At 42.3% G+C, this 72,089-nt stretch overlaps 2 protein-coding genes across 4 annotated transcripts; one reads left to right on the forward strand and one right to left on the reverse strand.

Moving 5' to 3' along the window:
• The first annotated feature begins 2,443 nt into the window (after positions 1-2,443).
• On the forward strand, positions 2,444-48,660 carry veph1 (ventricular zone expressed PH domain-containing 1). The gene is made up of 12 exons (XM_071530677.1): positions 2,444-2,525; positions 2,688-2,851; positions 4,221-4,430; positions 12,027-12,244; positions 13,837-14,016; positions 15,394-15,776; positions 19,231-19,370; positions 20,169-20,303; positions 29,317-29,434; positions 43,098-43,234; positions 48,032-48,085; positions 48,478-48,660. Exons 1-12 carry the CDS (start codon positions 2,444-2,446, stop codon positions 48,658-48,660), a joined length of 2,004 nt encoding a protein of 667 aa, XP_071386778.1.
• A 13,579-nt stretch (positions 48,661-62,239) lies between these two features.
• ccnl1a (cyclin L1a) lies at positions 62,240-71,549 on the reverse strand. 3 transcript variants are annotated; one of them, XM_071530675.1, is made up of 11 exons: positions 71,233-71,549; positions 70,922-70,996; positions 70,644-70,753; positions 68,502-68,622; positions 68,131-68,195; positions 65,396-65,495; positions 65,051-65,155; positions 64,486-64,739; positions 64,063-64,161; positions 63,668-63,889; positions 62,240-63,610 (listed from the first exon to the last, which is right to left on the reverse strand). In XM_071530675.1, exons 1-11 carry the CDS (start codon positions 71,470-71,472, stop codon positions 63,412-63,414), a joined length of 1,590 nt encoding a protein of 529 aa, XP_071386776.1. In that variant the 5' UTR covers positions 71,473-71,549; the 3' UTR covers positions 62,240-63,411. The 3 variants fall into 3 exon arrangements, with proteins under 3 accessions (XP_071386776.1, XP_071386774.1, XP_071386777.1); XM_071530673.1 differs by having other exon boundaries at positions 62,240-63,889; positions 71,233-71,548; XM_071530676.1 differs by lacking the exon at positions 71,233-71,549 and adding an exon at positions 70,166-70,205 and having other exon boundaries at positions 62,240-63,889; positions 70,922-70,940.
• Between the last annotated feature and the right edge of the window lie 540 nt (positions 71,550-72,089).

Consider the following 72,089-nt stretch of genomic DNA (forward strand, 5'->3'; position numbering starts at 1 on the left):
ACAGTGTTGATTTATTTGACATTAATGTTTGTATGAGTAATGAAAAATGGAGCTTCAAAATAGAAAGAGAATAATAAATGGGGCTACATGATTTCCAAGTGAGGGTTGTGAATGTGAAAAGCAGAATTGATTTATGTTGAATTAAGAAAGGATGGCAGTTTCCTTGTTAGTGTTTTTCCCCTTGTTGCCTACAGATTTTGAGAAACTTCACCCACCCACACACACACACACACACACACACGCACGCGCACACACACACACACACACACACACAGTATATTATTTCATGTCTGTGCAGAAACCTTAGGATTGTTTCCAGATGAGGTGAGCCAACACCAGCAAACGCACACAGACACAAACACACACACACGTCATTTCATTAACTTTGTGTTTTGATCAGTTCTGCTCAAAAAACTTTACTGGGAGCAAGTGGCTGACGTGTAAAATTGATTTTGCCAAATTTGCATCCATCCATCCGTTCATCCATTATCCCTCTATCTCCTATCCATCTCCCTGCCCTCTTCAGACCTTCTCTCTTCTCTCTTGATTTTGTCTGTCCATGCTGATAATGTAGCTTGACAATCAAGTATATGAATTGGATAAATCCCCAAACATCAAACAACAGCAATGCAAGGATGACAAGAGAACATCACCAAACAACAAGATAAAAATGTCTTGGCATTGATTAACAGGACAAACTATCCCAGTCTATTTTCCACAGTCCTGTGGTTTAGACCCGCTGCGTCCATGACATCCACATTTATACAACTTATGTAATTGGCCCCAAACATTAACTGCGGTGCAATTTACGTCACACACAATTTCGCTTGTTGTCTGGTGGCTTTTGGTTCATTTTGAGACACAAAAGCCATTGTCTGAAAGCTTGAAATGTCACCAATAATGGACCTAGCATCTGAAGACAAGAGTCTTTGTTCAGTCATGTGAATCATTTTAAGATGTTTGATACGTGAGTCAAGGGCTGTTGGGTAATGCTGTGGGTTTTGTTGGGCTGCTTACTGATTTACAAATGCCTTTATTTCCAGTCATGCGTCAGCACTGACATTCTTTTTTCCTGCATCAGCATCCCTGAAGGAATATGGACAACAAATGGAGAAAGTTTGGTTCCTAAACACAGATGTTGGATCATATATGGAGTGTTTTCTGAGGAGAATTACTCACAGAAAAAACTGCACACACTCTTGTTGCATCAACACCACAGGCAACTCAAACAAATAGTCATCAATAAATGTATTTTGTATGAATACTTTGTATGAATACAGTTTTTTTTGTACTTAACCTTTATTTCCATATGTAATCATATAGAAGTGAACATACACACAAGATACATAAATCACATAACAAATTCAGATTCTATTCATAGAGGCATCACAGACATAGGCACCCAATTAACCTCATCCTAACCAATATGCAATCACCCATATGTTTAGCCATACACTTCTTCATATGCCCGTTGGGAAACTCTGGATCTTAAAGAAGAGAGGGTCAAGAGAGATCTCAATTAGTTTGTCACTGTACCATCACTATACATGCACTTATACACAATCACAGTCACATCTGTATACATGGCTCCAATTACATGTAGACTGCACCAGTCAAACTCCTCCCCTCCATTAAGATTATAGAGAAGTTGTGTCCTTATTCAGTCTCTGTAACTGTAGTATTACCGGTGTCCACTTAATGTTGAAAACATCAGTCCTTAGTTGGAGTTTGGCTGTTATGCTTTCCATCAAATATACACTTTTTAAGCTTTCCCTCCATTCTTGGACAGTTGGTGGCTTTACATTTCTCCATAACACTGTAATCATCTTCTTTGCAATCAGCAGCAACACCCCAAGTAAATATGTCTGATTTTTGGTATCTATATCCTCTGGAGTCTCTCCCAATATAAAGAATGCTGGCTCTAGAGGTAGGTCTACCCCCATGATTTGCTTCATCTCTGCCTGAATGTCTCTCCAATATTGATACAATTTGGGACAATCCCCAAAAATATGGGTATGGTCACCAATCCTCCCGCATTCTCTCCAGCATAATTCTGAGGTGTTGCTGTATCTCGCTAACACAAGATGAGTCTTAAATACTCTCATTCTAGTTTTCCATTCAAACTCCATACTTTGACAGTTTTGACCACATGTGTTTCACCTTTATACAGAGAAAGTAGACTGAGCGCCCGTGCTGTTTTCCAGCAACACCCTGCTTCACATTCAGTTACACACACTCACACATAGGAGCTGTCCAGTACAGTCACAGTCTTCCACTGAGCAGCTGGGGGTTAGGTGCCTTGCTCAAGAGCATCTCAACAGCAGTTGTTGAGGGAGTGGAAAGCATTTTCACAGCTGAACAGGGGATTTGAACTGGCAACCTTCTGGTCACAAGCCCTCCTCTGGTTTCACCATAATAAGTCTCTCAGATTTCAAGAGTCGTCATGGTTTCCACATTTGTCAGCAAGAAAGAGCTGGCTGCATCTAGCACTGTTGCCCATCAGCAGCCAATAGTATTTGCTATACGTAGTTTTGGGGGATTAAACAGAGGTTTGCCACTGTATGTCGACAAAGAATAAAGAAAGTGCTGCTACTTTAATGAGTTATCTCTCTCTCTCTCCCTCTCACTCTCTCTCTCGCTCCCTCTCTCTCTCTCTCTCTCTCTCTCTCTCTTCCTCTCTCCACCAGGTAACCACATGCTGTTGCGCGTGTTGCCGTCAGTCTACCCCAAACAACCAGATGCCATCCACCGTCACCTAGGAAACCTTACTGCAATGATGTCAAAGCTGGAGTCGCCAGAGCAACAACACCTGATCCGGCTCATTCAAATGGTTGCAGAGCAACATCCACTTGTGAGTATGTATGAAAGTGCCTTTGGCTTACAAAATGTGTGTGTGTGTGTGTGTGTGCGCGCGTGTGTGTGTGTGCATGTGTTTTGAAGTGCATACATAGCTAGAGTGTTGCAAAGCTGGAACTTTTCTGCATATGAGTCAAGCTTACTCTGACTTTTTACATTTCAACATTGCTATATCCCGTAATGAGCCAGTGTCATAGTGCTGAAAATCACTGGTACTGGAGTCAGAAATGAGGAAACGGAGCGGTGCCTTCGGCGTACACATACAGTAACTCAGTAGGAATTCCCTTATTCCTGCACATTGGAATGCTGTCCAGCGCTCCAGAGACTGATGTTAAACATGAGGGGCAAGTACAGTATCAAACAGAGCACATGTGGCTGAAACATGGATACTCTCACTCACATGTAATGGCACGGGGAGACAAAACCAGCCATCAGGAGTTATTCTTATGGTGGCTCTGTTTCTTTATTTCTCTCTCTCTCTCTCTCTCTCTCTATCTCTCACACACATACACACACACACTTATGCAAATATTTCCCATCATGAGGATAGTTGTAATATCTAACACTGTTGCATATTACACAATTACCCAATCGTTTGCATCTTAATACACACACACACATTCATTAAATTTACAAGGGAATAATTCAGTTATCGTCTTTGACCAAGTCATACAGGACTTGCATGTTTTCGGCATGCACAGTAATAAACGATCAGTAACATACAGCACAGTTCTATTGTTACACAAGTCAGTTTTTTGGTTACAGAACTTCAGATTAAGTTTGTTTTCTGTCAATCAGTTTTCTCATCCCTGAAAAGCAGATAGCCGATAATAACATGATAATTGTTCAGAGCTAGTGACTCATAAAGTAGCAGGAGGGCGGCCAGTAACAGTGAGCATTGTTAGTCTGATCCAGTCCTTTGTAGTACAGTGTGACCAGTCCAGATAATGAGGAGGAAATGCCCATTCACTGAGTTTGTCCAGACAGTCATACAGTCAAGCTTTTGTTTATTATTAGTCAGCAGCCGGGGCATTCAGCTCGCTCCAAGGTCACTCCTCTCACCTCCGGCTTCATTAAAGTTACATCAGGCCGCTGTTTACTGACCACAGGCACATGATGCTGCAAAGGTCTCCCCTGCTACTGTGTGTGTGTGTGTGTGTGTGTGTGTGTGATGGGTTGCGTCGGAGTGGTGTTGGTGCCCAAACAAAAGCATGCATTTGTTAACAGTGACAGAATTACTTACTATTTTAATTATGACCAAAAATACTACTAAAATTATGATAATTACTTTTTTCCCCTCTCTCTCTCTCTCTCTCTCTCTCTCTCTCTCTCTCTCTCGCTCTCTCTCTCTCTCTGTCATACAGATGTTGAGTCCCCAGGTCCCTTTGTTGGTTAGTTACCTTGGCGACCATTCCCTAACTGAGGCCCTACTGGGCGCGCTCGTGGACGTGTCACAGGCCAGCCCTTCCTCATTGGTCAGCTTCCTGCCAGCACTGAGGATTGTGGGACAACAGTGCCCTGCCCTTCTTGGTCATGTGGCCAAGATCCATGGTGCTGTGGGCATCATCAGTGAGGTACAAATACACACAGGGAATACTACACACACACACACACACACACACACACACACACGTAGATCACCATGTGGACACACATTCACCTCACTTCTAATCATTCTTCTGTTTACCCAGCATCCACCGTCTTTTTCTGTTCCCTTGCCAATGCTTTGTTCGCCGTTTCTACCACATCTCTCCCTCTCCTGTTATCACTCCTCTCTTCTCTCCCTCCCTCTTTCCTCTTGATCAATCTTCCTCTCTGTCATCTGTTTTATGGGTTAGGGTTAGGGCGGGGACGTGTTCAAAGTAGGCAAAATAAATCATATAAAATTGATGGTTCCCATGCGGCGTCTTTTGCGGGCACAAATCCATTATTGTCAATGTGGGCGCGCTGCAGACGCGCTGAAAAGCGAGAGCGGCACGGTCGCAGTGCGCACGCTTTGCGAGGAGTCTTTTTTTTCAGGCAAGACCATGGCGTCCTGAGATAAAAATATCTCAACTTTTTGGAATTCCACAAGTGCACCGCATGTCACATAGCCTGAAAGCCTGAAATAAGCCTTGGATCGCTCACCATCCAAACGAAGGTCCAGGATCTACTGCTGATATTCTCCATACTCTTGGATTTTTGCTAAATCCTATATGGCCGACACACAGTATCCTGACGCTCGGCCAAATTCATACTCCTCGTCATCATTCATTCAGTTTGTTTGTGATATGGGACATTCACTATCGAAACCACATATGTCATCAATCACCAAGCATGCCAATCACATCCCAACCTCATCCCAAACTGGACTCTGCTTTGTGTTTGATGTGTTCTGAACCCAGTGAGTGGGCATCAAATTAACCAGCAAAATTAAAGTTGAAAAATAAAAGCCCTCAAACTGTAAGGGACAGTCACGGTAGCATTAGAACCCAGCTGGAAACCCCCCAACCTTCAGACCCCCCAACCTTCAGTTGGTCTCCCCAATGTTTTAGACACAGTTACGCCACTGAATTACAATAATTGAAAAACAAATGCATTAAATTTAGTTACTACAAAAATGTAATATAAGCACTCTAAGTACAACGTCACCCCCCACTCTACCTACAGCGGTTACTCTTTTCCAATGTGCTTTTTAACATCTGATCATGAAGTTCCTTCAGATTTTACAAGATCACATTCTCGTGCATCCGCACTTGGAAGGAAAATGTTCCTTATGCATCTCTAATGTATTTATTTAAATATGCTGCATGTCTGCGTTACTTTTCTCTACTCTTGCTTTCTTTCTCTTTACATTGCTCAGACATATGTCTGATTATAATGCATCGCTGCTCTCTTCCAAATCTCTTTTTAAGATCTAATCGCAACGTGAGCAAATCTGATCTTTGTGCATCGCGCCATGATTGGATGATAAAAATCTTGCTGAAGCAACAAGTGAAGCCGTAGCCTGTATCTCCGTGGGCGATGTTGTTGATACAGAGAGCGGAACTGTGTGTTTCAGTAGGACTTAATCTGCTTGGCAATGAATGTCCTCATACACACACACACACACACACACACACACATACACACACACACACTCTGACACAGACACACACATACGCTAAAACACACAGAGTGATTATTTTAATGAGTAGGGAGGAAGGCTGCGCTCTCACCTGACTTGTTCTCTGTTGTCCTGCCAAGTATAAAACATACACACACACACACACACACACACACACACACACACACACACACACACATACACACACACACATACACACTGCTACTGACAGCCCAGACAGTCCGGAGGTTTTGACTGCTGTCTCACACCTAGCCCAGTGTGCAGTGGAAGTGTCTACCCAAAAGAAACACATGCTGACTGCATAGAGGCTTCAGTGTCTCTACAGCAGGACAGAGATGTAGAAACACAACAAACTGCTGTCCTTCTGGAAAAAATATACCTCCTTTAAAGGAAAAGTTAAGTAGCCATTGTGCAAGGTGTAATTGTGAATGCATATTCAAAAGAAAAGTGGTTAAAATTAAAGAAATATAAACAACACAAGTTTAAAAGTGGGAAGTAGAATCCTATGATGATGAAACTATGATTATTGTTAGTATGCCTAGCTCATTATCAGCTGTTTTGTCTTAAAATAACTTGTCAGATGCTATTAAATTGAATTAAATAAATATTTGACACTTCAAAATTCAAAATTCATTTTGTGGGAGGCTAAATTTGTCCCTCAAGCCTCTTTCTGGCAAACCTGGGTTAAGGAGTTGGCTGCCCTGTGGACTTGGCCACACGTTCTCCCCCGCCAGCACTTCTTTTAACATAAAAAGTGTTTCAGACATTCCTTGACTTTGTTTCAAGCACTCTGCTAAAACACTTGAGCTGGTGGGTCTAATTAGCCTAGCAACTGGAGCATACTGCAGGGTGGTATCACTGCTGACTGATGGGGGGGGGGGGGGGGGGTTACATACTGGAGAGCCAGTGACTCACACACTCACACACACAGACACCTGGTCTTTACTGTACAGTGTGAGGTTAGTCATTAGCTCTCGTCTTATCAGCCGCCCGGCTCTCTTTAGGGAACAACAGAATCCAACCGCCATTAATTTTCTGCTGACGGCCTGAAGTAACACTCCTACTCCTCCTGTTTATTTTATTTTACTTTCCCATCCTGAAAGTGATTCAGAGTCAGAATCCTTTTTTGGGCCAAGCGTAATAAATGCACATACATTTGTCTAACAGCAACACTGTACATGCTGGCACAACAACACTTCACATTCAGTGCTAGAGGACAATGCAGACATATTACTCTATTCCATCCCCATGTGCATTCATGCAGTGTGGTATGCAGTAGGTCCAGCAGTGCAATCAAACAATGTACCATGACGTAGCAATATACTGAACAGGATGGAATGCATGGGATAAATACTGAGCCTTATGGAGCGTGGCATGGTGGATTAAGACTTGTGCAGACTTCATAAGTAATACATGATTGTGCATACAACACTGGGTAATAATGAATAGGATGGACCAGATAAGTACAGGAGTGGGTTTATAGTCAGTTCCAGAGCAGTATAGGGTATACTGTATATAGCCAGTAAAGTTTTGAATGGGGAGAGTGTAGAGAGAGAGAGAGAGAGAGTCCATGGGTATGTATTTGTGAGGTGAGAAACGGGGAAAGAATAGGAAAAATGGGGCAAGGGAGTATGTTTCAGCGTGTGTGTGTGTGTGTGTGTGTGTGTGTGTGTGTGTATATGTGTGTGTGTGTGTGTGTGTGTGTGAGAGAGCAATGAAGGTGACAGGAGGACGACGGAGTGTGAGGGCTCCCAGTCTCTCTTTCCCTTAGGGTCCATTTAAGGCAGTTTAACGACAATTTGGGGAAATTAAGAAAAGGAGAAAATACGACATGACTGTCTTGAGATGAAGTGCGGCCCCTCCACACACACACACACACACACACACACACACACACACTCACGCGTACACACACAAGCTTATGGAGATCATGGAGCTGGAAACCATAATAAAGTTTTCTGTTACTTTAGGTCTTAGCCAATCTTTTCCTCCAACCAAGTGCTCCCTTCCTCCTCAATCTTCATGTCCAAAACCCTGCCAACCCGACTTCAACACACAATCACCACACACACATACACACACACACCACACACACACACACACACACACACACACAGTTGGTCGGATCTCAGTGTCCTGTCTTTCTTCACATTGGAACCATTTGGAAAATAACCCATGGTTTTCTGGGAAATGCCTCTGCTGAGGCCTCCTGGTGATGGCAGTGGAGTGTGCCTCCTGTGGGTCGGTGTTTGTGCCCTGTACACACACACACACACACACACACACACACACACACACACACACACACATTAGGATGCACTTGCACTTTCTTTTAACTGGATTGCACAATACTCTTTCTGGCTTCCTTTCCCTCCTGAAGGGAATTAGTATATATTGTGTTTCTCAACTTAGTGCTTGTTAGGTAGGAATAGATTAGTGACACATACATATAAGTAAATTGAAAGATTTTCCACAAGCTGTGGTTTTGTCAATGTTAAGGAAAAAGAAACTTAGAGCATTACATCTTTTCTAGACTGGTTCCACAAGGTAGCAGAGCTAATCTTCTTGTTTGAAGCGCTAGTATGATATTGAAAGATGACCACACCTAGCAAAATGACACAATAATCAATAAATTAATGAATAAATTAATGAATATCTTAGAAGCAAGTTTTGACAAGGGGAGCTAAGTACTTTTTTAATGAGGGAATATTGCTTCAGTTACAAACAAACTCATTGTTAATTCAATGTTTGTCTTAAATTCCTTTTCCTCTCCTGCCAGACAGAAATATAATTATTCAATATTTGTGTTGATTTATCCATTTCAACCACCCCTCCCTTGATTTATCCTAATTGTCGCAAGTAATTTAGACACTCTGGGAAAGAAAACACACATTCATGCACACACGCACAGACACACACACACGCACACACACACACACCGGTATCTCCATGGGGCTTGTTAGGGAGAGAGTCGGTGGTTGTGTGCCAGACTGTAGCTCCAGGGGAAGTAGAGAGATCAGTGTGCTGATCGACAATCAAGGGAAGCTAAGCGACCGAACAAACAATAGGAAAGAAAGAAAGAAAAACAGGTTAGTGAACAGAGAAAGGATTTGGCTTGTCACCGGACCGTTGCGGTGTTTTCTTTTTTCCTTTTTTTATGGTCAACTCGGAATCATTCAACATTTAAATGCAGTTGTTTACAGTTTTCTCAGGCACACAAACATTCTCACACACACGTAAACATGAACACACACACACACACACACGCGCGCGCCTGCTACTGCCGGAGGAGATTGGCTCGCAGTGTTGTTGGAATTATAATAATAGAGTGATGGAAGCGGATGGGCCAAATTGTTTCTTGTCTCAGAGGATGTGTTTATTTATGAGTATGTGTGTGTGTGTTTGTGTGTGTGTGTGTGTGTGTGTGTGTGTGTGTGTGTGTGTGTGTGCACGCGCGCTCATGAGGCAGAAAGAACCGGTTCCTTCTCCAGATACTTATTTATCCTGTCAAATCGCCACTTTGGAGTCTCTATTCTTCTGCCATAATTTTTTGGAGAACATGACAATTCATAATCAAACACAACAGCTCTAAGCTCTGGTAGTTTCAGAAGGGTGTTTTTCCCAATGTTTTCCTTGAGCTCTCTGTTATTGTCCTCTTTATGCAGGATTTTACATAACAATATGTAGAGGAGTTTACACGATAATTTGTACATCACTAGTAGCTACAGTACTAGTAGCCAGTTATGTGTTTGGGATGTAGTGCCTAGATGTAGATGTTAAATAAAGGGCAAGTGCTTTTTTCCAGACAATTAAAAATGATCTGATATTTGATCTACTTTAGGAGCGCTTCATGTAACTTGCCAGGCTCTTAACAGTGTCAAAATGTTTTATTACTTGCAAGATACAGCTGATGCATGTTCTTCTTTTGTTCTGATGTTTGGAAGTAGCACAATAACAATACAATTAAAATATCGGCAACCCACAGCCCGAGTGTGCTCCTATATCTTTTTTGTAATGGACCTCCGAAAATTGGCTTGTCATTACAGTACAGAGTCAAGTTCTATCTTTTCTGGTAGTTTTAGTATCCGCATTTAAATTGAGTAACCTGCGGAAAATCCTAGTGAAACATGTCCAAACTGTGCAGTAACTGCATTCTTCTGTCCCCTTTACAAGATGTGGTTGAGACCTGTAATCACAGGTTGGCTGCTGCTCTGTCCGTCTTTCTGTCCCTTCATCAATCAATCATAGTTTGTCTCTCAGTCAACTGTTTGAACTCCTCCATTTTTCAGTCCAAGCAGTGTGTATTTTACAAGCTTAGAGACTGTAACTAAGTGAATGATTTTTTGAACGAATGTCTAGTTTTGTCTGCAGATGGCCCAATTGTTGGTGGGCTTTGGTCCTGCCCTTAACTCTGCAAGAGAGGTCACAGGAGGAGGAGGAGAGGAGAGGAGAGGAGGGGATGAGAGAAGTAGAAAAATTAAAAAAAGTAGGTAGGAATGATGATGAGAGGAAAGTGGGGAGAGGCTTGTCCTTTCATTGACCCATTTAGTGATGTCCATTATTGATCTTTATTCAGATGTTCTCACAATGATTTATGTGACCAGATGTTGGGTTCCCACATGACAACATTACTAATATGTAAATAAAAAGCCTTGAGTCCCCGAGCGGAACTGGACCTGCTCAGTTTGGGTCGAAGGCTGAAACTTTCAATTTATGATAACTGAACATATGCCATTAACCTTAAGGCTAAGAGTATGGCTTAAGGCTAATGCATTAATATTGATTCAAGTGTGCTATGACATATTACCACAACATTTACAGTATGTATTTCAATTTACAATTTATAGATTAGGAAGCCAAGTAAATAGGAAAGTAAATATTTGATGCTACCTGTCAGAATACAAATATGCATAACTGAAGGTATAAATCTTGTTAAATGTATATTCAGTGTCAAATGTTGACAGGTTGTGTGTGTGTGTGTGTGTGTGTGTGGCCCACGGAGAGTGATGCCATTTGGGAAATGGAGAATATCACTTTCAGTTTATATTTTGCAAGCTCACCGAGAGCCAACTGCATGTGTTTGTATTTATTATTGTTTGTCATGATTTAGCAACAAAATAAAGTGTACACAGTCCCCCAAACTGCCTGAGTGTGAAGGAAATGTGTGTCTAATTATGTAATGTACACCCTTGCCTCACCAAAACACATCCAGCGACACAGTACGTTCTAATCTTCCTATCCCACAACACGTTCTCACACTGCTCACACCATTTCTGTCATTTTTTATTCCCATTCTGCTGCCTTTGCCAGTAACCTAAAAACCACCAGCCCCATTAAGAATAACTATAAAAACATGGTGTGTTTTCTGCAATAACAACAAATTCAGAGCAGCAACAGATCAATTGGAAATTAACAAACAGCAAGCCTGCAACAATGGACCTTGAGGTTTCTTTTAAAAGGGCAATTATTATTTTTTTCCTCTTCTTCTTTTGTCCACTCTCATAATCATATCATAATTTCTGCAAAACCAAACAAGACATCCTCATCATCTGTCATCCTACTCCCTTCTCTTTCTCCCTCTGCCCTAGTGATTTCCCTTGTTCACACTATTAGCTAATATCCATAAAAATTCCCCTTGACCTTACAGCTCAATCATACAGCTTTCATTCACGCTTGCATCGCAATGGAATTTAATTCGGTCTCGAGGGGGGAAATTGCCAGATATCGACTCTGGCTCCCGTTCACACAGGAACATCATTTCTGAGTGAAGCTGCATGTGTGAAAGGAGCTTATTCGCGCGCACACACTTGTGAAACATGTAACACATACTGTACACATTATCTATCTATCTATCTATCTATCTGTTTCTCTCTCTCTCTCCTTCTCCCCTTCAAAACCAAGCACGTAATACCTTGGACTCCCTACTGTCCACAGCTAAACAATCAAACTTTTTCACTTGAATCCTCCTTTTCTGTCCTTATGTTTCTGTCTTTTTAGGCCCATGGCAGCATGGATCACAACACCAGATAGCATCATTTAACCGTTGCTCTCCTCTTTTCTCCAGACTCATGCCCACAGCTCTTTGGTGTACCTGGTGTCCCTCTTGGGCAGCATGGAGCACAGCTTTCACCACACCCTGCTGTTGGAGATCAGAGCGCTGACCGACCGGCACCCCTCCATACTGGGAGGCTGCGGCAAAGACATCTACAGGATGAGCAACTCCTTCACCGCTATAGCCAGACTGCTGGGGAGACGGCTGGAGGAGAGCACCGCCATACACTGCAGGCTAGGAGACACACACACACACACTTAAAAACACACGTTAGACAGACATCATTTTCATTCTGTAAGACTCTTACAGTTGATTACGTTTTTTTTTTGTTTGGGTAAGGCCACACTCACATATACACACATACATACCTATGCACACACCTATCCACACACAACATACACACATGAATAGACACAATAATACCCAAAGTTCCATAAATACACACAAACATACAAAAAGGCATACAAAGATACTTACTGGCCTCACAAGAAAGTATTTAATAGTCAGTATCATGTATTATTCTGTAACTGGCAACTAATCTTTCACTATTTCTTTTGTCCTGATGCCCCACCACTTAATCGTTTGGTTGGTCTTAAAGTCATATTTGAAACTTGCTCAAAACCAACAGAATACACATATTGAGTCCAAATATGCAGTACCATTTGTGATGTTAAAACCAGTGTGGTTTTATTACAACATCTATTATTTATAGACCGTTAAAATAGGAAAAAAATGCCTCTATCAGATTATGTTCCAGATAGTCATGGGAACCCACAAATGCCAAAAAAATGATCACTTTCATATTATTGCGATATACGTATTTCCAGTGAAAACAGTCGAGTCATAAAAAGCACTTCAAAAACAAAGGATGAATGTGCATGTTTGCATGCACACCCACATGTGCATGTGTCCACGTGTTCGCGGCACGTGTATCTCCCTCTGTCTGTGCACATATGTTTGTGTGTATGTATACGTGCGTGTGTTTGTGCGTTTATGTGCGTATGTTGACTGGGATTCAGCTGGCTGCAGTACGGGAATGGCACGCACCGCTCTCTCCGAAATAAGAACATTGTGTGCAAGACAAGTGGCTTCCAAAGGCTTTGCTTGGGTCTTTTGGAAGAGAGATAGAGGGAGAGAGGGATGGAGAAAGGCAGGATGGTTTATTAGGGAAAGAGGGAAAGAGCAGGGGGTGAAGACAGGCGAAAAACAACAAGAGGGCAGTTGGAAGTCCTCTTTCAGCGAACAAGTGGAATGTTTGATGAAGATAAAAAGGCCTCTTGTGAAAAGAAAGATAGAGAGAGAGAGAGAGAGAGAGAGAGAGAGGGGAGGGAGAGAATAATTTGTTTAGTTAGAGAGCTAAAGAGAGGAGACAGGCACCGCAGCGAGGGACATAGAAAAACAAAGCCAACGAGAGGGGGGGGAGAAAGCGACATTTAGTCAGAGAGAGAGAAAGAGATATAAGCAGTCACCATGAGAAAGCGAGAGTTACAGAAAATAGGTGAGCCAGAGGGGGGGGGGAGAGGAAGAGTATTGAAATCCATCCAAATGTGATACTCTGTCCAGCTTTAACTGTTCTGATTTGGCCTCACGTGCCCACAAGCCACATTCCAACCCCTGGCCCTGTGTGTGTGTGTGTGTGTGTGTGTGTGTGTGTGTGTGTGTGTGTGTCCACAACAATGTGTGCCCAAGCATGGCTGAGAGATGGAATGAGAAAGCAATACAATGTGAGAGAAAGTTCAGTGTGTGTTTGTGTGTGTGTGTGTGTGTGTGTGTGTGTGTGTTGTGAGGGTTGAGGAGGCGTTGCCCCGTCTCCCTGTGCATTTTCTTCCGGGGCAGGAGGAGGGGGGTCAGAGCAGCGCCTGCAGGTGAAGATCCAGGCCTTCGAGGAGAAGATGGAGGAGGAGGGAGAGGAGGAGGCGGAGGAGGACTCTCCTGCCCCCCAGCGACGCTACAGCCTGGGCCAGGCTGCCAGGGACGAGCGACGCGAGATGAGATTCAACAGGTTAGTTAGTATGCTTTATTACACGGTTCTAATGAATACTCAATTCTGATTGGCCAATGAATGACATCCCGAGGTCTGTTATTTCTGGATAACAGATGGCTGTTTCACATCCAACCCTATCCCTCGAGATGTCCGGTAGATTTATTGATTTGTAATCAAATTACCGAGTGACACATTGTGCCAAAAAGACTTGTTTACTGCTGACAAATACTCAGCAAACCTAGATTAGAAACACAGAAGATTTTTCCAATATTATTTTCAATTTATTCATAGAGCACAAAACGTTTGACGGTCAGTTCTGCTACAGTGTAGCCTGTGGTTGCTAGCTACAGATGTTTCTATGGTTGTAGTCAACTTTTTGGCAGAAGTTTGCAAATAATTTTTGCTTGACATAAATCATTTTAAATCAGTATTTCATGTCAAATGATTGATGTCTTTGGTAAGTAGCCATATAATAAGCAGGATAATGCACAGAGAGACACTTTGCATTGGGGCTTGATTCACCCTGTTAGGGCTTATTTTGCAATAATGACCAGCTTGCTGTACATTATCTATTATACATTTTATAAAATGGATACTCCCATAGACTGTAAAAAGTGACTGTGATGTCACCCATTTACTTTCGTCTAGCCCATTTGAAGTGCAGGAAGTAGGATTTCTGGGCACGGCCATGTTATATTTTTTGAGCCAGATTTTGAGCAGTATAATAAAGGGCTGGAGCAGCTGGAGCCGGGCTGAAGTCCACACCTGCAGGTAACGCCAGCCCATTTTGCCTTATATGGTCATTAAGTACGCCCACGTGTGGCTCAGAGCCATAGGCATCAGGGTTTGTCTGGTGAGTAGACTTAATGTTTACTAGCTCTGTTAGCATGTTAGAATAGCTGAAGTTAGCTAGCTAACTAGTTAGCAAGGCGCATATTCCTTGACTTACAGCTATTTTGGGTTTGCTGGCCAGCAATTAGTGAAGAAGGTTTAGCGAAGAACTGGAGTGCAGAATCCTTTGAGTGTCTAGAAGTGCAGTTGATTTTGACATATTTACACTTCAGTAGCTACTCAGCAATTCATGACCTGAATAGGTGCCACAAGACATTCATGCAAAGGAAGACACTTTTGGACAATACAAAAGGTCATTGTCATTGTCATGAGTAGCTCCTCATAGCTTATTACTGAAACTCCTATCTCCAAATTTTTCATTTTTCACTTTCAATAACAACTGACATTCCCATGTACGTGACCCTTAGACCAAACCAAGCCACTGAAAATATATTGCAAGATGTAAAAAACCCACAGACGTCAATGGGTGGAGCATTAATCCTCAATAATACGATCTGAGGGTTTTACAGGACTATGGCTGTTTTACTGTGTTGTCTCTCCTAGGTCAAAGAGCCTGGCTCTCCACGCCGTGCGCTCTCGCTCCATCAACTCAGACAACGGGGAGGACGGAGAAGGGGTGGAGCTAAGCCCCGACAACATCCTCTCTGACACCTCGCCTAATCTGGACCCAGAACACCAGGAAGCCCTGCCTACCGAGAGGAAACTGACCGGTGACGGCTCCCTGCCCGTCACCGCTGCCACGGACAGAGGGGTCAAAGAGGCAGACGTTGAGAAAGGTCAAGGGAGAGAGAAGGATGGAGCGAAGGAGGAGAGGGGGGAAGCTGACCGACTGTTTATCCATCTAAGAGACAATATGGAGAAGATCAGGGAGTTCTGTAAGGATATGATGCAGCAGATCCCCATACCAGAACACTGTGTTATAGAAGGTAATGGGAACATGATGAGCGGCTGTGTGAGTTCATGCGTGCATGTGTTCTCAGGGAGCAATATAAGTTACGGTGTTGTGATAGTATTATTATTGTGTTTATATGTGTAAGAGAGAAGGGGGGGGTATGTTACAGAGAGAGGGAGAGGGAGAGAGAGAGAAAAAAACGAAAAGTATAACCCGCTGAACTTGAGTGAGATTACAGTCAGATGTGGTGGCTGGGATTGATTAATGTTACAGTGGTATAAGTCAACCTCCTTTGCTCTCTCTCTCTCTCTCTCTCTCTCTCTCTCTCTCTCATACACACACACACACACACACGCTGCCTTGCACAGGAGTCACTGGGGGACTTAAGGTGTGATTTGTGTCTCTTAGAGGGGGCCTTTGTTTTGACATTAGGAGTAAGAGGAAAATGATTAATGCTGATACATACTTGCACGGACACACACACAACACACACATACACACACAATGCACTATGACTGAGAGTAACCACTGTTTACCACACAGTTCAGTCCTCCTGTTTCTCCCCCACTGAGCTCATCTACGTGTGTACATTATATGCAACCCATCATGGAAAAACAGACACAGTATGGAAGAAAGTTTTTTGTTGTTTTTCAGAGATCACTCGTCTTTGCATTCAGAGGCTTTAAAATTGTATCATTTAAAAGGGATACATTATTTTGTTTGAATTATCTGAATTAACTGAATTATTGAATTCAGTTATTGAAAGACTGCATGTTGATTTCACCTTTAAAGTTATGTGAGGCTGGATTCATGGCATTTGGTCACACCTACTCTTCACTGAAAAGCCTTAGATTTCATTGTTGTTCTAGCTTTTGTAATGTTTTAGGACCTAAACGAGGATTTTAAAGTAGTTCATTCAGCAGCCTGGTGGCTCAGTGGGATTAGGAACATATTCGCAGCATCATACTCCTCACAATGTCATGAATTTAAACCCCACTCAACCTGTGTTGCATGTCATCCTCTGTCTTCCATCTGTCCTGTCATTCTCCACTGCGAAAGAAAAATGTCTTTCCTAGTTTCAACATTTTCAAACACTGTGAAACTGTGAAACATTGCCCCAAGCCTTAATTCAGCAGCCGCAAACCCCAGTGAGAATGGACCTGTGCTCGATCGGAAGTGAAACAGTGTAACTGTGAATGTAATGTGCAAACTGTGAGCCAAACTCCAAGGGACATTTTTATAGAGCTAATTTGTTAATGAAAAAAAAAAAATCAATGTATAGAGCCAGAGATTTGTGTTGTGGTGGGCAGAGTCATCGTATTCAATTAGATCTACATGGAGTCGGGTCTAAGTGGAAACAGATGAATGTGTGTGTGTGCGTGTGTGTGTGTGTGTGTGTGTGTGTGCATGCGCGCATACACATGTGTATGTATGCATAAGTGTGTGCATGTGTACATTTGTGTGTGTGTATCTTTTTGCCTTTATGTGTACATCAAATGTGTGTGTGTGTGTGTGTGTGCTCAGACCACAGCTCCAACAGTGGGCGCCGACTAGAAACACGGGGTCAAGCAGTTCATCTCCTAACGGGTTGAATGAAAAAACAAATGAAAAATCTCTTCACCTCTCCAACTTCCATGTTCCCACCTTTCTTCAATCTTCTCCATTTCCTCTGCTCCTTTTCATGCTATTCCCTAATCCATTTACCCCTCTTTCCCCTCTCTTTCCTCTCATATTCAGGGGATTTGATTTTGTTTGTTTTATTTTCATTCATTTCTAATGATTTCTGCATATTATCCATTTCTCAATTCGATTTGCTTTGTTTGAAGGCAGTCTTCATCTGTCAACAGTACCTGTCACCACCTGCTCCATATTGAACCTGATTTTCAACTTGATCCAGCTCCTTCCCAAAACACCTCATCTCACTTTAATACGATTCAGCCCAGTTCACTTCAGTCCCGCCCTAACCAAAATATAATATGCTGACATGTATTTGAAAATATGCCATGCATATGTACAGATACATGTACTGTATATGGCCAAATATAGTTAAAAATAAAATAACATTTTTATTTATATTTATACACACACACAGACACACACACAAATACACATGCATACACACATTGTGATATAGGCAGGGATGCAAATACGTGCACACACACACAAGCAGACTCATACACACCCCAAACGGTGGAGATGGGAGGTGATGATATTTTGATTGACATGAGGGGAAGTTATTGTCCCGCCTTTGGCCGTAATGTCTTATTAACAAAGAGGCAGCCAGGAGTCACACACATACACACACGCACACACACACACACACATATTGTAGAAATCACACATTGATACAGCCACACACTCCAATCCCCACTCCTTATCCCATAATTGGTCCTTTCCATTTGCTCTCTCAGTACCAAGCCTCTTAATGAGAATCAACCCCAAGGCACTTAGGATATGATGTCACAGGTGGTTTCAGCTGGATGATGTCATCACACTGCTGGCTGACCTACACGTGAGCTGTTGACCCTCCATCTCACGGGATGGGGATTACAGAGAAAGATGCACATGCACACGTACACACAAATCCAAACATGTACGTACACACACACACACACACATACACACACGCACAAATATACATATACATATACATACACAATGCAGACACACAAAAACATACACTTACTGACATGCAGATACAAACACTCTCTGAAAGACATGCATGTGCTAATGAGTGAGGCAGAACAGAAACAAGACACACACACAAACGTATAACTCATACACACTGAAATTCTCTCTTTTTATCTCTCTCTCCCTCTCTCTAGCCCCAACTGTGTTTGTTGTGGATTTATAAGGCATTTGGATTGAGTTTATCCCAGAGATTTGGCAGTACTGAAGGAGGAATGTGATATTATGTTATGTGTGTCAAAGGTAACTCCGCTATTGACCCAGCGCCTCTATAGACTTATGGAAACAGAGGAGGAAGATATATATGTTATGGGACCAGCAGAATACTCTGATATGTAAGATTATCTGTCTAGAGAATGCCTACCACATTAGCCCAAAGACTTGTGGGTTACATAGAAACCGCTGGCCCTTAATTGGTTTCTGCTCCACGGCTTAGAGGTGGAAGTTTGGGAAAGAAGTGGGTGGTGGGGGGGGAAGAGAAGACGTTTTTCTGATCATTACAAGAAGCAGTGTCCTTGCATGCTATGAATCACTCTGTAAATATGTTCCCAAGGTTACCCGAGTCCATATGGCCTAGAGAGAGAGGGAGCAAGGGGCGAGAGAGAGAGAGAGAGAGGGGGATCTAATTGACTTTGCTTGAGAAAGTGAACTTCAAGTCAAGTTGTGTAACTTTTGAGCATCTGCTTAATATTAATGATTTCACTATTTTTTTATGTGTGCTTGCATGCGTGCTTGCATCTCTGCATGCGTGTCCTGTGTGTGTGTGTGTGTGTGTGTGTGTGTGTGTGTGTGTGTGTCAGATTCTAGTCGGGGCTGCGTAGCCAAGCTGTCGTTCTCCTGTCCTCTGAAGGGCCACTACTGTCTGTACGCCAAGTCCTGTTTCAACCTGACCAGCCGACAGCCTCATCTCTGGATACACATCATGTTACTGCACCTACAGGTACGCAGAAATCTCAACTCTGAAGCACATAACATGTAATTGAAACTGCAGGTATGTATGCACATCCAGTACTGTCAAACATTGTTACTGCATCTTGACATCCTATACTGTCAAAGGCACATGTCCCATTTTGAATAAAAACAAACCAACCAAAAATATGTTGTACGTTTCATAACCTCCCTTTGAATGTGGTTCTGACACGGAGACACGGTCCTTCACAGTACTTCTTCTTTCCCGTAAAATCCAGTCTAAGTTTCTACATAGGTCCTCCCTCATGTAGCACAAAGGATAGGATCTTCAGCTTGTTATGTCTTGAGCTTATATTTGCTTTATTAATATTGATTTGTTTGTTGACTGACTTGCAAATGCAAATCATTTGCAGGCTGCTTGAATAGTGCCTACACTGTAGGTGTATTGCTGAGAAAAGCATTTCACTGGAGTTTTGAAAACCCTGAATTCTTTGCAATAACATTCTTCTGAGCTTGTATTGTATGTCTGCCATTAATATGTAATATGTAGTATGGGAATATCCTGGAATGTAAAGCATGGTTCTGAATTTCAATAACATTCCTGAGGGAGCTTTGGAGCATATTTACAGAGTGATGCATGGCTGTGCAAGGGCACTGCTTCACCTGGTGAGCAGTAAAAGTATGTGCAATACTGAATATGTTCTCCCCACTGTCTACCCCTCTTTTTCTCCTCCTCTGTCTCTATCCTACCCATCTCTCTCTCTCTCTCTCTCTCTCTCTCTCTCTCTCTCTCTCTCTCTCTCTCTCTCTCTCTCTCTCTCTCCGAAAGAGTAAGTCCAGCGTTCCTCTGTGCTCCAGAGACGAGTGTGTCCAAAGACTGGGTTCTCTGTGGGAGAAGACCCAGCTTAAGGGAGCTCACAGCTTCCCCATGGCTATGACACAGCACACCACCCCCCACAGGAAGGTACTGGGCCACGTGTGTGTGTGTGTGTGTTTGTGTATGCACCAGTGTGTGTACATTTTCCACATTGTGTGAGATAATGGGTTTACACTTTGGGCATTTGCTTATTCCCTTCTGTGTGCATACTCATGTGGCTGCAAGGGTGTGTTCACTTGCCTATAGTGTGCGTGTGTGTGTGTGTGTGTGTGTGTGTGTGTGTGTGTTTGTATGTGCTGCTTCCTCCTAAAAGCTATCTGTCCCAAGCAGAGGGGATGAAGTCATCAGTGGAACAAAGCTCCAAGATAGGCAAGGGTCAAAGTTCAACATCCACTTTGTTTAAATATGAAATGCGCTAAATGGACACTTTTGTATACAAAGCCTCCGCTTACCCCGACTTTTCTTCATCTTCATCACGTGTGTGTGTGTGTGTGTGTGAAAGAGAGAGTTACAGAGAGAAAGCGTGAGTGAGAGAGACAAAAGCAGTGTGTCTGTGTGTTTGCATCCATACATGTGTGTGTGTGAATATGTTTGTATATTTAAGTGACTCTGTGTTTGCGAGTGTGTGCACGTGTGTGGCATCCCTCATGTGCTGCCCCTTCATTATGTGACAAGCTAAGTGGTCACTAGGAAATAATTAGCCCTAAAAAGAAAATACAGCTGTCGTTTGTCTTTCTCCCAAATGAGTGTTGTGACTGCAATGAGACGGGCAGGCTATGGTTACCATATGGAGCCTGTACATACTGGGCACGTGTTGTTCACACACACACACACACACACACACACACACACACACACACACACACACACACACACACGTGTTACATCATTGTAGGATGTAAGTGTACTATCCCCTTTATTTATGTCCTGATGCCCCTGATGTCCTGTCCTAACGCATACTCTGTCACTGATACATGCAAGTACGCACATGCACGCACACACACACACACAGACACACACACAAGGGCCCCCACTCACTCGCTTACACAGAAACACACACATACATGCACCCATGCTCCATTATCATGGGGTAGAAATATAATATCCACAAATTTATGTACATAAAGGCACACTCTCTCTCCCTCTCTCTCTCTCACACACACACAAACACACATATAACTAGTGTATGCAGGACAGGAAGACTCACGCTGCGTGACTCTAACCTGTTTGGACACAGTCGTAAACCTCTGTCTTTACTGTCACTTTGTGTCTCTCTGTAGTGAAATCTCAGTCTGTTTCACTCCTGTGATTTACCTGCTGAGCCACTAGTAAAGAAAACTGCCTGCTGCTCTCATCCGGCCTGAATTGGATCGTTTTTACCTCAATGAATAGCTTTTCTCGTTAAACCAGGGACCCGTAGTGTGTTACTACATTTTGAAGGCAGTCCTTATCAGTTTTTAAGATTATTTTTAAGGCCTTTCTGCTTTGTCAGTCGTTGTACAGTGGAGAGTGATAGTTGGGATCGAAGAAAAGAGGGGAAAGACATGCAATAAAGGCAACAAAGTAGATTCAAACCAAAGACATGGCAAATACATGATACCAGGATTGCAGACCGTTTTCATCGTTTTGATAGGAGTCATCATCTAGACTGCCATGATGCCATGATATAGCCTAATATGACACTGATGCATAATTTAAAAGGGGTGTTAAGTAATTTCTGACTTTAATTGGCTGCTATCAGCGAACAAGGAATTTCAACAACAAAGACAGGCCTCTGGCACAGCTTATGGAAAGCCTGTAATGGATATAAATAAAAAAGTCACGTTTTGACAATAGAACGAGTAAGCTAGCTAATTAGAGCAAGATCCAAGAGAAACGTGTATAGAGGTAACATATCACCATGCAAAATAATACTGCTTTGTCATTTGCTTTTTTGGCTTGAGAACAAAATGTGTTGCGACTGGCGCCACTCGCTCACTCGCAGCACTGTCATCCATCTTTGAGCAGCTGAACTGAAAGTACGGGGGGGGGGGGGGGGTGGACTCTCATTGTTTTGCTCTGGGACAGTAAAAATCTTCCTACGCCTTCCTACGCGATTGTTTTGAATGCAAGTGATCCATGCAAATTTTAGGATATTTCAGTGTATGGCAAATTAAGTAATATGAATATGTGGAATCGTATTCAAATGTATCATATGTGTGTATAAGTCTACCTCTTTGTAATAGAACAGTTTTCTATTTGTAAGTCAGGTTGGATAGATTCTGTAATGTAGGCTGCAACCTGTAACATAGTCACTGATTACTGGCTTTAATAAAATATGTGAATGGAGTTCATTACATATTAAGTAAGGTAGAGAAATAGAAAGATAGAAAATGGAGTATTGGCAAGTCTATGTTTTATTTTTTTTTGGCTTTGGTCATGTTTTCAGGAAACACCAGTGCAGTTAAAGATGTATCCGAATTCGGGGAGACAAGAAGGTGCGAGTTGAAAAAGAGATAAAGAGGATGAAGGCCATGACCTCTCCCTCCCTCCATCCATTTGAAGTCTATTTCCTCTTTCCTCTCGTTCTCCCGCTGACCGCAGCATCAATAAGCCTTCGCTCCTGTCACTGTCCGCCAATCAGAAACACATGGAGTGGAAGGACAGGCAGAAAGACGGTGGAAAGCTATTACATTTAAGAGTGAGGAAAGGTTGCCAATTATATTTGTACTGACGGGGAGATTTAAAGGGAGGCTGTAGGGTTTTATGAGGCTTCAGAGATTTAGGAGGGACTTAGATATGGCCTCCGACAACTTTGTTAAACTGGTTTTATGGCAGAACAGAAAGCCGGTGCAAGAGACAAGAAGGGAGATGGAGGGAGGCAAGGGATAAGAGGATGAGAGGGAGAGAAGGAAGAGAAGGGTGGATGTGACATATGGAGGAGGTTGAGATGGTTAAGAAAGATATAATAAAAAGAAAGGGTAATGGAGTGAAAATTATAGTAGAATAGAACAGAGAGGAAGAGAGTCAGGGGTTAAGCGATTAAGATAAGATTAAAAAGACATTTTAATGATCCCTGTGTGTGGAAATCATCATGTTTATCATGTTTTTTACTGATAGAAGAAAGACAGTAAGAAGGAGGGAGACAGAGGGAAGGAGGAAAGGGAAAAGATGGATGAGATTGGATGAAAATCAGACACGGAGTGAAAGTGAAGATAGAGATGAAGAGTGAAAAAAAGATAGAGGGACAGGATTAAGAGTTAAGAGGAGAAGAAAGGCGGATGTTATGAGGAGACGGGGAGGTGCAAAGGAAGACATGGATGGTGTGAGACGTGAAGAGAAAGGAAGGGACAGAATAAAATGACAGATTGATGGATTGAGAGTGAAACGTGAGAGAGAAGGATGGGGAGTTAAAAGCTAAGAAGAGGAGAGGAAACGTTGCTAATCGTGCTTGTACTGGCAGGTGTAAGAAGGAAAGGGATGACAGAAAGAACAGTTAGAGAGTGAGAGGAAACAAAAAGAAAGGAGTAACATAAGAGGAAAGGAAGGGGAGAAAGGAGGGAAGAGGGTTATGGGATGGAGAGTGGAGATAGTGAGAAGAAAAGATGGTGTTGTGAAGTATAAGGAGAGCAGAGGAAATGACGCTAATGATGTTTTTACATTACATACACAGTAAGGAGGAAGATGGAGGGGAAAGAGATGGAATAAAGAGACAGAGGAATGGAGTGGAAGAGAGGGAGAGAGAGGAGGGGGGCTAAAATCTAATCAGGGGAGAGGAAAGACTAATAATCATGTTTGTATTGTTAGGAGAAATTGAATAGGAGGAGGAGAGGGAGGAGAGACAGGAAAGTGTGAGATATGGAGACAACATTGAACAAGGAGGAATGAAGAAGTAGAGAGCGATGAGGGGGAAACACCTAATCAGAACTGGAGGAGGAGAGGGAGGAGATGGAGGGAAGTGTGAAATGTGGAGATAGAGAGTGCTGAGACGATTGTGAAGGAAGAGGTAGAAGGAAGTTTTGAAGAAAGGAGGAGGAAGAGGAGAAAGAGGAAAAGAGGGAAGGCATGGTCTGAGATACGGAGAGACGAGAAGGCTGAGCGAGGTGGAAGCCTGAGAGGGGAGAGACACATTGCAGTGATTGTTTTACCTTTTTTTTTTTCACGTAGACAGTGTGAGAGCATTTGTTTATACAACCAAGATGGAGCTGAAGTGTGAGTTAGAGTTTTTTTTTTTTTTTTTTTTTTTCATGAGAAAGGAGAAAGACGGATTAGCAAGAGACAGAATAAAGTCATAGCATGGGAAGAGGGCAGGCGAGAAAAGCAAAAGCAGACGGAGCAGAAGGCCTGAAAGGATCCGAGGGGGTAAACAGTTGACATATGAGAATATATGAGATGCCTTATATGTCGGGACCCCTGCCTTTCTCACAGGGAATGTGTTTTTACATGGAGAGCTACCAGTGTCTTGTCACGCAGCCTGAATTACTTACAAACGCATGCCCAGAGCATCTGCCCTCTTAAATAACAGCTCCGTACGACCGTTTCAAACAATGATACTGCTTTTCCACTGCAGTGTTGCAAGAGCCACACATGCGTTTGTGTGTGTGTGTGTGTGTGTGTGTGCTCGGCCATGCTGCTGGGGGTGGTTGTAAATGGAGCGAGCCATGAGGGCGCTGTGGATACTCTCTATTTCCAGCTTGCCCTGTTTTGAATGGAATCCGGCCAACTTCAGGGACGGAGCATCACTCTTAGAAAACGCCAGAGGGGAAAAGACTTACAGATGAGAAGTCGAGAGAGAGAGAGAGAGAGAGAGAGAGAACGAGAGAGAAAGAGAGAGGGAGAGGGGACGTATAGTGGTGGTGGACGGGAGAAAGCGAGGAAGAAAAGAGAAAGAGGGAAGGGAGGGACGGAGAGAGAGAGAGTCTTCAGTTATTTTAACTTCTCACCGGAGGTTTTGACCTTTCACTTTATCGCAGCGATGTAGTAATGTTTACTTTTCCACCTCCATCCCCTCCTGCCCCTTCCCTGTTTATCCCCTTCATCCCACTCTCCTCCACTCCCCCTCCTCCTCCCACTTCCACTCCCCTTTCCTCCACTCCCACTTCTCATCCACTTACCTTTCTCCTGGCTTCCACTCCTCTCTCCTCCTCTCCTTGCCTCCACCTCCCACTCTCCTACTCTCTCCTCCTCTCCCTCTGTTTAAGATCATTCAGATCGCCCATAGCTTCCATTAAGGTGACAGTTTTACACTTTCACCCCTTTCTCTCCTATCCTCTCATCTTCTCCACTCCATTTTCTTATCCACTCCTTGTGTCTAATCCTGTCCTCTTTTCCATTGCTTTATCCTCTCCTCTCCTCTCCTCTCCTCTCCTCTCCTCTCCTCTCCTCTCCTCTCCTCTCCTCTCCTCTCCTCTCCTCTCCTCTCCTCTCCACATGCTGCTGTCAACACTCACATTGTTCACCAAACAATCCAAATGAACTTACCTCATTTAACTTCATCAACCACACCAGGAAGTAGTCTAACTGCGTCCTATCTGACTGAAAATTAAACGTGATTGTGTGCTTTTCATACACACACAAAAAATGTCCAAGAAGATATTTAATCAGGTCCTCAAACGTGAAAAAAACTAATATACCAATGAGGTGAGACAATTTCACTTGTTTCCAATGCAAAGTCACTTCAAACTTTCCTTTCCTAGAATCAAGATATTGTCAAGTGAATCTGCATTGGAAGCAAGTGTAATTATCTCACCCCATTGGGAGAATTTTTCACTTGTTTCAAGAAAAATACGATTTTAAGACTAATATGAAACTAAGGCTATGTACACAGTGCCAGAATTTGGTCATGACAACCGAATTTATGACTGGGTGTGAATGCATATACAGTATGTACGGTATACACCATAAAATACCTAGACTGTGTATGTACGAGTAACGGGAGTCGCTCCGCTGTCTGTGTGTGTGTAAATGTCATAGTAACTTTTATTTTTTCCACTTGATGAACTTGATACTTTTAAGTGACTGAAACTTTTAGGTCGCCCCAAGATCACAGAACTGGTAGGAGCAACTGCCCACAATAATCCTCTGCCATCCGCCATTTTGTGAAATGAACAAGGAGGGATGGAGGGAAAGTTACGTAGCATGGGAGCGTTGCGCCTTTCGTAACTTAACAGACACTTGTCCAGTGCGGTTCTGGTTCATAGTATGCAGACAAACTGCATCCGTACTTAAATTTAGTAGTCAATACCTGAATTTTTCAGGTAGTGAGTGCAGTTGTAGAATGCAGTCAAAATGGACAGATTTTGCAGAATATTAAGAGCTAATCCAATCCAACTTTCCATCCATTCCATAAAGTCAACTTGGGTAGACGTTGCTGATGCAGCCTGTGAGCAGTTATCGTCAGCATGAGGAGATATCTGTGCAGTTACAGTCCTGCATCTTGATCACATTATAATTATGTTCTACCAACAGTAATGGCCGGAGGAGGGAGAGAGGTGGAGAAAGAGAAAGGGGGAAAGAGAGGGAAAATGAGGTTATATAGGGATAGATAGATTATATTCAGACCCACATAATCTAGCCATTGTGTCTCTGATTCATCTCTTTTATTGAATCCAACTTCCTGGTCTTGATGAACCAAATATGTGTGGTTGTTCGGGTCTACGTCAGCCTCTTGCCCAGCTCCATGTTTATCATTCTAAACACAGCATCTTTTCCCCTGAAGCTCATTCAAACCATGTGTCAATCATTTACCCTGCCTGTTGTCAGTGTGTTATGGTCTGTCAGCTGTGTATTGCAGTGTGATAAGCCTGGCACAGATAGACTGTAGTTTGAGGTTTGGTGGGTTTGGGGATTCGGCTCAGGAGGCATGTTCAAATGTGCTCTCTTCCTCCTTCTTCTCTCCTTCTCCTCCATTTATCATTGTGTTTTTCGTCAGATTTTGGCCCCCCTCGCACAGCGTTGCTCAACCACTGACTCACAGCCGCTGTCTTTCAATCTCTTTCTCCCTCTCCGTCTCCGTCTCTCTCCCCTTCGCTCATTCCTCTGCTGGAGAATAGATGATTCAGAGCAACTTAGATCTGTAATTGGTAAACAATGTTAAAGTTATTTTAATTGGCTTGGCCTTTATTTAGGCATGAATTGGATTGCCTAATCCAGAGAAAGGCTTTTTTTACTGTCTCTGAAAGCCAAAAACCCATTGGAATGAAGATCGAAGGCCAAAAATATTCAGTGAGCAACTGTCAGGAATAATTTTTTAGTCAGCCTCAACTGGCAACACTGGGAGTTTTTCAGGGCACAATTTGACATTTAGAAGCCATCATCTATGTAGCATTCTTACCTTAAGGGAATATCCTAGATGAAACTCTTAAATATTTTCTCCAAAATCACCATTATGTGGCCATATTTATTTCTTATTCCTGCATTAAAAATGTCTAACACACTAATAGAAAAGTTCTCCGTAGAGTTTTCAGACACTTGTGACTCTCTCTTCCCTCTGGGCCAACTCGGCCTTTGTATCTGTCTCTCTTTGTTCTCTTCTTTGCTCTCCATATCGCTCCCTCTCTCTATCCAACTATTTCTCTATCTCTCTCTTTCATCCTCTCCCCATCGCTCTCTCCCTCTCTTTTCCCCATCTCTCTCTCTCACTCCCTCTCCTATCTCTTTCTCTACCTCTCTCTCCCTCTCACGCTGTCTCTATCTGCATATCCCAGCGGTCATATTCAGGTTTCATCATTCTTGCAATCTGGTATTTAAGAACAGAATACTTCAGTACTCAGAATATTAATGTTCATGTAAACCCACTGATCCCCCCCCTCCACTCTCTCAGCCACACATGGTACTGGTTTGTCTGTATCCTCAGGCCAAGCTCCTTCATCTCAATTATTTAAGTTGCAGGAACACAGACTGAGCAGATGTATGGAGCGGAGATTTAAATGTACTTCAACTTTCACCATAACAAGGACAATCAAATGTATGCTCGCTCATAGCCTGTACACCAGCTATGTGTGTTAAAATGTGGGTTTTAACCCAAGTTTCAGTGGTCCAAATGAGTAGAAAACCCAGTACGATCATATAATCCCTTCCCATTAACATCAAGGACTCAAAGGGCAGAGTTCAAGAGGGCAAGCACACTAGTAGCTCAGCCAGTAGAGCTACCTAGTTTTTCCTACGCTCTTTCAAATCCAATTCCCTCTGGGCTGTGTGTGCATGGGAGCTTAACTAGGCTCCGGTGAGAAATATTGTTCCCGTTCTGAAATGGGTCATCAGAAAACGTCAAAGCTCTTAAGCAGGGTTCACAGTTATGATAAAGGACAGCAGTCTGCTAGGTAGATGGTGGGGATTTTTAGATAACGGATGAATTACAGTGAGATTGGATAAATCACAGACTGACACACAAATGGAGACACACACACAGATGCAAACGCAGACAGAAATTCTGTATGGGTAGACACAGACACAGAAATACACACACACACACACACACACACACACACACAGAAGAGGACAGGTTCTTTCTCATGAAGACTGATGATGGCAATCTATCATCTTCATACATTTCCTTGTTTTTATAAAGGTTCTGTCCAAACCAGCTTAAGATAAATATCCTTAGAATGGAGTAATTATATCTGGGATCTCAAGTGGCTCCGGGAGTGGAAGTGCGTGTGTGTGTTTGTGTGCGTGTGTGTGTGTGTGTGTGTGTGTGGTATGTGAAGTATAATCCCTTTCAATGTGACGGGGGTCTTTGGGGATCTGTAATGGAGGTCTGGGTTTCCACTGCTCTCTGTTCCGACACACACACACACACAGACACACACATAAAAGTGACCCTCCACGCTATGATGGAGGTACTTATAAGCTTGGCATTCCAGTTATAGATTACCCCATTCTGAGGACACCTATGGAAAAAGTGTGCACCAATGTATGTGTGTGTGCATGTGTGTGTTTGTGTGCGTGCATATGTGCATGTGTCTCCATGTACATTTTAGTTCCAACAGTTTTCTGCAGGCTGACATGACTTCTGTCTCTTCTATAACTTCAAATTGTTTTGTGTAGTAGAAAGTTTATAGAAGTTGAAGTTTCATCTCTCTCTCCTTCTTTCTCTCTTTCTGTCACTGTCTTTCTCCAGGACTTGGACAGTTTACAGATCCATCTGGAAGAGGTGCGTTTCTTTGACCTGTTTGGCTACAGTGAGGAAGAGGGAGGCTGGCTCTGCTTCATGTGTAACAACCCTGAGAAGGCCACAGGTACACACACGCACACACACAGGATACACACACACACAGGATACACACACAGATTACACACAAGAGCACAATCACATGTAAACACGATTAAGCAAGGTCGAGTATACATGCATACACAAGTTAGTTCAGCTCACTATAGGAATTATGAAATGTGATCTGGGCAATTCTCAGGTAGTTGTAAGATTTTTTTCTGTTTTTTCATTGAATTTACCATGGTAATGAATGAATGAATAAATGAATGAATTATCAAACAAATGAATCAATGAATGAAGGAAGGAAGACAGGACAGAAGGAATAAGCTGTTATTAGAAAACAGAAAACAGAAAACAGTGGGACAAGTGGACACTTTTGTGTTCATATTAAGATAAGAGCAATAAAACCTGTGATTTCAGAGGGAACATTCCAATGTGGATTTCTCTCCAGCACTCATTCCCGGTATTGTCTGGTACAATCAGAGCAATGAAACGATTAAAGTGTGATTTCAAAAGATTTTTTTTTTCTTCTAATGTTAATCATCTCACCTGCTCCCCAGGGTCTGATGGGAAACCATCACAGAGCTCCAGGGGATGTTTTCACTCTGAATGCCTTCAGGGAAAAAATACTCATTTCCCAGAACAGGCGAGGGAAAGGGAACGATGAGCAGCCCTTATTTAATAGCTGCCCGTCTCTTTTCAGAATTGTTATGTAGGGTCACAGTAATCAGTCAGTCACTACCATCATGACTCATTTCTGATTAGTTTACTTTGGAACGGGGACCCTCTTCGATGAGGACTTTGTTCTTATGAAGTCAGACTTGGAGGCATGGTCAAAAAGCCAGATCCTTCTCTGGAATGACATTTAGAAACTTTTTTACACTGTGTTTGTGTGTGTACAGTATTCCTGTTGAGTGGACTAATCACGTGCCTGTGAGACTGGCCATATGCTTTCAGTGCATTGGTTTGAATCCTGGCTATACTATTTTAAGCCTCTCTCTTTTCTGTTTCCTGTCTGTCTTCACTTTTTTCTACCGCTATACACACCGGGGACTTAAACTGTAGAAATCATGACCAGGGTATAGGCAAAAAAACATATGAAGTACATGAAAAAGTAGATTCGTAGACTCAGTTATCGTTCCAGCTTTCACGCACAGCAGTCACACCCTTGTAAGGTGTGATTGGTGAAACAATGCATGGGTAAGGACTGTCCCACATGAATTTTCATTTTTTAACTCCTCCTTCCCCCACATTGGTGAGTTTTCTACCTCTTCTACACCCTTCGAGCTTGGTGGCCCAAACTTACCAAAAACAAGTCACCTCTAGCCGAGCCTGGGTAGAGTGAGATAAACTATTATCTGATGAATAAAAAAAGCACAACAGTGTGGAGAAGAATTATTACTCACTATTGAGACTGTCCTGCATACCACAACTGCATGGGTTTGAATCCACCACTCAATCTATTCTCTCTCCCCACTGTTTCCCGTCTCTGCTCACCTAGTTCAGCTCTCTGAGGAACACAGAAAGCAGGAGAGTATGGACGGGAGTGATGGGACAGTAAATTGAAAGAGGCTGTAAATCGATGGATGACAGTTTGGCCTTAGGAGAGCGTACAGGAGAGCAAGTGTGACAGAGGCTTCGGGAAACAGGTTTTAAATCTCTGCATGTCTCTCTCATGTCTGTCGCACATGGAAGTAGTTAGTAGTTATATAAGAGGAGTTAGAAGAGGGCAGTTTATGGCAAATGTTCTGTTCTGATGGAGAGAGATGGAGGGAGAGAGACAGAAATAAAGAGGTGGGAGAGAAGGTGGAGGTGAGAAAATATAGAGGGAGGGCAGGGAGAGAGAGAGGGAGAGGAAGGCTGGGGAGCAAGAGAGAGAGAGAGAGGCATCAAGAAAGTGAAGTGTAACGCTAATGAGTAGGTGTAAATCTGGATCTGCCACCAGGTATTTCCCAGAAGGCCATAGCCCTAGGCAGGAAGTTGTTTACCAGTGGAAAGAAACAGGAAGATAAGACACTGTTAAAGTTTAGTGTGTGTGTCTGAATGTGTTTCTGTTTGTGCATTGGAGGAAAAATATTGAAAAATAAATATCACCAAATATGAATAATGAAAAAATGGATTGCAAGATATGACCATTCAGTATCAATAATGAGTGTGTGTGCGTGTGTTTGAGAGAGAGAGAGAGTATGTTGCATGCGCTAATTTAATGTATTTATTCATAATTTATCCATCCATCCATCCATCTTCAACCGCTTATCCGTGGTCGGGTCGCGGAGGTAGCAGTTCCAGCAGGAGGCCCCAAACTTCCCTTTCCCTGGCCACATTAACCAGCTCTGACTGGGGGATCCCAAGTTGTTCCCAGGCCAGCGTGGAGATGTAATCACTCCACCTGGTCCTCGGTCTGCCCCGTGGCCTCCTCCCAGCTGGACGTGCCTGGAAAACCTCCCTGGGGAGGCGACCAGGAGGCATCCTTACTAGATGCCTGAACCACCTCAACTGGCTCCTTTCTATGCGAAGGAGCAGCGGCTCTACTCTGAGTCCCTCACGGGTGACGGAGCTTCTCACCTTATCCCCTAAGGGAGATGCCAGCCACCCTCCTGAGGAAACCCATTTCAGCCGCTTGTATCCGCGATCTTCATAATTTATTTTATTGTCTAATCTCAGTGTTGCTGGTGTGTGGTGAGCACTCTGGCCTAATCTTTCAGTGTGTACCTCACAGGTGGCTGGGGACAAGATGAACTAATGACCTGATACTTTTACAGAAAGTTTTAACGATAGTGAAATGAGACGGGCAGCTATTAAATAAGGGCTGCTCATCACTCCCCTTCGCTACTTTTACAAAGTAGTTTACAACTGAGTTGTAAGCCACTGCCAGTTATGAGGAGACGTGTTTTGTTGGAGCAACCCCATTAGGATCAAGCAGGGTCAGGGTTATTAGTATCAGGTCAGGTCAGGGTTATTAGTATCTTTCTGCTAAATAACAACACCCACCCCACCCCACCAGTTTGAGCTTTGAGTACAAGAAAAGTTGTACTCAAAGGACTTTAATAACTGTAACCCACAGAAGACAATCCACACGTGTGTACCATGTTCCACAAATATTTGGAGATTCAGGATCAGGACCATGATTTTCGTCTCCCGGTGAGTGTGCTGTGCTTGCTATCACCGTTAGCTAATATTAGCTTGTGTTAGCTATTGTAATTGTGTACCTGCCTCAGAGACTCCTAACTGACGTAGTGCCGAGCCGGTACCTCCCGAGGTAGATGGGGTGCCTTTCATTGCATCGTATAACATTGTATATATAAGTGGGTAGGTTACTAGGTGGTGAATCTCACACCCATGAAGTGTTCTGATGTCAACATAAACATTGTCTCTTTAAAACAATGCTCCTTTATTAAATCATATACTACATAGAATGTCCGGTCAAGTCACATCCAGACAGAAAACCGTGCCAGACATCATGTTAACATACCTCCAGGAGCCTCTCAAGGTTGCTGTAATCACTGGTGTGTGTGGGGGTCTGTGTATTTCTTGCCAATACAAATCCATGGAAGTAGAGCTAAAGGTAAACAGATGTCTTCCCGTGCCTTACATAAGTTACTGACAATTTCTGACATTTTTGTCAGTTTATTTTGTTAATTGGAGAAAAAAATGGTAGTTTGGTCTTTGGGGTGCTGTTAATGTTTTTTCTCCAAAACATTCCTAATGATAATGATTCTTTGCGATGAGCTCTTCTCTCAGTGTCACTGAGACAGATCTCTGGTTCCATTTTCCTCCTCTTCATTGTGGGCTTGATCTCCAAGAATTCTCAGACACTCATGGTCTCATCCAGGGGCCTCTTTCTGGATGATTTCTGGGCAGAAACATGGCTGAAGGAGCCCTGACAACAAAATATGGGATTTCAAAAAAGTTTTGAAGAAGAATCTGTCCTACTGGCGCCTCTTCAGACCCCACAATGGTTTCCAGGGGTGTTTGTATGACTTCTGCCCCTACAGGACTCAGCTTTGATTGGTGACTTGCATTTGGTACAAGCTGGAGCTGGATTCATGGTATAGCTGAGCTGTGGATGGCACTGGGGATGCAGCTGAGCAGTTGGACGCTGTCCCATGTGTGAGCCCAGGTTAAACCAGTTGTTATTGCTCTAGTTGGGGATTGAGATGTGGCCAGGGTTCATAGTGTTAACTGGCCAGCTAATGTTGCTCTGGTTGGGGAGGAAGTTGATATTGTTAGTGCCAACTGTTAGTACTATGGATGCTGCTATTGGTCCACAAGTCAATGGGCATGCTGCTGGCCAGTGTGGCTACCATATTACCAAGGATATGGTTATTCAACATTGCATTGGTTCCATGATCAGGGTTCAGAGCAGACTAGCAACTGGTGTTGTGGTTGGTAACAGTGTCTGCTGGTCCACAAGTCAGTAGAGCTGCCACTGATGCATCCCAATTGACCACCAGGTTATTAGATGTGCTCTCTGTTGGCAAAGACGAGTATCAGCTGTTACGCCACTGGAGAAAGTCAGGACTCTGGATCTGGCTTGGAGCAGATTGGTCCATGATGCTGAATCCAATGTTCTTGGACCTGGACAATAGCATGAGTGAGGTCGGTGCTGGTGGAGACAATTATATCCTCCACAGGGTTGCTGTGTAACAATCAGCTGCTGTGCATTTGCCAGGACGGCTCAGACCATTTCATCTGAGTCATAGTCCTCATCATCAGAATCATGAGCAGAGTTGACAACTGAGGACTCGACCTGCTGTTGCTGGAAAATCATCTTCTCCATTTAAGCTCATTTGCAGAACTGGGAGTCCTCCGCTGATAGGAGAAAATGGGCCCAGTTTTAGTGTAACTTTAAACATTGAACATTGTACTAATCAAAAGATCAGTCAGCACTATTGCATTTTTTCATCTCTAAATCTTTATTCAAAGCTCTCTATTTCAAAACACTTAATTAACAGAACAAACTCATTATTAACAGAAATTGCTTCAAATCAACTCATTTTTTCTGGTGTGACCAATACATTGTGTGCATGCCAGTGGAAATGAATGAATCACACATGTGATGAAGAGTCATGGAAAAGTTGAATTCAGGAAGATCCTGCATCCCCTGTCTGACTGAGTCTTCTCCTTCTCCATTTGAACTCAGCTGAAGAGCTGCAAACAGGTCATACAAGTCCCCAACTGATAGGAGAAAATGGAAAACACTTTATTAGAGTTTGAATGTTGATATTAAAATTAACTCTAAATTGAAATTAACTAACTAATTACAGTGTTGCTCTACAGTGAAGTGAGGAAGTTTTGATCAGAATCTGCATGATGGCAGAAAAACAGGAAAATAAGGCAGTTATTTTAAGTTGAAAATAACCAAAATCATCATTTAACTCAAAGCTTGTCTTGTTAGCCTTTCCTGTTTGATGGAGGTCTGGATTTCTAGGGTACTGAATAACTCCCTACTGTGTTAAGTACATTTGAAATAGCCCTGCACAAATCCATTCCATTTGGAAATGGTCCTTTGGTAACCGTGATTCAAGAAATAAGATCATTGTGGGATTCAGAAAAGCATGGGCCTCCATTCGAATGAATAGCCTTCAGACATTCAACTGGAATTAATCATCAAGGCTTAGTTAAAATGCAGCTTTATGCCTATTATTTCAGCCTAATATTCATATGGTGTTCATTCAGATGGTAGCTGTCATTAAGCGGGGCTTCCCTACAGCTTTTCATTTTCTTTCTCTACCATGTCATTGTCTTGTCATCACCCACTTCTTCAAATGCACAAACACACATTTTCACAGAAATCAACACATGCCAAATGAAAGCAGCTCTTCCAGCCCCACCCTCCTCCCACCCAACCCCCCCACCCCCTCTCGCCCAGTACATACCAGTGTAATCAGTGAGCCAGCTGAATGACTGCAAAAGATGGATGATTAGCTTTTAAATTCAGGCCAATCTCTCCCAGTTAAAGAGGGATTTAGAAGAGAAATATGACATGGTCCTTTCTCCCTCTGGGACTGTGTGTGTGTTTGGCTGTGTAAGTGTGTCTGTAAGTCTGTAAGTGTGTACATGTGTGTGTTTATATAAAAGCATTTATGTCTGGATGGCCTTGGATGGCCCCACTGTTCTGAATGTCATTCTCATATATCTACATTTGTGGTACAACCAGTCGGTAGGTACATGCAACCTCTTGAAAAGTAACATCTTGGTAGGCGGTGAATGTATTTATTGAAATTTGTTCACCTTTATTCTCAGTAATCGTCCTGTTATTTGATGAGAATACAGGTCTACCTTATCACAACATTTACCCCCCCAAAAAAGCTCTTACAGCTTCATGATGACTTTAAATTCATAAGCTGTTGCATACAGTCCACTAATTCCATATTTTTGGTGGTTGGATTTTTTATTTTTTTTTTCAATTTAGAATTAAACCTTTAAACCAGTTTTTCAGCCCAAATAAGCCCTGAGACCTGGGCTCATTAAAAAACATTATCATTCTTTTACCCACAAACAATAGACCCACAACCTATAGTTTAAGAAGGCAGCTTTAAACACAGAGCAGTGGCCCTGCAATGTAAACCTGGATAATCTATCTGTGTCGGGGTCAGACTCAAACTAGAGGTCTTTGTAGGTCTGCTCCTTAATTTGTGTTGTTTTGTTTTCCATGTCCAGGCCTGCGTGCTCGTTTCTGTTTTTTGTTTATGTATGTTGCAAAATTCAAAATAAAAACATTTGAACTAGAAACTAGAGGTCTTCACGGGTCCAAAATGATGGACCCGAACCCTAATGGACCCGGGAAATTCATTCCGAGATCCAATTGGACTCAATAATTTTAAAAAATATATATATACCGACCCATTTTTGCCCAAGATATTACAGACCCGACCCGGTGCATGTCCGAGAGGAGAGAGACCCGAGACCCGTCTTTTTTATGGACCCGGTAATTAAAATTGCTACTAAAAATGCCGTTCTACTGCTAAAAACGTTTATCGTGTCGGATACAACATATGGTAGACTAATAAAAGGAGATCAAAATAACAGAAAGACTTGCCAAGTTGTGCCGTTCTACAGTTTGTCCAGTAGATGACAGTGAGACTCCACAGTGGAATCCAGCAGCTACTTGGCTACGTAGCTACAATAGGCTAAGTGACAAGGAAATTAAATTGCATGTTAAATGGATGATTAAAACAATAGTTTATAGCTTATTTTTCACCTCAGTGAAGAAGGTATCCATCTTGCGCCTTTCCTCCGCTCCAACTCACTGGCGCTGCTCAACGTTTTTTTCACCTTATTTTCACTCTTGTGATCTGATCCTAGGTCAGCCTGATCATCACGCAAGTTACACAGCGCTTCCATGCGTTTCTCGTCTCGTCACGTGATCAGCGCTGATCACGGGTCTTCTCGGATCCACTCAGGTATTACACATAATGCGCGGTAATAGAATGGGACCTGACCCGGACCCGATTGACAATAATAAAACGTGGACCCGAACTCATACGGGTCCCGGGTCGGGTCTCGGATCCTAGGGTCCGGGTAGACCCGTGAAGACCTCTAACTCAAACTGCTAAGCTGAAAAACTATCATTAGACCTGTTAAAACGAATGGTGATTACGTCACTGTTTGGACTGCAGCTGCCACACACACAGACACACACACACACACACACACAATCAATCAGTCACAGCAGCAGGGAACCTCAGCCAATGAGGAGGGATTTTATTGAAACAGGAAATGAACACATTTAGAGACATCTAGCAGCCAAGTTGAGCATCAAAGGCTTGTTAAAATAACACTGATAGTGCGTGTGTGTATGTATGTGTGTGTGTGCGTGTGTGTGTGTGTGTGTGTGTGTGTGTGTGTGTGTGTGTGTGTGTGTCCATAAATGCGTGTATGCATGCATGCCTGTGTGTGTGATATGTTTTCAGCCTTAAAAAATCCTGGACTGAAAAAGCAGGACTTGGAGTTATCCAACAGCACTTGGCAGTCAGTGCTTTAACAGTAGTCCCCATGCAGTTCTCTGTGTGTTTGTGTGTATTGGCATGTCTTTTATCAGAGCAGAGGTCCAGACCCCCAATACAGATCCCTGATGACCCCTGTCACATGGTAAGGGTTGTATTGCTAAAGGCTTACAGATTACCGGCCAGTCCAAAACACAGGACAACAGCTACCAAAATTCTGTTCAGTCTCTGCAGTGGTAGAGACAATACTTTCGTATACTTAAATGTCTTTATATCGTGTTTTAAATGTATGTGTGTGTGTGTGTGTATGCGTGTGTGTGTGTGTGCAGTCTGAATCTGGTGTTTAACCACTACCTAACTTCCACCTGAGGAAAACCAGTGACAGGCAAGAAATTACGCAAGTGAGAAACGTTTACAACACAGTCAAAGACCTAAATGTTGACCTCCACTGTGTCTTGTTCTGTGTGTCTGTGTGTGTGTGTGTTTGTGTGTGTGTATGTGCGTGTGTGTGTGTGTGTGTGTGTGTGTGTGTGTGTGTGTGTGTGTGTGTGTGTGTGTGTGTGTGTATGTGCGTGCATGCGTGCATGCGTGCTTGTGTGTGTATGTGCGTGCACATATTGGTAACATGTATATCAGTGTCTTTGCATGTGTGTTAAAGGGAACAACTGTTGTCCCCTCCATGTTTAGCTTTGAAAAGCAGATTTTATTTGACCATTTGCGTGTTTGTGTGTGTATGTGTGTGTGTGTGTGTGTGTGTGTTTGCTGTGTGTACTGTGTGTCCATCCTCTGTTCAGACAGCCTACTTTGTTAAATAGGTGACCTCTCAGTGACCTTTGACCCTTGACACTTGAAATTTTCATGTCAATCACACCTCAGGTGCTGACATGGACTCAGTGGCCTGAACCAACACTGTATGCAACTCATGATTAGTATGTCAGCTGTCAACAGTCAACTATATAACTTCGGAAACAGAGGCTTTGTAACCTTTTCATGCATACCATTCATACATGTAGGGCTGACCTGAACTCCCCCGAAAAGCCTTGTTGTCTAGGAGCAGGCTTAAGATGAGATTTGACTTGACATTTGACAGTATGAGTTAATATATATTTAACCTTTGGCCTTAACTGCTTTCAGCTTTCAGGCCTTTATTTTGACTAATTATCAAAAATTACAAACAAGGACAATTTTTTTTTTTTAAATTGACATAAAACACAAAAAAAATGTATCTGGATCTTATTGCTGTAAGTCATATCGGTATTAGGACTTGAAAGGCAGTGCAGTAACACCAATAAATAATTAGCACATTAATTCTGAGACATTAGTATCATTACTGTACACAAACAAGACCATCGCAGAGACGACTGGCAGCCTCTACTGGCCTCTACTCCTCATTTTACATTGTGTGCCACCAAGTCAGATTTACGGGGAAATCTGCTGACTTTCTTTATGGCACAAAGGGAGATTGTCCAAAATAGGGACTCATTTTTACTTTGCAAGTAACACACACACTCTTCAAAACAAACAGTGACCTTACCTGTATACATGCTAACCAGTATTGGAAATGAACGGTTCATGAATTCATATGGGGTATAGGAAAATGTGAAATATCTGTGAAACAAGCCTGCAGTACATAGTCAAAAACAAAAAACTGTCCGTTGGAAAACGACTTATTTGTCCAACTGAAAGTTATCCCGCTACATTAAGTGTATAAGGTCAAATTAAATTACAATAGGTGCTATACCTTCACTGAAAACAAAACTTACCTTAGCTCACCTCCCCTCACTAAAATAAATGTAATGATTTGACTTACCAACCAGTGCAATTTGGATAGCTTTTCATGTTAAGGTGAGCCAATGTGTTGTTTCTACAGCGTGTAAGTACATACTATTTCCCATATTTACTATGTATACATGATGTTTTGGATTAGAAGTTGTCATTAGCCAAGGTTTTACATTATATTGCTTCATTATAGAAAAAAAATTACTGACTTGCCATGAGTGAATAGCTGTGTAAGTACTACGGTGTGTTGGTCTTCAGTCCTAATGATGTGTGTGTGTGTGTGTGTGTGTGGGGGGGGGGGGTTGGGATGGAGAGTTCCCAGGAATGTTTTCCAGACCGAAGGCCAAAGTGGAGCCGGTGGTTATTGCGACTGTATGATGCTTTATGATATACTGTTGTGTTTAACTACTGGAATGTGTTTGAAGTGAGCAGTAATGGGTGGAGGTGTGTGCGTGTGTGTGTGTGTGTGTGTGTTTGCGTGTGTGTGTGTGTGTCTGTGTGTGTGTAAGTGTCTACATGTGTATGTACAGTAAGTACGCATGTTGTACATTTGTGCTGTCTCTTTCTATTTCTCTATCTCTCTCCTTCACTCCTTTTCTGACATAGTTGAGATTTTTACTTGGACGGCTGCAACTTGCTATCACATAATCAGCACCATGCTCACTACAGGGGTAGCTGGAATGTTGTATGTGTGTGTGTGTGTGTGTGTGTGTATGTCTGTGTGTCTGTGTGTGTTGTGTGTGTCTGCGCGTGTGTGTGTGTAACCACCAGAGAACAGAATTTTTCAGAAAATTATTATTCCCTTGGCTGGACTGCTGGCACACACAAATATACACACACTTTAGAGTATGCATATATAACCTCAGTGACTCATGCCTATACACGTGTGCTTACACTTACACACCACACACACACACACACACACGTCTGGAAGACAGTCCCAGGTTATGCAAAAAGATGGAATACCCCAAACAAGACTCTCCATCATTCCATCATCAATCAGTGAGGACATGCTAGACAGTATTTCTCACCTCCAGGAATTGCCCATGCAGCAAATTCTGGAGAATCGATGGCTATAGACAGACATTCATCACACTGCACCACGTTTTACTGAATGTCAATACCGCAGATTGAGTTGCGCAAGTTTGAAATGTTTGCAAGGATGATTTAAGGCAGTGTCTCTCATGGCAGCATGTGGGTTGTGAGATAATTTATGCAGGGTCATGGACAAAAAACATCCTGGAGAGGGAAATTACATGTTATTTAATGGGTCCTGACACCATGGACAAGGTGTAGACCAGTTTCGAAGGTCTAATTTTAAAGGATGTCAGTGGTTGTAGGTGGTAAGGGTCAGTGTGTTGGGTTTAGTTATCCGTCCTACTGGGGTGATATAAAGTTTCAATCAAAACAAGAGCAGGGAGGCATTGGATTTACAGTGAAATGCTAAGAAGCCACCTCATGGATTGTTCACACTTCATTTTTTGGTACTGATTCAATACTTTTGTGTATGTGTGTGCGTGTGCGTGTGTGTGCACAATTGTGTGTGCATGTGTGTATGTATGTGTGTTGTAACTATTGCCTAGCAAGGGTCCTGCCATTGGACACTGTATAGTCAGTGGAATAACAACCCAAGCCCCAGTAAAACTGTCTGCTCTCCCTGTTTGATTAAAGACTTGGCTGCTTTCCTCTGCTCTGAAACACGTTTTTGCAAAGCTAGACATGTTGGGAGAAATATTTTTTCCCGGTAATGACTTGGCTTCTTTTTTTACAGTTATGAAATCCTCTCACTCAGAGGGGAAACTTGTTCAGATTTAACGAGAGTGAGGGTGGGCAGGTTACTTGTTATTTACAACCACATTTTAGTAGCTTACTGTCAACTGTTGCTTTGACCCATATATCAGGATACACCTCCCCATTCTCCTAGCACGTCATTCCAACCAAAATTATTTAACTGACAAACTAAATACATACATGTATACATTCATAAATAATTAAATAATCAAAGGACAAATATAACCAAAAAGCACAGATCTTTTCGCATTTGGACCTGAGGGTGAAACTAGCAGCTGTTTCTGGTAATGATTTGGGTTGGAATTTTGACTCTTGTCACAGTTGTGAAATCCTGTCACTCCCCCACAGCTCCAAATGTAGCTTAAGAGCCAGTGGCAAAGACAGTTTGTCCAGGGTGGGCTATGGACGCCATTGCAGCCCCACAAATCAGTTTGTGTAGAATAATATGTTGCTAACAGCCATGAAACAGGATTGTGGAGTGAACACATCTCTGTCGGTCTGTGGCTCTGGTGCAGCCTCAAAGGATCAGTCTGTGGACCTGAGGGATTTTAGACACTAGTGAACTGGTGTCTGGCTTTTCTTTTACTTACATGGGCATCCTCAGTACGTATGTGTGTGTGTGTTTCGTGTCCTTGACTCATTGTTTGACGTCAACGTAGCTTGGATGCGGCGCTGTGAACTACATGCCTGGGGGATGATAACAAACCCAGGGATCCTTTTCCAGGTGTCTACATAAAAGCGAAGTGAACGAAGCAGGCAGAAAGATTTATGCATTAGACAAGTTTATTTCCGTGCCTAAAAACTTAAATATTTGTTGGATGAATCTCTGGCATATCTGCGGACAAGCAAGCGCCCCACAGAGTGTTGGGAATGTGTCCGAGTGTGTAAGCAATGCTCATCGCCTATCTAAACAGGCAGGCAGGATGTTGATGTGGACCACAGATGCAAAGTTCTGTGTGCTGTGGAAACACCACAACACACACACATCATGCAGAAATCATGTTAAATCACTGATTGAGTAATTATTTGTGGATGCATACACACATTCACAGTCCCACAGAGAGTGCTAATTTTACTCAGATGTTTGATTGAGAATCCCTGTGACTCATCAGTAAAATTTAGAGGTAAACACACACACAAACACTAATATTATCACACTTGACTGGTTGAACCACTCTCCAACTGAGAGAGAAACAGCTCTGCCACTCATATGTACCTCCAATCATAGACACATCCTTACAACATGAATTTCTTCTCCTGAAAATGCCACAGTTCCCTCTGAAAGCAGATTTCAGCAGTGAGGGGTTGAGGTTTCTATTACAGCCCGGCATACCTGTGATAGTCTGGAACTGAGTGATGTTTAGTACAAAAAACTTCTCACTGTCTGTATTTCACTATCATGTTCTTTTCTGTTCTGTTTTGTTCTATTTCTGTTCTGCTCTAAGCTCTTCTGTTCTCTGGTCTGTTCTATTTCGTTCTGTTCTGTCCCGTTCTGATCTAAATCCAGATGAAAGGGGATTTGATGACCTTAAAATCTTTTTCCTGTTTTTCCTGGGCACAGAGTGAATCACACTCCTGTGAATCATCTTGCCCACCCATTCAGACACACTCACTAGTATATCTCAAAGCGATCAGAGCGCAATAATCTCTGTCTGCTTTACTCATCATCATGGAGACAAAGAGCAACTTTGTAGTTTGGTGCTTGTGGTGGTCTGGTGGAGGCACCATCTGACTTCCTGGTTTACTGGCACCAAACCTGACCCAGCCAGGACACCGCTGAGTTGTGCCTGGTTTCACACACACACACACACACACACACACACACACTCACACACAAACGCAAAGGAGTTTGGTACAACTCAATCCACAGAGAGAATGTGAGTGGGTGTTACTAATCAGACCAATCCAGATTCTGTGTGGGAGTACTCCTCTATCTGTGATTTGTGTGTGTGTGTGTGTGTGTGTGTGTGTGTTTGTGTGTGTGTGTGTGTGTGTGTGTGTGTCAGGATGCCTGTCCGAGATAATACAGGTAGAGGTATGACATTAAACTTTAATCTATTTGGTACTTTTAACACCCCAGTGGTGGGCAATGGGGATTTCTTTCCTTCATCATTTCTTTCTTTGTCTCTCTTTGTCTCTTTGTCTTTCTTTGTTCTCCACGTGTCCCTCTAGTTGTGAACCAGGAGGGGCAGCCTCTGATTGAGGGGAAGCTGAAGGAAAAGCAGGTGCGCTGGAAGTTCATCAAGCGCTGGAAAACCCGCTACTTCACCCTGGCGGGAAACCAGCTCCTCTTCCGGAAAGGCAAATCAGTACGTAACAAATGAAAACACACATGGTTACACACATCCTCGTGAACTTATCCATGTGCATGCATGTACGTACGCACAAACACTGACAGTGATACAGATGCACTCGACATTCACACAATCATGCACACACACGCGCACACACTGCGCATGGCCTCTCACTCACAAAATTCGAATTTCTGTTTTTCCTTTCCCCTGTCATTTGGATGATGATGAAACTCTGTATGAAACAGTGGAAATCCCATCTCGTGATAAGCTCTAGTGTCCCTCAGGAGCGTCCAGCTATAACAGATTTTGGCCCCAGTATGGAGTCTTGGGGGGGCTCCCAAGGCCAAAAGCATGATGCCGCAACAACATGAGTCACTCTCCCCCTTTATAACTCAAAGCAGGAACCAATACGCACAAGTAGCAAACACAGAGAGGGAGGTATTGTCTTGTACAGTATGTGTGTGTGAGAGAGAGAGACTGAATATCCTCATGTGAGTGGAGGTGAGGATATTCCCCTCTGGGTTGTAACAGCACTATTTTCCCTCCACCTTTCCTCCGTTTGCTAGTGACTTACTTTGAGGTCAAGCAAAGTCTGAGGTCACTAGACTTAATACAGCGGAGAGAATTATTGTGCAAAGGGAAAGTTTGCTTAATCAGAACCATAGAGCAAAACCAACGTGATAGAAAATGTGTTCAGGTCAGAGGTCTCAAAAAGCTTGATTAAAAACAAGGCCAAATTTCATTTGATCCAGCAGACTAAAGAAATACAATTTCACTCACCTCGGTTCATGAGGAAATCAGATTTGTTAGGAAGGTTTGTTACACCTGTGTGTGTGTGTGTGTGTGTGTGTGTGTGTGTGTGTGTGTGTGTGTGTGTGTGTGCGCGTGTGTGTGTGTGTGTGTGTGTGTGTGTGTGTGTGTGTGTGTCTGCATGCCCGTGTGGGTGTGTCCGTGCCTGTGCGCTATTTTCTGGCTGTCGTCCCTACTTTGAAACAATGAAACAATCTCATTATTATAATTGTATTTTCACAGCCAAGAGGGGATGAGAGCCTTCTGGGCCTTTAGACAATGCCATGTTTACACAATCAGCTCCCAAAAGCTAGAGAGAAGCACGACAGGAAAAGAGTGAGAGATCTCCTGAGAAACCTCTAGACTTTCTCCGGTGTTGAATTCCACCGCCACAGAGGAATATCTGGAAATAGGGGAATATTCTTAGATGGTTGAAAAGCAGAAGTAGAGTTGAGGTCCCTCTTTCCTCCAAACAATAGCCTTTGTGTTCCTATCCAGATGGTAATGGATTCCTCCCTCTCAGCAGCCACAAATTGGAACGGCTTTGTGTCTTGTTCTCCGCGCTCAGTCTACCCTTGCCAGTATGTTCTGGAGGTGGTTGACATGTTGTGAAAGACCTGTTCCCAGCAGGGAGCCGAGATTATGAACCAAACAACATGTTATTTCCCCCATGCTGAATGATCGAGCAACTTTGAAACGCTGAGAGGTTTGAAACATTCCCCAAATCCATGCCCCGTCGGGACGCTCATCTTCTTCTGGTATTCTTACGCCTTGTATAGGCCCTCATGTTGACAGTTGTCATTAGCTCCTTTTTGGGTTGTCCCATTCTTTACCACCATATACCAGGTGATCAAGAGATGCCAACATGTTTCTGTAGACTTATCTCCGCCTACTAAAGCTCAGTGCTGAAGAGAAGAATACCACATTTCCCCTATATTGTAGATGATTGCTGAACCCCATTGTCCTCCCCTGAAAATGTTTCCCCTAATTGAGACCAGACAAAGAGTGGTGCCAAACTACCCCCAGGCCAGGACTTCGATTTGGCAAGTCCTGCTGTATGTAGGAAGAAGAGAGAGAGAGGGAGGGAGTGAGAGAGAGGGAATATAAGAATGAGAGAGGTAATCAGTGTATCTACATGTACATTAATATTCTGATATTATTCAGGGTATTCAAGTATTCTGTTAGTGAGTTGGTACATGTAAATACCATATCCCATCTACAATAACCTGCATGAACCATTCCCCAGGTACAACAATCTTGAATATGATGGTAACGCTTTATTTTACAGCCTGCGTATTACAGTGTAACTAGTTTGTAATTATGGGGTACTAATAAAATAACAATGCTGTAGTTACAGGCTAACAAAACAAGAACTCCGGGAATTAAGGGGTAACAATTTTGTAATTATGAGAGATTTATATGGTAGTTATGGTGTAAGTATTTTCATAATTACTGCATACTTTAAAAACTCATTGCAGGGTACAATAACGTAATTAGAGGGGACAAACAAATGTTATCGGTGCTTAAAGGTTCATGCACTGGAAAAAGGCCATTGTAAAGTTCTACACCTGAGAATCTGAATTGAATAACTTTTCTTTTTATTTTCCTTAAGTATCCCCTCAGATATGATAGTAGTAAGATTAGAGTGAGCTAACTTGTGGCTTAAAACAGTGAAAGTGCAATAAGAATTAGTGATTAAATAGGCTAGATGTTTTCTGCATAAAAAATACGCTATCTTAATACAAATTCCAATATTATGTGTTTTTTAATCATGTGTAGTTTATAAACCATGTACGAAGTGGGACATCTCTGTCATCAAAGTTTACTGGAGCCTGAGCTTCATCTGATGAGTCATAATGCAGCTGGACAGAATGCAGCAGAGTTCATAGAATTTAGAATGTCAGTGTCATAAAGGAGCGATTGACCTGAACACAGACTCAGACTCACAGTTTCATCTCAGATCGGTGTTCACCTGCACATTGAGACAGAAAACTCACGTTGCATTCATTTGGAGAAACATCAACAATATCTACCTTTTAGAAAGGAAACCATGGAGAGTGATTTACATCTTGTTAAGCCACATGTATTTTTAATTGTATTATTTAACAGAGAAAGATTAGTAGAGGATTTTGCTGAACAGACAAACAAGAGACAGACAGTCAGGATAGACTAGTTGTTTGTGTTGAAGAATTTGCATTTGTGTCCAGTTTTTCCTTAGTTTGATTTACATTGTAAATTCACAGTTAGATTTGTTGTTGAAACAAAACTATGATGAAAGGCATAATTGTTTTGGCAGGACATTGGCTATGTGCTCATTAGACTCTCTGGATAAGATATGTTTCCACCAAATGGCAAAAAGTACGAGTACATGAGTCCACTGACTTCTCCTTCAACTTGTGAATGTCAGTATAGCATAACCACTGTGGCAAACAATCAGACCCTCAGCAGAGCCTGCTAGGGGGTAAAGCTGTGGACCTGTCTACTCAGATTGAACACTTTTCAACACATACACGCACACACACACACACACACACCACAGAAAGGATGTGGGCAAATGCCATGAATCTACCAGTTAGCACTGGTTATGCGGTTACGACCCTATGGAGCAAAACTATATGGCTGTGTTGCACTACACACACAAACACACACAGTCAAATATAGCCACCTTGAGGGGTAGAACATAGACGCAATGTGCTGCAGGGCTGAAGGATTTCATTTCCTGCATTAGAGAAGCAACAGAACAATAAACTCTCTTATTGTTCATACTGCAAATGTTCTGTTCTGAGGTAGTACATACTGGAAACAATGCTACAATATTGTGGCCTTGGCATTACGAGGTTGCATATAACATTTTGGTTACTCATATGATGGCTCTGTACAAACAGGTCTTTTAATGTGGCTGAAGTAAGATTTCCTAACATATTTATTGAAGTGGGTAAAAAATGCTGATTAAAAAGGCTACATTAGTTTTGTTCTGTGGGATGTGGAAACTTTCAGGCTCAATGTCTCAAAACCACTAAAACATAAATGCAAAAAAAAAAGTTATTGTAGACACATAAAGAACATACGTAACTTGATCTTTTGTCTAATTCCATATCAGTTCCGTATCAAATCCATCAAATCTTTCTTTAGTCCCTGGGTGTCTGACATTTAGCAGCAGCTCAGTTACAACACCCGTAAGTCCACTGGTCCACTCCGCAACACCAAAGCCTGGCACCGATTCAACACTAAAATGTGTTGACACGTTACAACGATAATGAGTCAGTCTGCCTCAAGGGATGGAGGGTTTAAATGTGGCCCACATGTTGTTGTTGTTGTGTGTGTGTGTGTGTGTGTGTGTGTGTGTGTGTGTGTGTGTGTGTGTGCATGTTTATGTGTGTACTTGCTTCCCTTCTGCCAAAAGGTTTGAATATGCACCACTTACATAGCATCTTCTAGCGCTATAAAAATCAACCGTGGAGAAAACTCATATCAAACATAATTTGTGCTTATAAAAAAAAATGACCATCACTTTTCTTTATAAGGACAAATTATGACCTGACTGTTCATGGCTTGTGAAATCCTAAAGCACGAGTTTCAGTGCTGACTTGGAGGTTGAGGGTTAGGTGTGACCAAAGAGTTGGGTGCCTTTGCTTCTTTTCTTTAATTGCTGTGTAATGTTGAACATTTGTTATGCATTATGCTGTTCTGTAAGCAACAGTCAAAGGGGGCTGGTTTTAACTAAATTAAAGGATTTATGTTGTTTATTATTGAATCCTTCACACAAAGAACCATATAAGTCTATTTTATGTTCTCAGATGAGTAATGTTTTCTAATGCCATCATCTAAAGACTGTAGGTTGGAGTGATTCTAAATGTAAATTCATAAAGTCAGTCTGCACTACCACATTCAGGCCAAATGATGCATTGGCTGTTCAAAAACGTACATGATTCTCAGACTGACATGATTCTGCATGTTCAGATCTTCATTTGTTCTCTTTTGTGGGTGAATGTTTTATTTTTTCACTCTCTCTCCTCTCCACAGAAAGATGAGCTGGATGACATTCCTATTGAGCTGAGCAAGGTGCAGAGTGTCAAGGTGAGGCAACGATTATTGTCTGCGTCCCACATAAATGTCTTCATGAATTGATAAAAACTTTTTTGATTTTACCCATTGACACACATATTTTGCATGCCATTATCAATGCTTTGGCTTGGTCCCAGTATCATTATTGACAGATTTTCTACACATGGAAAACAAACTGTCAGTCATGGGCTATTGTTAGTTACACCTGTTTAAAGCATCATCATTTTAAACGAGTTTATGTCATCCAATCCTGTCACAATGCATATACAGTATGAGTTTGAGGTGGACATCTAGACATTTGGTCTCATAACATCAGATCTTTATGATGGAATCTCAAAATGGCGAGTATATCTCCTCCTCCTCCTCCTCCTCCTCCTCCTCCTCCTCCCTCCTCCTCCTCGCAGGTGGTAGCCAAGAAGCGCCGGGAGCGGGGCCTGCCACGGGCCTTTGAGATCTTCACGGACAGTAAGACGTATGTGCTGAAGGCCCAGGATGAGAAGCACGCTGAGGAGTGGCTGCAGTGCATCAACGTGGCTGTGGCTCAGGCCAGGGAGCGGGAGAACAGAGAGGCTACCACCTACCTGTGAGAGGAACCCCAGCACAGATACCAACCTGTACACATACATACGCAGGCAGGCGCATACACACACACACAGCCTATCAGACTGCTGAGAACACATGCCATGTATAGATGCAAAGTCATTTTTTGCCACAGGGGATTATTTCAAGCATTCATAAACAAATACCAGCAAAGACAAGAGAACATCACAGCTTTTGAAGATGCTGTGCTAACTCTCAATTGACCTACGCACAAAGATTAACACACACATAAATACACACACACTGCCAGCAGCATATACTACCAACAATTCGATAGCCATACTATGTGGTATTTTGCACAATATCAACTTCTACCCCCATAATGACGGATTTCATGTCAATAATCTATCAACAAGAGTTCTTATGCAGTATTTCTAGAAATAAGACTTTAAATAAATCAGCAAAACAAGGCTCACTGTATGTATCCACCCAAAATGAAAGACTGACACATATTTACAACACAGACTTACAGTACATGCTGTTACACCATGGACCTTTGCTTGTGATGTTATACATCTACAACTATGGACCATCATCTTTAAATTACATGAATGTCATAGTATATATAAGTGTTACACATTTAAGTTACAAATACATGTTAGCTAGATTGTCAACAGACTGGACCAAGCAATACGAAAACTTTAACATCTACTTCAGCTCGGATGTCACCAGAGCATCAAGAACCAACCAAATCCAGTGCTAAAACCAGCACCAGTGGAAGCTTGTGATTTCTGGATTTGATAATGCGTGATGACTGAGAGGGAGTCGAGAGTGATGATTTCTACTCAGCAATAAGGACTTCATAGAAGCGCAGACCTCAAACGGATTTGTAGCAATAATAAGAGCGAAGAGTGAGTCTTGGAGCAGGAAAGATGAAGAGGAGCCTAATGGACAGCAGATGAACGCTGGAATCCTATGTGTGTGTGTGTGTGTGTGTGTGTGTAACAAATGGATCAAGTGGCATTAGTGTTCGTCCATGGAGCATGGTATCGTCTCAATATACACATCTTTTCATGTGGAATATGGTTATTTGAACAGAATCCAGTGTTATTGTAAGTCAGTTTTCATCACCGTCATAGACCAGTGGGGGTCTGGAGAGAGCGAGAGAGAGAGAGAGAGAGAGAGAGAGACGGGGAAGGAGGAAAAAAGAGAGAGAGAAAGGGGTCTAGAGAAAAAAGAGAAGGGGGCCATGTGAAGAGCGAGATGTTGCTGGAGAGACTGACGTGAAAATGTGCGGACATTTGATCTTGCGTGTGTATGTGCTGTGTTTGTGTGAGCATATGCAGTCGTGTGGCTTGAGTGACGAGCTGTGTGTGGGGGTGCACATATGGGTGTGTGTGTGTATATATGGGAACATATACGTGTATGTGTGTGCCGCCAGTCTTCTGGTGACAAGCTTTCTTGACAGCTCTGACATCTCTGTATATACAATACTCCCCCCCCCCGCCACACACACACACACACACTAATATATAACTTAATACAAACAGAAATCATTTAATAACTCATAGAATTAAATAGTGATTTTTAGGCCAGTAAACGCAAGGCAACTTTATTGCCAATGCTGATGGGCAACAGCTCACATGGAGTTGCTTGAATGTTGTGTCAATCATATGTCACATTGCTGCAAGAAAATATTTGAATGGAGTTTTGACCCTGTGATTTTGTGGCCTGTTTCTGCTTCTAGGAGCTTTGGCCATGCACATTTGACAAAAGACTGACTCATGTAGCAAGATCCTTAGAGTCAATACAGCTAATATAGTTAATATAGTCAGTTTTTTATTCTTTCCCAATCTTGATATCTCTATGGATTGGCCTTTTTTTTGGCTTCCCTGAACAAAAAATGTCTGTCCACAATCCAGCCCCCTTTTTATGATGAGCCATGTCTGCTGGACTGTTGCTTAATACTGGGGTTTAGCCCGCAAATTGCTAAGAAAACATAGTGAAGTTAATTGGTGGTTTCCTTGAGGGTTCAGACACCGTGCCTGTTCAGTCATATTGATTTAAGACATTTTAGTGAAAGCTTTTGTTTAGACAGCCCGAGACTGAATATGATATGTAACAATCCCTCGCTCCCTCAGTTTTCATCAGGGAGTTTCCAGTGGTTTGAGAATCTAAAAGCCGTGTCTTGTGGTCTAATGTTTAAACTGTGAGATTGGATAAAGTGGAAATGAACATCTGACTATTAAAACTTTGAGCTCCAGTTAACCTTCAGAATTCACTGGACGGAAACAGTCCTTCAGTCCAACTTCAATCATGACCCTCTCCTCTCCTCTCCTCTCCTCTCCTCTCCTCTCCTCTCCTCTCCTCCACCAACTCAGATCTATAAAGCTCTCCAGTCGAGTAAGCATAGCCTGTGGCAGTATGTAACTGGAACACTATAACTCACTTACGTCTGACCCATTAACCAAGCTGGCATGTGTTCCACTGCTGAGCGGACGCAGACGACAAGACGTCTTGACCCACTTAAATCACAGGAGTCCCTGCGCTGGACAAATGTTCCAGGTTGACCGTAGCGAAGCGATGATTGTTGGATTTTGACCCCCATCTTCTAACCTTGTGTGGGTCTCGATCTGTTCAGCGACCTGTGGCGCATCTGAAGTGTGCATCTGCCCGGCATCGCTCTCCAGCACATACCGCCTAGTGGCGGTTTTAGCGAAATATATTAAATGCAATGTTGTGAATATTTTAAATGCCTAAGGTGCTCTTGATCTTAACTCGCGTGACACTTGAGCAGCCTCCAAAGTGGACACATCACCCTCACAAAAAGGTAGATACAGCGCTCCTTGTGTGTTTTCCTCCCAAATGTTCAGGTATTTTTTGTCCCCGGTCTGATCTGGTTAGTGTGTCCTACAGCTACAGCACTGTTAGCTGTGTACAGGCAGCCATAACACAGCCTTCCCCACTGTGTCAGGTTACCTCTGTTTGTATGTTTAGCCTTCCCTCTCTCTCTCCCCTACACAGGGGAACTGAGTTTTGACCTGCATCTGCTTACTTACACATAATATTATTTATATCATGCCTCGCCTTCATATTTTTATTCTCTCTCTCCTTCCTCTTGTTCCCTCTTTTTTTGATATTTATGACCTACATACACAGCTGGCTATGCTCCCCAAAGTCAGGGGGATTTCCCACATTGCCTGAACTGATTGCTTTTCTAAAATGTAATATAATGTCAACAAACAGTTTTATTTCACAGCACTCGTACAAATTATGCTAACTGTATTGCTATCATTGGCAAGCATTTATCATGAGTTCCAGCTACTTGCGCCACTGTTGTCCCTTGCTAAACTAACACCAATCCTCTATCATTTGTCCCCAAGAGTCAAATAGTCATTTCAAATCATTCTTAACACTTTGTTATAATCTGCTTGGAGCACCAGATGTGTGAGGTTTAAAGCATCAGGACAATCCAGATACTGTCAGGTAAGTTATGATTCACAGATTTGTATGCCAAATTGACTTTCAAAACCTCTTCTGTAATGATGGAAACTTTCTGGCACTCGTTACATTGTCCTATGCGGTAAACTCCCACCCATCTGGCACTGAAGCTGGCTGAAAGAAACTAAAAGTATTTGCACTATAATACACACACACACACACACACACACACACACACACTATTGACCCTGGCTGCTGGCAAGCAAATGTTAAATCCACTGCCACCCTAAAGTGTAGTTAGATAAGTCCCCTGCCATCCACTCCAAATGTACCATGAAGCTGACTTCACCCTTTTAGCCGCGCAGTGTTGATTCCACGGTGTTTGAAGTGGATGTCTGATCATATGAATGTCAAAGTTGTCTAGAAGTAACGATGTGAACGTTCTCTCTGCCGTCACGCTGCCATCTTGGCCTAGTTTCCAAACCTCCGGGGCCGACTTTGAAGCCAAAACGAGCAATTGTTTTGGGGTATTTTTCTCGTAACGGAACGCATTTGCAGGCAGCTGTGTAAATAGCTCTGCTGCTGCGTCCCGTCTGGAGGACATATAGCGTATATGTGGGTATATTGGTTATGTCTTCTACCCCTGACGTGGTCATTGGAGAGCTCTAAACTTGATCTCTGTGTAACACACAGAGACACACAACAGGTTGTATCTCTGTTTTCTTTTTCTATCTATCCATCTATCTATCTATCTGTCTGTCTATCTATCTATCTATCTATCTATCTATCTATCTATCTGTTACTGTCACTATAATAAAGCACAATGAGATTACATTTATGTTTTAGAAAGCTGATATCAAGATGGAAGCTGTCAATGGAAATGTGTTACACTGCTGTAGATTTCAACAATCACACACAGACTGTGTATTTCTGAAGATGATTGACAAAAGTATTAATGTTTCTGAATGTAAACAAATAGTTTTGAGCATATATACTGTAATAGCCTTGTGTAAAGAATCATAGGAAATGTATAGTTGTTGTTTTTTTTAACTTTAGAGTTTGTTTAGTAACATTTGATTTCATTTTTGATTTTTGATATGAGGTCAATATTTATTTTTTACATGTGCTATTGTAACACTGCAGTTATGCCTGGAAAGACAACTGAAAAGCTAAATGACAGATTTTACATTGTCAATGTGTCTTCCCTCTCTTGTTTTTATACTACTATGAATACCGCAAACAAATGAAAGCTGTATTTTCTTGATAATGACACTATGGTTATGTTATGGTTTGTATATTTGCCTGTTGCACCTTTTGCATGCATGTCTGACACTGCCTTCATGTCTTTTTCTTGAGAGAGATGTACATTAAATCTTTATCAGTGAAATCAACAACAATTTGCCATTCAAAGTGTATGTGTTCTTCAGCTAACTTACTCTCTCTCTCTCTCTCTCTCTCTCTCTCTCTCTCTCTCTCTCTCTCTCTCTCTCTCTCTCTCTCTCTGCCCCTCTCTCTCTCTCATTGCCTTATTGTGCCTGGGTGGAGTTTTAGTCACTTAAAGTAAAAAAAAAAGAAAAAAAGATAATTAAAGAAATAAAATAATGTGGCCTGGTTTCCTGGATCTTCGCAGGCACAAAAAGCTAAATTGATTTTGTGCAGCTTTAGATAATTTGTCCAGTTGCATTCACTTAAAGGGCTGACGCACTGAGCTTGGCCACAATGAATGTGATTCTCTGGCCCATGTTTCCTATCTGTCGCTTCAGTGGTCTCAAAAGACCTCCTGAGAGGACACACACGAACACAGCAATATATCTCTAGCTCTAGGAGATCATTTCATCCCATCCCTATACACAAATTGCATCTAGGACAAGAACAGTACTTAAAAGTTTGAAGATGCTGTGCTAACACTGAACAGACCTGCAGTACATATACAAACAAACACACACACACACACACATAGACACACACACACACAGAATAGACTAAAATTACTCCATATGCCCACCAAGTAAATCAAAAAATGCCTTTCCCCCATGCGTGGAGCTTGGGTACTTGTGCAATCCAGTGATAATTCCAAAGAGCCGAAGCAGATTGGATCTCTCTCCCACAGAGTCTGTCCTCATCCAATACCAGTTTCACACACCAGCTGAACTGAGGCTGGCAGAGCTGACTGCTTGTAGCTGAAGCCCCGACATGCCCAAACTGCCATTATGTTCCCATTAGAGAACTTAAAAGCACTTCAAGAGACATATGTGTCATATGCAGGAGAGGAGTTGTTTGGAAAAGGTCTGGAGCAGCTCAACAAAGGGCTTTGGACGATGACTCAGTCTGAGGTATTATGGGGCCTTTGGCAGTAAGCAGGGGATTCTCTGCTTTCTTTGGTGTTGTTTGCATAGCCACACTATGTATGATTACTGACAGATTCCATAATTTCATTGTCCTTACCAGAATAAAAGCACAACACATCTTTTTTCAATACCAATAGCAACAACATTTTTTTCAATAAAATTTGTTCAATGAAAGGACACTTAAAAATGCAATAAATTATTTCCATATTCCATATTATTTCCAACATTTGAAAACATCATTTTTGCTTTTCTAAATAATAATAATAATAATACATGACATTTATATAGCGCTTTTCTCGGTGCTCAAAGACGCTTGAATAGAATCAGACGTGCTCAATGCTCAGTTGATTTCAGAACACTCCTAAAAATAGAGTAAAATGAATATATATACATTGGTATCATGCCTTTAAATTGATACCAATACCAGAAACCATACCAGATTTTTAATTTTTCACAATGAACTATCTATCTTTAGTGGTTTGCCTGTTGGGGCAGCAGTAAAATGATCAAATCACTGTCACATATGATGAAAAAAATCAAACGGTAAGTGTAAGCATGGCCTTCCTAGGACTTTAGACCTCATCTGCTTGGCATACAGCACAACAGCACTATTTAAGTAGTTACTGGAAAACCTGTGAATCACACTGAGGTTTTCCCTTCACACTGTCAGTCACAGCCGAGATCTGACTGGATCCCAGCTGGATCTATGTGACTGGCATGTGATGCGATTTGGCATCACAAAGATCTAGGATGAGGTAAAATATATGAAGGGCTTGGAGCCAGAAGGGTGTTACTGGCATTTTGGGTGAAAGTGAGACTCATATATCATGTAAAAGCTCTTGAGGTTTGGATGTGATGACATTATCAATATCAAAAATATTTATAACAGTTACGTCCACTTTTTATTTTGGCTCTCCTGTAAAGTTTGACAAAAACTGCTTCTGCAGCTCCAAGCCCTCGATACATCATCCTCCTGCCGGCTGTCTACAAGCTGCTCACCGTCTTTTGTTTATAACTCTATAAATCTGATCATTTGTGTGTCCAGTTATCGCTGGGATCTTTCATTCTCATTCAGTCACACACAAATACAGGCAAAAATGCACATTTGAGTGTCTGTGTGTTCTGTATGTGGAGATGAAAGTGATTTATAGTGGCCCTTCATGGGCTGGATAGCAGACAAAACCAAAGCTACTGAAGCAAAAGGAATGACACCAACAGGCTGAACGAGCCAGAAGCCAGTGAATAGTTATGGCTGTACGTCCATCACAGCATAGCAGGCAGCCTTGAGAGAGGAACATATCACTGGCAGCTGTTGATGAGGCAAAATTATAATGCCTTGATGTCTATTGCAAAAAGGCATAGTGTGGGAGAAAAACCTTCAGTTGGACCAGATGTCTTCAGGTCTTCTGCCACACTTCGAAATTTCTCAGAAATCAAATAATCAAACAGATTCAGTAGAGTTCAATATGATATAGGTTTACTGCAAAGTCACACAGAGTACAATAAACCGAGCTGGTCCATGGAGCAACTAAACTAACCCTTCAGTACATCTTCTTTTATGCCACTCTGTTGCCTCTTCCCATTGTGGGCTTAATTGGAAGGTCCCACCGTCTGATCTTACTCCAAACTTTTCATCTTTGTCAATACACCATTATTTACCTTTCTTGGGGTGTTTCTATCATTTATCAAAATTAATGGTGTCTACTCCCTCAACTCGTTAGCCTTGCAGGTCCTCATGACCTCTCATGCCTGCATTGGGCAAGCCGCCCATTCTTTTCATCTGGAGACACCATTTTCTGCAGAGCTAGTTATGCTGATAAAACAATAATGACTTATAATAAATGCACATACATTCCTCATGGATACTAACAACTTCACATGTAGAATTTCATACTGAGTATTCATTCATTTAACAAGTTCAGGTGAATTAAATTTTCCACAATTTTCATGTCATTAGAACCATATCAATATTGTGACAGCTAATCGTCCTAAATGTGCACAGTCATTACAAAATCGAAGCACTCAGATATTAAGATTTATCAATGGGCATACCCCTGGATATTTAGCATCTAGTAGTACACATAAAGCAAATATAAAATGGATATATAGCATGTAGCTTTTCCCCTGAACTGGCATTGAGCTGAGCTTTCAAGAGTTTATGGTTCATAAATCCATTTCTAAATCCATTGTTGTGGATTTGTACTAGTACAACCTTCTAAAATCAAAAGTATGTTTTTCATTAATAATTGATAAGGCCTCATTAAGGCCTCGATAAGGCTGATCATTCTCAGCTATTAGACCATGGAACTGAAACTCATAATTTTGAGTACTAATTGAAATCTTTCTGTTGCATTGCAGATGGAGTTGACATAAGCTGCTGTGAATGAGAACCAGGTAGCATACAAACACCCTGAACATACAAACCTGATCAGAGCCACATTTGGAGCTGTGTGTAGACAGCCAAACCATCAGATGTGATAGAAAATCAAAATTGTTTACTTGGCCTGCTGGTATAAATCCAGCCAATCAGAAGATATGATTTTGTCACTTGTTTTGCAGTGTAAATGCAGCTTGCAGTTGCAGGTTCTGTATTTACATTGCTTAAAAACCTCTACACTGCAATGCGTTTGCAGTGTAGCGGTTTTTATTTTTATATATATATATGGTCAGTATTTTTTTTTATCTATTTTGACAGCAGAAGTAGCACATAACTACCTGACTCTCCTCATTAAAAGGGCAAAGCGCTGAAGAAGCTGGATGAAACTTTTCTTATTGTTACAGTTGCAAAAAACATTTAAATTGGGTACTTATGGGTCCAATATAATGGTTTCTCCTATATTTACCTAATAATGCATTCCTCTAACTAATGATCCTCTCCAAATCCTGTGTGTGTGTGTGTGTGTGTGTGTGTGTGTGTCCATGTGTGTGTGTGTGTTCACTTCTAAGAATAATTTCTAAATTTTACATCACAAGGATTGTAGACCAAGCCACTCTGTGTAAATCCAATATTTGCATTCAGTCCATATTAACACTGTATATGCAGGTGTGTGAGCACATGTGTGTGTGTGTGTGTGTGTGTGTGTGTGTGTGTGTGTGTGTGTGTGTGTGTGTGTGTGTTTGTGTGTGTGTATGTGCATATGATACTATATCTGAACATCTGCAGTCATTCATTTAATCATTTGCAGTCTGTTCTGTTCACAGTGGGTCTGTCCTGTCACAGTGTATTCTCTCTATAGCTGAAGGGAGGAGAGCATTTCATAAAGCCATCTACTAAAAATAGGAGAGGTGGACTTCCACTCCTTAAGGATGAAGAGTTTGTTGTTCTGCGTATGGCAGCATGAGAGTGGAATCGGAGCAGCCAACCAGGGCCAAGTCATGATCTAAGGAGATCTCCCTCTCGTAAACCTTCGAGAACCATTGGAAAATGTCTTCTCAGTCTTTGGCAACATTAGGACAGGACAGGAACATGTGTAAGAGAATCCAGGAAGGACCCACAGTGAGACTGAGGGATAAATCATATGCAGTTTTGTTTGTGTTAACCTGGTTCAAAAGGGGCAGGAGTGAGGATGCTTGGCCTGCTAAATAGATTACAACATCTTCAGCATATAAAGATATACCGTTTTCTTACATACTGTGATACCTCTAATCTGAGAATGATTCCTGATGCTAATAGCTAGCTGTTTGATTGATTAATTAAAGAGCGGGGGGCTGGCACAACAACATTGGCAGGTACCTGGTTGCCGCTAAAAGTAATGAGAGAGAGAGAGAGAGAGAGAGAGAGAGAGAGAGAGAAAGAGAGAGATTAGACCTGTCTAATTCTGGCTTTGTCAGATGGGATCTGCCTTCTGGCTGGCTAGTGGATGTTTGGTCTCCTGTATGGGCTTGAATTTAAATTGTTAAATATCCAATGAATGTACATTTACACAAATGTGTATGTATGTGTATATTCACCAAGCTAAGAACACAATGGCTCACACACACACGCATACACACACACACACACACACACACACACACACACACACACAGGCACATACAAGCACAGGCACAGAGTGCACTGTAGGATCCTAGCCATCCAATGTTTGTCTCACTGGTGTATTTGACCCTTCACCTTCCTCTGGAAACCACCAGTCAGACCCACAGTGTGGATATAATGCATCTTAGACCTTGAGTTTGTGTGTATGTGTCTTGTGTGTGTGGCCTGTGTGTGAAGGTGCCTTGATACGCATCATACTGAGAGCTTGTTACCCAATCTGTTGGCAGTGTGCATGCTGGTTTCCTGTTGCACAATTTGTAATGCAGGAGACGGCCCAACAAGGCTGTCAACGTGTATGTATGGGTGTGTGCGTGTGTGTGTGTGTGTGTGTGCGTGTGCGTGCGTGTGTCGTGTTAAACAGAGGCCCCGGACTTGCAGGCAGATGTAATCACTTACTGTGTGACAGGTAAATGATGGAGAATATGAGATGTAACAACTATGGAAACTTTGAGAGAGAGAGTGAGAGAGAGAGAGAGAGAGAGCGCTGCCTAATGACAGAGGAGAGAGAGATGGAGGGGTGACGGGCGACGAGAGAGGCAGAGAATGACGCAACCAATGAGGAGGTCTGATACGGTCATGGAGACAGCTGTAGATGAGTGTTGGCAAGTATCTCCAACACACACAGGGCATTTTAAGACCCCCAAAAAACACTTTTTAAAAGATGTGAGCGGTAGCAGAAATGTATTTTGACGATACACTCTCCACTGATTCATGTCTGGCTGCCTGTCTAAATGTCTCTCATTTGGAACTATTGTTGTCTCTTTACCTGATGAGACCACATGAGACTGTCCACTGAAACTAACTTAACTAACTTAATTCTGGATCCCATTCGTAAATCTCTTGTTACAGAGCGTGATGTGGCTGTGGCCCTTTCTGACACAATGATATGTGTCTGTTAGATTTGGAGATATTTCCAGACAGATTCATAAAAATTTCAACATGGAACACTGAATATGTAAGGAATAATGTACAGCTAGGCTCCGCTTCGCAACAGGGTCTTTATTCACTCTGTGACTTTGCGATAATGAGGCTCCCTGTGCATTATCCTGCTTTTTATACCAAAAACATCCGGTAAGTTTGCGGTTCAGTAAAAGTTTTCATGCTCCCTGATCAGTTCAATGTAAGCCCAGTGTTTGCCTTCAGTAAACATGGAGTAACATCTTTTTGGCACAAGGTGTCACTAGTTAATTTAATTAGAAATCACTGTGACTGCTACTACTACTGGTACTACTACTAAACTGAAAAAAATGTTGTTTGAAGAACCCTGGTGAGAACCATGGTGAGTTGTATTCATGACTCTCAACTCTGAAGTAGGAGCAAGTAGCACATGAAGGCAGCAAGACTCTTGAACCAGTTCGCTGTTGGGCAACCAGAGATTTGTGAGTGGGAAAATCTGGGAGATAATGAGGTACATATTGACTTTTGAACCCACAGTGCAGTGGTTTGGCTTCAGAACACTTGGATTATGCTGCACAAGCTGTTTGGAGTCATTTTATGTTCATTTTTTGACATTTTTGGAACTCTAAAGATTAAAGCTCCGGCCACCTCTACTGCTCTACCTGTCTATCTATCTGTCTATAGATGTCAACCTACTGTACATCTAACTAGGCCTCAGATGTGGAATACACTGCTTATGTATGATCAAATTTGAAAATGTGCTGTAGTGTTTCGACATTTTATTGTATTGAACAATGTATTTTTAATAGGATAACAGGTGATCATTGTTATATGTTTGTACAACTCATCATGTTGCCCCATGGTACTCTTGAGCTTGGTTAATACTGCAAAATGGTACGCCTTTCTACAAATGCTAGCTTACTTTTATTCAGGTTTACTCAAGTGCTTCAACTCCATCCACATCATATGCTGTTTCTTCACAATGAAAAAGTCCATTACAGTTTAGCACAGCAGGGTGGCAAGGCTTAGCCTTGCTTTTAGACATCAAAGAACAGGAAATTTGACTACTTCTGTATATAATGGCTGCTCTCATGTAATCGCAGCACAGTGAATGGGAGCAACTGGACCCTCTATGGATCCCTATGGTTTTGTTGAACAGCTCAGCACCAAGTAAAGGCAACTCTCTGGCTCCACCTGATGGACTTAAAATGTAAATACACCCAGGGGAGCCACTTTGTAATAGTAGTCAGGGGTGGAAAAGGTACCAAAATATCCTACTCAAATAGAAGTACTGTTACTTTGGTGACATTTTACAAGTAGAGGTAAGATTACTTGTATTCAGAGTAAAGGTTACTCAGAGTAAGAGTTGCTTTTTACAATAGAGAACACTGTTAGATGTGATGTTTTCAATGCAGTTTAACTACAGGCTAGTTCAAACTAGATTTTTAATTGGAAAACAAATTACAAAGTAAAGCCAGATTGTTGATGTGGAGGACCAAATGGTGGATGTTGGATATTGGTAGCAAGAGTGAACAGATTTTGCATAAGTTTGAGCCCCTGGTCAGTTCTTTCAAACCAGCAAGAATCATATTCCATTTCCTAATTGACACTGATATATGAACAATAAAATCTCTACCCTATGTATGTTTTCACAATTTTTTATTTGTATGTATTTTTAATGAGAAGCAATTTTGGAAGGCTAATTCTGAGATTATCTGATCCATTGATGGATATCTACCTTCTCCTCTATCAAGCTACTCTTCCAGTCTTTACTCCATGCTGCTATTAGTATTACACATTTTTATCACACTTTCGTTTCTCAGCCAAAGAAACTACACTTTGAAAAGGTTGAGAGAATGCATAGAAAAGTCAGCTTTATTCTTCCTAGTTCCCATCCTCTTATGAATACACTTCCAGAGGAGATGTTGCTGTGCTTCAGGGCTGCCTGCAGGCATCTGTAACAACCTGCTCATTTAACTAATAAGTTCTGGTAGAGCAGGTAAGGCAACTGGTGAAACAGATGCATGTGACTTTGACTCATGTACCTTGGTTTCAGGTGAGAGAAACATTTTAGTCAACATCATGCCTATTATAACATCACTCCAACATCCCATGGCAGGTGTGCCCATATATAATAAAATATAAAATAAAAAGGTAACAAAATATATAATAGCACATGTATAATAAAATAACTTAAAATAAAAATATCATCTAAAAATGTACATAAAATAAGAATATATAATGAAATGCCTGGGGCTTAGATCTAATATGAGGGAAAATGCATAAAAAGGAAAGCCAGTTTCATAATAGACTGTCATGAATACACACATTATCAGGTTCTGAAAACACCATAAGCAGTGCTATGCAGCCATTAAAACACTGGGATTGTTGTTTAGTGGGTGCTCAAGTTGAAATAGTGTTTGGGGGCACTTTAAATTTGAAACTCAAATTTGCAGTCTCAACCTAACCTCCATTCAAAGGAAAGAACAGAAGAGCAGTTTCCAAAACGAGATCCACAAAAGTGACAAAATCTACTGTGATTTCTGTCATGAAAATAAAACGTACTGAGTATCATTCCCCTCCACTACAACTGCTGTCACAAAACTACTATTCTTCCCCATCAGAACTGCTTCCAGTGTAAGGTCCTACATCATGTAGCCATTCAAGAGGTGTGGCAGTTTTAACTAGGTAATGAAGCCTTGTGTTACCTATTGGTGTTACAGTGCATCTACACCAGGATAAAGATGGATCAAATTGCATATTATCTTGACTTGTATCACTTCAATAACACCTTGGCTTCTTTACAAGAACTGAGATCTCAAAGATCATCATAGAGCCATATTTCATGTTAGCAGGGGCCCCTCACATTCAATATGCAGCACTAAAAAATAAATCAAGAAACCATTCAGTGGCATAATTGTCATTTTTTTTATTACTGAATAAAAATCAGACATAAAGACGTGCAGACTAAAAACCAGTGTAACAAATTCACAACCCTAAAAGATTCTGAAATTAAGTCTGCATCCCCCTGCTGTAAAAAAAAAAAAAAAAGTTTATACTCTAGAGAACCCCAGTTTGCTGTTTTGCAACTGTACAGAACACGGCTTTAGCGACATACATTTGTCCAAAAAAATAAGGAACCAAACAATAACCACTCTCCTGCCAGTCCCATAATGTGCAAAAACATATTGATCTTTCCTGAATGATCCTTTTTATTGTACATTTATTCATTCAACCCTTCCGCTGAGCAGTTTGCTTTTATAAATCAAAGCGTTCACAATACGTCAGCAGTTATCAATCCATCTTTACACTGTAAATATGTTGTTTCTCCAAGTCCATAACTTTACATGTTGTACTAAAAATATAGGGGTAGGTGGACAATGGGAAAACAGGAAAGGAGGGGAGAGGCAAAAAAATCAAATGAAATCATAGGTGAAGAAGAGACAAGGTTGACAGGTCTGGAACTGATGAGGGTAAACACTGTCCTTCACTCAACCTTCAGTGATTGGATAGGTGAAAAAAGGTTGAACACTAACAACACATTAACCAGTCCATTTCAGATTGCTAATTACTGCCACAGGTTGGGTTCCCCAAACGCATATCTTACATCTACAATCATCTTTACAACATCAACAGCCACCACTGCCAAATATCAGCTACAGGCAGGCTGTTGTCTAGTGGAGGGTCACAGCAATAGCAAATTCTGTCACCAAGACATTTGTGCATGCGGAAGCTAGATGTAGGATTCAGGCAATGTCACCACCTTTTTCCATAAATGCCTCCAATGCAAGTCAAGGCTAAGGCTTAATTACATATTTTCATGGGGCCAAGAGTTAACATTACTAAAGCTCTTGTCATTTGACCTTGTTGCAGCCTTGGTCTCCAAAACTGGAGGGGTGAAGAGAATCAACTATGGAAACCCCCCAACCAATGTTTTTCAGATGTACAGATTAAGAAACTCTACTGCAAATTAAATGGTTAAAATAATCTGTACTGGGATGCGTTTGAGAAACCCAGTTGTGTTGGTGTTAAAGTGACTCTACCAGACCCAGAGTCAGTCCGTCATTGTGTGTGTCTCAGCGGCGGTGACGACTGTGTCCTGAGTGCCCACTACTGCTGTGGTGTTTGCTCTTGTGGCTTCTCTCCCTCTCTCTGTCCCTCTCGTAGGAGCGAGACCTCTCCCGCTCCCTCCTGTCCCCACGGTGATGACCTCCTCCTCGCTCGTGTTTGTGTTTCTTGGAGGAGGAGAGGTCAGAGGAGCTGCGGTCTCTGTCTCTCTCCCGCTCCCTCTCCCTGTCTCGCTCCCTCTCTCCTTTGACCAGGGAACGCGACCGGGACCGAGAGCGCGAGCGCTTCCTCTTGTGGCCGGACCCCCCGCTGCTGCTGTGGCGACCGCTGGGCTTGGAGTCGCTATTGCCATGGTGACCGGCCTTTGGCTTGAGGTGGGGGAGGAGGGGTGAGGGCTGGTGTCGCCGCGGCGACGGGCTGCGACTGTGAGAGCGAGAACGTGAGCGAGAGCTATAGGTCCCCGAACGACTGCGTCTGCTGTTGTAACTGTAGAGGCAGAAGAGAAAAGAGGAAGACACGAGTTAGACATCCAGCCTGTAGAACTACCACCCACAACGGTCATTTTTATCAGTTAATACTGTGATCAATGAACTAAATATCACTTGACATCGGTGATTTATACGTGAACTAGATGTCCCATTATGAACAGTAAATCTTACTGTCTGCGAGGAGAGCGGGATCTGGAGCGAGACCGTGTCCTAGAACGAGATCGACTCCCGCTCCGGCTGTTCCTCCCAATCTTGGCCTCCTTCCTCAACCTGGGAGAGAGAAAGATTGCTAAATTAAAAAACAATACAAAACAAAATAAAGAATCCTTGAGAGAAATGGCTAAGAAGTGCCTCAAATCACTGTTAGGCTCTGTAGATTTACAGAACCGTATGTTGTACTTCTGAGTTTGAGGTTCAAATGCACTCACAGGGAAGGAAAGATGAAGAAAGAAAATGAGGAAATTTTGTCTCCCTCGCTTTGAAACAAGACCATTTTAGGGATAAAGTTAGAATGAGGGCATTGAGGTTTAGGAGTAACAAAATATATTCTATCACTGGAATATCTTCAGTTACATATGTGTATATGTTCCTCACCCATTGTGTGGACTCTTGGTGACCTGGGCTCTGTTGTCTGGCTCCTTCTTAACAGGTTTGAGGGTCTGGGGGTTAGGAGACTTCTCCTCCACCTTGACCACATTAGGGGAGCAGGGCTTGGAGGCAGGGGAGAAGCCGCCCATCGTGGAAAGGGCAGGGGTGCCATCAGGGTTCAGGCCTTTAGCCTTCAGCTTAGCCTCCGCCAAGAACATCTTCCTTCGCTCCACCTCCTTCTCCAGCTGATCATAGTTAGGCTGAGGAAGGAATTATGCTGTCAGTTTACATGTGGTCAACACTGAGGACTGACTAGTGTGAGCAGGCTGGGTTATTATAGTTGGATGTCCTGGGCCTTTGTGTGGCTAGCTTCACTCATAAGGGAATATTGCAATAGGGTTTTCTCTCCACTGCAGATGAGGTTTCCAAATCAATAATTTTTTGTGAAAACTATGATACGTTCAGCCTGTTCTTCCTGGTGGAGTCTGAGGGTGGTGATGGAATCACTACTTACTAATGTGTATTGATATATCTTGGGGCTCTTGGGATGTGGGTGTGTGTGGATTGTTACCTTCTTCCTGCTGTAGAGTCTGAGGGTGGTGATGCAAATCTCTTTAATCTCCTCCTCAGTGGCTCCAAACAGCAGGTACCAGTGAGGTCTGGATGGCAGGGCCATCTGGAGAAAACACAAAAAAACAGTCTTACAAATAATGAAAAACTCTTAGAACTGAGACTGTTTTGGGCGTGAAGACATGGGTTGTGTCATCAAGACCAAGAAAATTAGGGCTACCACCACCTCAAAACAGGTGCAAGTATGACACTGAAACAGCACAGAAAGGAAGGAGGACATACAAGTAGATCAACAGCAAGGTTGAACAACTGTCACATCTTTGAAAAAGAAAGCATATCTTCCTACCTGCAGAGCGCGGGCAGCTAGGTATATGCAGGCACAGGCAATTGTCTCAGCTTGGAATCTCACAAACACATTTGTCCTCAGACTGTCATTCATGTAGTTCCTATGGAGACAAAAACACATACGAAAAAACACATAGCATCTTCTCTACACAACCCCCCTCTCACCCAGACCCGCATCTTAAACATCAGAGCAGTGACCACAAGTTATGTTTCAGTCAATAACCTGCAGTTTAGCAACCGTGGCATTAAGTCCCAATTCAGGAGGGTACAAATTCCCAATTAGATCCCTGCTAATTTTAAACAATTGAGAATTCTGTACCATTCAAAATTTTCATGGGGCGGTCACTAAACATGCAGGCCACTGGAGAACTTGAAAATTTGGCTGGATTGGGCCAGGACAAGCACTGATGCCGCATATTCACTTTATCTTTGAAATTACCTGATGGATATTCAGGAAATGGCCATACATTGTCAAGTCACGTAGTGCTCAAGTGAAAACAAGCAATCTATTCCATAAGGTTGCCAAGACACCAAATATTGACCTAATCAACGTAAGCACACTACACATGACGTTTAACTTTGTCCATTTCTCTCGGGGCATCCATGGTAGTGGTGTATGTTTGTCACAGATAAAGCATGAACACACAGATGGGCAGTTGTCCATTGAAGACCCGTCAAGAACATCTTACCACACTATGACCTGAGAGCAACTAACCCAAACCCTGTGATGATCCAGACAATGACATGCCTTGTGTGGGGGAGCATGCAGACATATAAATGAACAAGGTTCAGCTAGAATGCTGGCTATTTGCCACTTTCAGATTGGTAGACCTGAGGGAGCAGGGAAGCATAGCACATACAGTGGCATGCACAACAGGTTGGACTGGTATTTTGGGGTTGGGTGGCACTGGTATGATGATGTGAGCCAATGATGCAAACACTGGTCTAATATTCTAACAACTAAAACTTTCAAATTTCAATGTATTTCAACCTTCACAATGGCTGGAAGGTTCAACTGCAGAGCAGTGACCATTTCCCCACTAAGTAAGTCATCAACATCGGAAAACTTTCAGGCCACAACAAAATTGGCCATTGAATTTTTCAAGTTTCCCACCCCAATTCCACTATGTGGCCGTGTAAGGCTGTCTAAATGGCATATGAGGATTTTATCCCTGAGAACATAAGTTAAGTAAAACCTGTGTGCTACAAAACAGACTCAGTGGGTTCTCTAGGACGATGGATGAATGGGATTAGCCATAGAGAAAGCATTAGCGAGACAAGAACCTGGACGTGAATCAGGCAAGTACGGGGGTGGTGTGAGTATCTATGTCCTTAAGAGACATAGAGGTTATACAGACAAAAACAAGTGTGGTAACAGCAGCATGATGGTACAACCCTCTGATGCACCCTAACTCCACACTAATCCCACCCAAACTACTGTTACAGGAAAGTACGACCAGTTAAAAATACAAACAAGCGAATTACAAAGCAACTTAACTTCCTTTCTACGATGGCAACAATTTCCCTGTTGATTACTCATGTATATATTAGAGCACAACACCAAGTGTGTGTCAATGTCCCCTCTGCCATCAAATTATTACTATCGATCCACTGGAGGCTTGGCGGAGGCGAGGCATTGATGAAAACCTGCCACACACAAGGGATTGCTTCCAGTTTGAACTGGGCTTTAACAAATGACCTGTCCTGAACTTTAGCGGGTCACTGTGAAACTGCTATGTCAACGCTACTAGATAACACATGGCCGTTGGATTCTGACTGCTGCGTGGGCGAGACAGGTCCTTGGAGGCAAAGCCTGAGAGCTGGATCAGCCTGTAAGACAGACACACGTCTGGACACCACGTCAGTTGGGGACAGGACACAGTATACTACTGTATTCAAAAAATAGGCAGGTAACTGGTCAAAAAAGTCATTCCCTTCTGGCTAAGTTTACTTCAATGCTAGATGCAAGTAAACTAGAAGAAAAAAAAATCAGAATGCAAATACATCTATAACTACTTGGCAAAAAATAGATATAACAGTTGAAACCTTGGTAGCAAAACCAAAAAAATACAAATCCTTTTGGACACCCAAGAGAAAACAAGACGATGTTGGCAGTTGGGAAACGCCCGCCCCCTTCAGTGAATCTCGGCACTGGGATTGGCTGTCTGGAGAGGGGCAGCCAGCCAATGGGGGGAGCTTCCTGAGGTCATGTGGTTGGAGGAGGCAGAGTTCAGAGGTTCTTTATGTGACTTACCAGCATGGACTACCCTTTAATCAAAGAGTAGAGAGAAAGGACAAAGTTAAACCAAGTTCCCTGGGCACCACAAACCAAAAGACTTAAAAACAAAGCCATGTAAGGACAGACAAGAGACTGAGACGCAAAACAGGTTGGCAATCAAACAAATTGCTCCATCAGAGAAAAAAAGAGGTGGAAGGGTTTACATGGAGAGGGGAAATGTCGCAGGCAGACCTGGGCAAAATGGTTGTTGAATGCCTTTCAAACGTGTGACTAAAAACATGAGGGGCCCTTGATTGTCACTTATCTGGCAGGTGATGCGTCCACATTTTGGGCTGTTCCAAGTGCCCAGCAGATAAATCAAGCGCTCCCCAAGTGACTCAACTATTTGAAACTCTTTCAACTTTATCTTTAGCCCAGGTCTGGTAGCACTTCTTGCAGACATGACACAGGTTGCTGCTGTGGGGGGGTGGTCAGTGGAAGACCAGGAAGGAACTTACCAGGCAGTCTGGACGAGCGTTTGGTTCTTCTCACATTCCAGGACTTGAAGGTACATGACGATAATCTGCAGTGACAAAATGGATACATGTTATATAACACCACACTGTAAAACCGCCCCAGGTGTGTGTAAATGTTCAACGTCTAGCCTGTTCTGAGAAGCGAGTTTTGAGAATGTTCTGCCACAGCTGCTTCCTGTGTCTTGAGTCACATGTGAGTACAGGAACAACTGAAGGGATCCAATAACTCAACTACACTGCACAGTGACTACACCTTAACTATGTGTTAGAAACTACATGATGGTGCAAAATTGAGCCGGAATGTGTGCAGTAGCAGTGTTAAGTGTATAGTGAAAAGTGCGGCTAAAACTCACCTTGTGTGGATGCTTGACGTGCACACAGAAACCCAGCTCCTTCAGGACCCGCCGCTCTGCTTTGATGACTTGGTTTTTGGTATTTATGTAGTTCTGATCAAGTATCAATGAACTTGCACTCCTAGTTTATAAAGGAATCAAAATAAAATAAAAAAAATGTTTCCTCCCTTTCAAAATAAAGAAAGAGACAAAGAAAGTGCCCTTTTGCTTTCTTGCACTCCTGTTCTTTTTCCCCTTTCAACCAACTCAAAGCAACTGGTCCAACTGTTTGTATGCCTGACAGTGTTGGGGTTTGTGGACTCCTGTGGTTCCAGTGGAAGCTTTTGGGCTCTGCAGACTGCTCTCTGCCTCAATCACCGCATGTCACAGCTTTAACAGAAATATCAACTCAGATCACCGGCAAAACAGTCAGATACAACCACAGCTCTACAGTCTCCATTCAAACTTCAACTATGCCTAAAAATGTGGCGCTACCACAGTAAGCTGTTCTATATCTTCGTTACCTATGCCAATAAATGTGTAAGGAAAAAACAATACACTCCTGCTGTCTTCCTCCTTTTGTCTTCGTTTTAGGGAAGACTTATAAAACAAGTCCAAAAGAAAACATGTCGGCAAAAACAATCAGCAAAATACTTTGGTTTACTTCATGCAAGGACTACATTTCTATCTTCACCATCAACAGATACCTTAAAAAGCTTTAATGCTATTCGAAAACGTACATTCTGTAGCTGTGTTTAGACACAAGCAGCTCTACAACTGGTTCTAATACCAGACAAGCAAGTGTGTTGCTGTACTGAAAGATTTGCATTAGATGCAACGTCTGATGTAAAACTCCCTTCGCAAGTCAAATTTTCAAATTCTTCTTTTACATTACTTGTGCAATCTACATCAATCAAGATCAGGTGTAACTAGAAAATGAATTTTAGATATAGCCTAGACATAGAAGAAATGTAATTAACATTTCTCACATAATGATGATCAAGAACTGACAAAGATCAAACAGAAGGCAAACTATAAGATGCAAATCTAGTCACAAAAATGACTGAAAATCTGAATCAACTGAATTGTAATATGTGCCAAGTTAAACTATATAATACTCCAAACTGACCTGAACTCTAATGTCCAAATTCACCACAATATCTTTCATGCTCTGACATTTCTTACCATCAGTCTTAAATCAGTGCACTTATATTGCTGCCAACTCAAAAGATCTGGTCACAAATCCAGCTCATCAAAGCTAGGATACATGCACTGACCATAAACTAACAACAAATACCCAGCACAACGGTGCCCTCATTACACGTTCCAATAGCAACAAGCAAGTGATATTTCTATAAAAGCCATGAACATTTGGTGAATGGGATTCTGCTCTTCAAGCAAATAAAGAAAATGCACGGTGTGGAGCAGTCAGATAAGAGAACTACATTACCCAATGGTCCGTAGATAGACGGACAGATACCCAAAGCTTAAGAGTGAGCCACAGGAGTCCTCAAGGCGCCCCGGGGGCCAAGGACCTTCGGCCAACCTGTCATCCCCGATCCCAGTGCCCCGCGGTGGCTCAGACCACGGGCGTCTCCCACGGGAAGGGGGTGGGGTGGGGCTGGGGGGAGAAGCGACACCCCCTCGCTCATGGTTGTCATGCCGACTGCTTCATCTTTACGTACCATTCCACATCACCCAGGCTTTGGTAAATGTAGCTGGTCGCTGTTAGTTGGTTGCAAGGGAAAAAAGAACCCAAGTTAATGCCAAGGTCTAGAGTAGGGAAATGAACAGATTTCTATGAAGACAGAGGCACACAACTACAGCATGTGTGCCATGTCTTACAATACCTAAACTCCAAATACTATCATTAAAATTAAAATGTTTTTGTGACGCCAATTTCACTATTATCTCAAACTTAGGATTTACGTGAGGATAACAATTATACTTCTGAAACTACCAGTGAAGAGGAAACTGAAAAGTTTTAAAATGGTTTAGGGTACATGGATAAACAGAAGAGCACTTTCACATCAAAAATCAGATCAACATTACACAACATTGGAAAAAACAAAGAACCAGTGCAATGCAACATGTCAAAGGTAACACAAACAAGATTCGTTATTTCCAAACAGAGAAGACCATTGACTCAAGGTTGATGCTTACCTTTTGCCTCTAATCTGTCGTAGATGGTGGAAAACGTTGATAACGTCTCGTATTCGTCGTGGTGCTTCTTCAATCTTGGAGGCCAAATTGACACAAGCCATAGCAACAATCTGGAGAGAAAAAAAACAACACCCTTGATTGTATGGTGTAATGTAAGCGACAATATGGCTGCCCCGAACGTAACCACAACGTTTGCTATGCTAGCATTGACCTGCTAATGTTCACGTTACCAAGCAAATAGCGGCGTGAAGATTATCCATTGAATTACATCAACGTACCTCAAAGCTGTGCTTGACGAAAGACTTGGAGTAGAAAAACCGATGAAACAGCACCTGCCCCGTTGCCATTGCCACCTGAAGAGAAAGAAATTTGCACAACATGACGTCTGTACTCCAATTTGTATAGGCTAACCTTACACAATAGACCGCCGCCATTTTAGCTCTACCACGCTAACGTTTGTGAGCTAACATTAGCTAGCTACCAGTAGCTAGGCCTTGACGTGTTATGGACAACAAAATATGTCAACTGCGACTCGTCATATGTGAAACACAAACGTATATGTAAGATTAGGGCTTTCTGAATGTTTTACCTGGGGTAACCGGAGAAGAATGCCCGCCGACTGAATCAACTCGCATCCCAGGATACGAAGGTCGGTCTCCGTGCTCAGGTCGAGGCCGTCGACCATCGACGGCGTCGGAGAGAGCCTTTCTTCTGGAATAAGGGAGTTATCGATCGCAAGGTACACCTCCGAGTAAACTTTGTCACCGATGAGAATACCATCGTTGTTTGTGGATGCATTAGAAGATGCAGACAGAGGACCTGCGGCCATCTTCGCCCAAGAAACAGGAGTTACTACGCGGCTGAGAAGCGAAGCTTGGCCAGCCTCGACGAAACAACGACGGAGCGGAGAGGGTGACAAAGTACATGACGTCACTAGACTCGAAACTCAAGAGCCTGTGCACCTCCGCCGTGGTAAAATAGTTCCACTCCACTGGATCATTACAAAAATTAGTTCACAAAAAGTGTTGGAATAAAACATAAACTACAATTGTAATTGTTTATCAGTATAATGCCCTTTCTTGATCTTGTTAGTTTATCCCACTGCCTTGGTATATACTGCAACAGCAAATGTAGACTGGCATAAACAAAGTCAATTATGCAATACACACTTAGTTGGAAGATAGATAAACAGTCCAGTTTTCCCTGTAGAGCTGACTAGTCACGTGGGTTCAACAAGCGATTTTCCCCATGTTAGCCACAAGTCCAACTTCATTCCATTGTTCATTACAGCCAATCTGTATCAAGTAGGTTTATTATGTTCTACGGGATGAGGCATGGTTCCTTATGTGATTGCTAATGACTGCAAATCATTCAACCTCTGTGTTGAAAAATAACCCTTACCCCAGACCATAGACCATAACGTTTCCACGACACCCACTACAATAC

Source organism: Centroberyx affinis, unplaced genomic scaffold (assembly GCF_046629955.1).
Source record: "Centroberyx affinis isolate AG114_WGS23_722 - 3 ecotype Tasmania unplaced genomic scaffold, CSIRO-AGI_Caff_v1 ptg001953l_1, whole genome shotgun sequence".
NCBI classification, from domain to species: domain Eukaryota; kingdom Metazoa; phylum Chordata; class Actinopteri; order Beryciformes; family Berycidae; genus Centroberyx; species Centroberyx affinis.

Excerpts from the sequence above, each read along its gene's own strand:
- veph1 (XM_071530677.1), top strand. The coding sequence starts at position 2,444 with ATGGTTTCCACATTTGTCAGCAAGAAAGAGCTGGCTGCATCTAGCACT. Across the intron at positions 4,431-12,026 it reads CTGTGGGCATCATCAGTGAG|ACTCATGCCCACAGCTCTTT; the intron begins GTACAAATACAC and ends TCTTTTCTCCAG. Across the intron at positions 43,235-48,031 it reads TCTTCCGGAAAGGCAAATCA|AAAGATGAGCTGGATGACAT; the intron begins GTACGTAACAAA and ends TCCTCTCCACAG.
- ccnl1a (XM_071530673.1), bottom strand. The coding sequence starts at position 71,472 with ATGGCCGCAGGTCCTCTGTCTGCATCTTCTAATGCATCCACAAACAAC. Across the intron at positions 68,196-68,501 it reads ACGTCAAGCATCCACACAAG|ATTATCGTCATGTACCTTCA; the intron begins GTGAGTTTTAGC and ends TTGTCACTGCAG. Across the intron at positions 64,740-65,050 it reads GACTCTACAGCAGGAAGAAG|CCTAACTATGATCAGCTGGA; the intron begins GTAACAATCCAC and ends TTCCTTCCTCAG.